At 41.8% G+C, this 72,089-nt stretch overlaps 1 protein-coding gene across 1 annotated transcript; it reads left to right on the forward strand.

Annotated features, from left to right (window-relative positions):
• Positions 1–18,111: 18,111 nt before the first annotated feature.
• Positions 18,112–54,756, forward strand: LOC306980980 (protein crumbs homolog 1-like). Its single transcript, XM_079580526.1, has 13 exons — positions 18,112–18,484; positions 30,922–31,617; positions 31,804–31,999; positions 33,231–33,370; positions 36,991–37,176; positions 37,282–37,395; positions 43,238–44,185; positions 45,949–46,493; positions 48,242–48,407; positions 50,085–50,946; positions 51,654–51,770; positions 52,638–52,764; positions 54,397–54,756. The coding sequence occupies exons 1-13, from the start codon at positions 18,415–18,417 to the stop codon at positions 54,616–54,618; spliced, it is 4,389 nt and encodes a 1,462-aa protein (XP_079436652.1). The 5' UTR covers positions 18,112–18,414; the 3' UTR covers positions 54,619–54,756.
• The last annotated feature ends 17,333 nt before the right edge of the window (positions 54,757–72,089 follow it).

Below are 72,089 nucleotides of genomic sequence, written 5' to 3' on the forward strand. Positions count from 1 at the left end.
TACATAATTTTGTGGGTTTTCTGGATAAAGGGTCCGACAGCAGTGAAAACTTAAAGTAATTGATCATGGAGCCACCGCGATAAAAAGCGAAGGACCACTCGTACAGACGCTGGGTCGCAAAAAGGTCAAATACGCAATAATAAAAAGTTCCATAATGCATCTTTAATGCCAGCTCTGACTAAAATGACGCATGTTGTGTTTTGTTTTTACTAATTAATTGTCCCTGAGAGTACATACTACACTGAGAAAACACAAACGGAGAAAGGGATATTGGGCCACAAGGAAATGTGTGTTAGCTTCTTGTTAGCTGTTAGCTTCTTCTGATCGTGATGAACCAAATGACAACGTTCATCAACAAACTTAAAAGCTGTGGACAGAACACAGTCAGGACTTACCTGTCCACCATGTCATAAACCTCAGAAATGACAAAAGTGATTTTGTGGACAACTGAGAGCAGCAAGGGAGATGTTTTCCATGAGTGTACAAGAGTGACCAGTCGCCCATTGACTTTTATGGGCTCTGTACAATTACAATGTTGATTATTGCATTATAGTATAGTGCATTAGTGAGTGTTTGAGAGGAGGGCACGTGCATATGTATCAGAAAACAAACTTTGTAATTGAACAGCTTCAAAAATTCAACAAATGACCATTTTCAGTTAATTACAAGCTTTAAAATGTATTGAAACGATGAGTTGCGCAATAATTTGGAACAGTAGATTTTGAGTTTTTTTACTATATTTATTTTTGAAAAAAATACTGTTATAACTGGGAGATTTTTTCAACCACATTTAAATGATCCTCGACCAGTTAAAGACTTGAAAATGATTGATTGACTCTCATTTGAGTTGACAGTTTAGGAAATCAGAGAAAAATGTCATTTGCATAATAATTTGGAAGTACCTGCATTCTTTTATAGGCCTTTGGGTGCGGAAGGAAGCGTAGTGCTAGTCATACAAGGAAGCCACTGGTTTGCCTCTGGTTTGTCTGCATGTCCAATAAATGAAGTCAAATTCTGTGAAAGTTTGTTTCCTGCAGGACTCTGCCCGTACATGCACTTTGGAAAGACCTACAGTGACTGTGCAGTAATGCACTCTCTCCACTATACTGACGGTATACAGTGGGTTGCATAAGTGTCGCCTTTAACCCTTTAACTTTTGACATTTTGCCCTGCTATGGACCATAAACATAAGTATATTTAACTCTTATGGTAGAGTGGCTATAACAAGCCATTTTTGAAAGAAAACCATTAGAAGTTTGCTGTTTGCCAGAAGCCTCCATGTTGTCCTGTGCACAGTTTCTCCCACCTGAGCTGTATCTTTCTGCAGTTCATCCAGGGTCATCATAGGCTTCGTGGTATCAGCTGTGGTCAGTGCTGTCCTTGTTCCGTCAGTAAGTTTAGGAGGACGACTGGGGTCTTGGTAGATTTGCAGTGATGTCATACTCTTTCCATTCCTGGATGGTGCATTTAACTGTACTTTGAGAGATGTTTAAAGCTTTGGAAATCTTTTTATAACCTCACCCAGCTTCATACTTCTCAATAACTTGCACCGTGGTGGAAAAGGGATCAGATCAGGTGATTGTAGTTGCTCTCGGATGTTGTACGACGCCCGGACAGACCAACTCTGCGAAGGTTGTAAGGTGCATGTTTCATTGTAGAAGAAAAATAGCAAAAAGAAGAACAATTTAAAGGTACTTCTTAGGAACCAACAATCGTGAGTAAAAATAGATTGAATGCCAAAGACAGTGTTTTCTTTTGTTTTCTTTTATGATTCCAGTTCAGTAATGACATAATTAGGCCCGAGCACCATCAGGGCTGGCGAAGGGCCTCTTGTAATCGTATAGAGTGCACGAAATGGAGCGCACTCCCCCAAAGTGTGCGGAGCCTCGCCTCCTATCAAACATGCACTAACGCACTCCTCTTGTCGTCCACGTTCCGTGCATGTGCACATGTATCAGAAAACAAACTTTGTAATTGGACAGTGCGCGGAGCGCACTCACCCAAAGTGCGCGGAGCGCACAGAAAAACGAGCGCAAAGCGCTCTCCTCCTCTCAAACACTCACTAATGCACTATACTATAATGCAATAATCAACATTGTAATTGTACAGAGCCCATAAAAGTCAATGGGCGACTGGTCACTCTTGCACACTCATGGAAAACATCTCCCTTGCTGCTCTCAGTTGTCCACAAAATCACTTTTGTCATTTCTGAGGTTTATGACATGGTGGACAGGTAAGTCCTGACTGTGTTCTGTCCACAGCTTTTAAGTTTGTTGATGAACGTTGTCATTTGGTTCATCACGATCAGAAGAAGCTAACAGCTAACAAGAAGCTAACACACATTTCCTTGTGGCCCAATATCCCTTTCTCCGTTTGTGTTTTCTCAGTGTAGTATGTACTCTCAGGGACAATTAATTAGTAAAAACAAAACACAACATGCGTCATTTTAGTCAGAGCTGGCATTAAAGATTCATTATGGAACTTTTTATTATTGCGTATTTGACCTTTTTGCGACCCAGCGTCTGTACGAGTGGTCCTTCGCTTTTTATCGCGGTGGCTCCAGGATCAATTACTTTAAGTTTTCACTGCTGTCGGACCCTTTATCCAGAAAACCCACTAAATTATGTATTGTACTTTTATGACGCCACTATTATTTGTTCTCTTAAACCCCTTTCGTGACAGCTCCAAATCAGCCCCCGCACCCATCCCACACATATTTCATATATATGAGCCATAACTGATTTGCATATTGCACTTTTTTACAACAAGCAACCCTTGTTCGTGGTGGGGCTTGTCACTGGTGTTAAAAATCACCTCGCTCTCAGTGAAGTACTTATATAATAGTAACTTTCAAAAGCATTCTCAGACTCTTGTAAAGACAGCATGCATTTTATAGCTCTCTGAGCCCTGTATAATTTACCCATGTTTGTCATGTTTGAGTGTTGTGCCACAGGAATGTGTAGCATAGAGCAGTGGGTTTCAAACTGAGGTGTGCGTCCCAGTGGTGGTGCGCAGTAGGGCCACACTACTAAAGTCAATTTTTATGACATTTAATTTTTATGGTCACAATAATTTACAAATTGCAACAAGTGTCACTTTTTAGGCAGAGCAATATCCTTTGCAGATAAAACATCTTGTCTCCTGGAGGACTCATCACACAAACACACTAACCTTGTAGCTTAAAGATAAACCTTGAGAAGACTAGACCTATGATAACAGGGAAGAAAAAGGAAGAATCAGAAGTAGGAAAATGGTCCTGCAGATGTTGTGGATAAATGTCAGCAAAGCCTCACAGTAAAGAAACATGACGGGAGCAAGTGGACAAGAGCATCACTCTGAAGGATGGAAAACGATAGAGGAGGTCCAGCAGTTCTGTTTCCTGAGCAGTGTCTTTCATGGAGGCGGTGGAGTGGATGAATCAGATTTCTTGTTTTTGTATTGTTTTTATTGCCATTGTTAGTGAACAAACTAGGATTTTTTTCCCCCCCGGTTCAATCGTGCAACATGAAACTTAACACATATAACACGTAACTTCGATAAATAATAAACTGTAACAACTTTAAAACTATATGACTATAAGAGCATGCATAGAGAAGATTCAACTGAAATACTGGAAAGAATGGAAGGAATTGGCAAGTTTATTACTTCACCCAATGGTATGATGCATGTGTGAGGTCGACCAATATGATGGCCAGCCAATATATCAGCCGATATAATGTGTATTTTACAATACTGGCTATTGGCCGATCAGAGGTGGGTAGTAGCATTTCCTCAAGTACATAAATAACAAATAACTGTTTTACTTTTTCAGTTTTTTCAAACAGTACTTTTTACTTCCACGTAGTAGTAGCCTGGTAAACCACACCCACTTCTTTTCTGCGCGAAATAAAGTGGGTCTGGACATACACGGTAAACAAGTGACTGATTGGCGGCTGAGGCCGAACCAATCACAGCCGCCACAGAGAGTTTCAGTTTATATTCAGTTCATATTTTGAGAGTTGCGCGTTAGGCCCGCTCGTTCAAACTGCTCCAATTGCTCTGTTACCAGACTAACTTCCCTGTGTGGATCGGACTGGGAATAATAATAGGCAAACCTAACAGTAGTATAGCAAGTTTTCTTTCTCATAATTTGAGTAACATAAAGTAACATCACTCTGACATGAGTAAATATTTTGGCTCCTCTACCCACCTCTGTGGCCGTTATAACGCCGATAAAAGTCCGACATTTCCTGAACTGAACGTTTCGTTTTTTTGCTCCAGAATCAGTCATTTTTGCCCACACAGCTCTAAAATCCACATGACTTTACAAATTGTTGAACTTCCTTGCGACCTCGTTTACCTAGGCTACCTATAGTAAGCAAATAACATAAGGAGTTCAAACATGCTTATAGCGTGTGGAAATATACATGTGCAGGTGTGGATGGTGGTGACACATGCTGAAAAGTCAACACTTAAGTGAACGTGTGTTACGTCATTTAGACTTTCCTTCTGTTCATCGGGCTCTGCCAGGCGTCAGAGTGGGATCTATGGACACAATGCATTGACATGTGCGACGTATGTGCCTGGTTATACTTTACTATAGGGGATTTAACGTCTTTACCCCCACCTGAACCTCAGCACATTTGATCCAGTTTTGTCTTTAAAATAGTGTCAAAATAGCAGAAACAAGGAGGAAAAATGCAACAAGAAAGTGACGAAAATGTGTGACGAAAATGTAACAAAAAAGTGACAAAAGCAATGAAAATGTGGCAACAACGCGAGGAAATGTATTTGATGTTTCACAACATCATGGACACTCGCAGGCATTTCTTTTTTTTATATAGCAAGCATTTACAAACATAAATATCAAATACTAAATGGTTTATCTTTTGGATATTTAGGTGGATATATTTGTAAAGTAAGATTATTGCTTAGAATCTGAAGCAACAATTTAGCAACAATTCTTCTTTTCTTCACATGCTAAACGGCTGTAAGTGCATTTTGATAATATTTTTATAACACAAATGTTGTTGAGCAACACTGGCCTATGTAAACACTGTAAATATGAACAAAAATGGTAACACATGAAGTCATGGCAAACATTATTCCAGTCATTGTTACAGTATGATAGGCCTACTAGCATTAGCTCCATCTAGTGGGCTAAGATGAAAATACAGCATTGAATTTAATCAGGCAGTAAATTCAATTCATACCTCTTAACCCCGCCGTCACCAAGTGCATTTTCTTCAGTACGGCTTTACCCAAATTGAAAAGCTTCTTGACAGGAGTTCACAGCCAATAGGCCAGTGCAACGTCTCATTTGAAAGCTAAGACCTTCAAAACAAAACAGATCTAAACATTTTTGTTGCACATTTTTGATCATTTAAAAAAAAAAAAGGGTCGTAGCTTTTCCGGCACGTTTTTGTTGCGCATTAATCTTTTTGTTGCCATTTTTATTTTATTTTTATTTATTTTTTTACACTTTTTTGTCGGGTTATTATCACTTTTTCGTGCTTTTTCCGCTTGTTTTTGTCTACAGTGCAATGTCTAATTTGAAAGGTAAGACCTTGTTGTTTCTGAAAATATGTATAATCTGTGTGAGTAAAACGCAATTTACAGGCTGTGGACGGCAGGAACTGGCTATAGGTGAATTGCAGAGAGATCAATAATCCTTCGGTGATCAATAAAGTAAATTATGCCTAAACCAAATTCCCTGGAAGGTTCACACATTGATTTGGTGAACTTTGAATCCTCAACCAGCTGTGCCACTGCTCCCCCCAAATCAGGACAATAAACATTTGGTTTCGTTAATGTCGTGTTTCAGCCGTATTTAAGCTTGTTATTTTATGCTTCCTCCCTGTAAAGTAAATACACCTGGCAAAGTGCCAGTAAACAGCGCCCTCTGCTGTCCATCTGCAGCACTCACAGCAGGCGTCGCATTTTATCCATGTACTGATTTTGTGATCCAATAGACTGATAGCTTTTTGTCAGATTTTCATATTGCCCTTGTTTTTTGTTTTTGTTTTTTCTAAATCACTTGTTATGGCACTCATGTGTTTGTACACAAACTCAAGCTCTTTTCTATGTAAAGGCCTAAAAACGATCCAAAAGTGCAAAGGCTTAAATGTTTCTCTGCTGCCACTAGGGGGCAGCAGCTCTCATGGAACTATAGGCTATTTGTTTTCTGTTAATACAATGGATTACCGCTTTATAAATCGATTCACTGAACTTTAAGTTCAGGTGTATGGTAAAACACACACTGGGAGCAGTTCATTATTTTCATTATTTATTTTCATTATTTTCATGACTAAAGGCAGGTGGAAAAAATTACTTTTTATTAAAGTAAAGATGGAACTTGTCCTTAATGCTCAAGGGGGACTGATGATCACTGTCTTTTTTTTTTTTACATGTTCACCCAACAAATGTGTGATAAAGTAAAATACTTGTATGTGTGCATCATTGAAGATCAAGACATTCTCAGCGTGAGATGATTTCTGGCTCTGCTCTGTTTTATTATTTCAGAGGAATCCTCGACCCTCCATGGTCGTATGCATGGGAACTGTTTCTCAAAATGCCCTTTTCTCTCACCCTCTTCCCAAACTCTTTTGGCTGGGACCCCAAAAATTGACACGCAAACAACTCTGGACCCTCATTACATCAAGTAAAACATATTAAAATCAAGTTAATATGTATTTAAATTGTCTATTTTGGATATTTGAAAGGATTTCACAAATGCTATGTTGTTTTACACTCAAAAATAGACTAAAAACAGTAGCATTTTTCTTTCAGCTTGAAATCATGCGGGGAACTTTGGGAACCACTGCATTTCCAATCTGGTACTTAGCGATAATTTCCTTCTTCTTCTTTTTTAAAGATGACATTATTAGTTCCGAGCCTGTATTTAACCTGAAAATAACTGTTTTGGATTTATGTTACAGAATTTGGTATCGCTTTTGATTAAGGTGTGCTCATTAAGTAAGCATTAGCAATCATTTTAGGGTTAGGATAAGGATTGTGGTCAGGGTTAGGTTAAGGGTTGGCTATGAATAAGCGTATTATTAATGGCCTATTGGTATGTTAACAGATAAAAGTATTATAAGTAGTGTCTTAAAACTAAAATATATTATAAATGCTTATTAATACCTTATTAATACTTGATGAGCACACCTTAATATAAAGCGGAAACCAGAATTTTTATGTGAGTGGAATTAGTTTCTTCAAAAACCTAGAGATCCAAAACATTAAACCTAGAAGTGAAATCCTTCAAAATATATGGAGAGGTGGGTAGAACTCAGTTACAAGTACATGTATTCAAGGAACTTTTCAAAGTAATTTTAAAGTCTGCTTCATATGGTACTTATGGTATTTTACGGTATATGGTATGTTTTGTTTCTCATAATTTATCTCTCTTCTTAAACATAAATAATACATAACATACATACATAAATATACATAAATCCATCTTTTTGAAACAGTTACTCTGTACTCACAGTACTCTTCTGACTTTTTTACTTGAGTAAATATTTTGGCCCCTCTGAATATGCAATGTATATGTTTCAAAATGATATCTCCCAATCGTCCTGTTCCGACTAAAGAGCCAGAACCCGAGTGTCTCGCCTTAAAAAAGCCTGTCACCAGATCCAAATAAAAAGCATGCGAGTCCGCCTTGTCCCCCCCGCCTCCCGCTGTGAAGTCTTATCAGGGCTAAGCTGACAGACAGACACCACCCCGAGGCTCCAAAGAACCACAATGTTTCACTGTTATTTCAACTCGTCCAAAACATCAACGAAGGAAGCGCGCTTTGATCCCACGGCCTTCGCTAAAATCCCTTTCATAACGTGGGCATTACTCCGCTCGGGATACCTCGGGCGATGAAGGGGTTAACCAGGATGTTTTGGGAGAGTTTTTTTGGGGGGGCCCACTGGAGGTCCGCCCGTCGTCTCTATACGGCTTCTTAGCCCCAGATTAGCCGGAACAGGACCGGGGGGGCACGGGGACGGAACAACAGACTGAGGCCCGTACATTGTAAAGGGAAAACATCATTAGAGGAGAGGTCAGGTATTTACCGCTGAACTCACAAGCAGTCACTAATAAGCCCATGTGAGTGTGTGTTTTTTTTTTTTTTTGGGGGGGGGGGGAAAGTGAGCAGTTTTATACAAAGACAAACATGCGGAGAAGGTGCAGAGGATCATTGGAGCTGGCGTGTCATTTACTTTAGCGAAGTGACAGCTCGACCAATTAGTCCAGGAAACTACTGAAGAAGTGTTTTGTTGCAAATTGGCTGCTGTTGCTTCCGAATTGAATCCTCTTATTCTTTGTAAACACTAAATCCTGGATATACTGTCAGACAACTTGTCCACATCCGAAAATATATGTGAAAATGGTTGGATTTTTACCATGTGTTGCGACTTTCAATCTTTCAACCAAATCACTTTCTGTAGATTTTTTTGACAACAGCACCTACATTTTTACCTGTAAACAATGACATCTCTCAACTTTCTTGTTGCCTCGGCTCCCGTATGTGTACGCTGTGTCCTTGAGCAAAACGCTTCACCTTCATCAGGCCCAAAGCGCCTTACAGCAAGGAACCAGTCACCCATTCACACTCTCATTCATTCACCAATGTACACTGATACTGGAGGCAGGGTGGGTGAAGTGTCTTGCCCTTAGGACACAACAGCAGTGTGCAGAGTTGGGATTCGGACCTACAGATCATCATCATCTGCGCCACTGTCACAGAGACTCAGGACTACGGATGCAAACTAGCTATTCAGCTACAGTATAATCTGGTGCATCTCTGTCTCTATGAGCTTAATGTCTCTGTAAATTGGCCCATCAATAAGGATTAAAGTAAGTGAAGTAAGTTGTATAAGTAGCATATTGTATATAAACCTTTGAATATCCAAATTTACTTTCATTCCTCTGATTTTTTTTCCCCTTTTGCTTTTTTGACCTTAATTAAAAGCAGAACAAAGTAACTCATGCCCCTAGAGGCCATAAGCGGCACAGCAGGTGTCGTAGCACGTTACGTTTTTTTACTCATTAGTTGTCTGTGAGAGCAAATACTACGCTGACAGAAAAGACAAAGGGAGAGAGGGATATTGTTCATCCAATTACACAATGGAGATCATTTTTTTCACTCAAACTTGTCTGTAAATACTGTTTAAGTGGCACTAGCCCGCAGTTAGCTTTGCCCGTTAGCCTGTTAGCTTCTTCTTCGTGGTTCCATTAGTGTGTATTGCACCTCAGGCTCGGTGCAGCGAAAGTTGCAAGCGTGGTTTTCCGGCCAGAGACACCAGGTGGAGATGAAAGACCCCCCCAATCATCCCATCAACACTTGTATTACCCCCAGAGGAACTACGAGGATTTAATCTAAAGGATTTATTAAGATAAACAAGTTACTTAGTTCTTCTTTAAGTCCCGCTAAGATCAGGAATCTCTTTTGGCCCAAGGGGGGAAGTTAATGTACATGTTTTTAGTGGTAGGGAAAACCTACGCAGACACGGGGAGAACATGTGAACTCCACACCGAAAGACCCCGTCCAGATTGGAATTGAACCCGGGACCTTCTTGCATTTGTCCCGGATTCGGTTTAGCAATGATAATTTTGAGTTAAGATTTAGTCAATGAATTCTCTTCAATTTTAATATAGTTTTAGTCGCTTAAATTGCATATAAATTACTTGGCTCAATGTAAGATTAATTTAGTCAACTTTGCTTTTATAATATTAATTATAATCATATTTAATCAAGGTCCTCTGCTTCACGGAGCTTCTCCCACATGAACAAAGCACCAAGCTGTTCCCTTGGCAGTGAATTTAAATGATATGAGGCTCTTTCAAACTGTCATTGGACGTGATGATTTTAGTCGCTGCTGCTCATACTTATTTAGACATTTTAGTCATGTTTTACTTTTATTTAGTCTCATAAACAACTTTTAAGCTAGTGTTAGTCTTCTTTTAGTCAGTAAAAAAAAAATACTTTGACTAAAATCATGACGAAATATTTTAATTGACGAAATGCTTTGAAACACTGCTTTGAAAACAGCATTTGGGAATTGAAAAGCATTCAATTTAACCTGCTGCTCCACCGCATGAACCCTGAAAATGTCTCGCACCTATAGGCGTCATATTTCAATACGAGAAAGTCCCTGCCTGCCCTGAAAGGCAAAACGTTCCATAGTTCAGAGATTATAATGAGCGATAATCAAACTCCCCTGAAGCAAAACTCCACTGTACATGAGCCTATTGTTGTCAAAAGTCAGTTGAATGGGCCGCTGCCGCATTCTTTGTTGAAGGGGGTGAAGTTAGGGGTCACAAGGCATTTGGGAGCCCCCTTCAGATGCCATTGTTGCGCGGGGTCAGAGCGGCTGGACGTCAAAGAACTGAACTGTGCGAGCATGAAACCCACCGCAAATCTCCTGTCTCCTGCCTACGCCTTTGGAACTACTGACGTTAATTACACTCAAGGCTTCCACCCACTCAAAAAGCCTCGAAGATTAGCCAAAGACGGCGTCCAAAAGGTTCCAAATAAAGCTGTGAGAGAAAAAGAGTTAAATCAGATCGTGTTTTATATCTTTCTATCTAAATGTGTTCTAGGGCGAGATGAACAGGCGTGAAGTAAATGGTCCAAACCTTTATTTAGTGAAGCACAGCAGCCACTTAAACCTGACGAAGAAAATCAACAAAGATTATCATATGGCATGGCTGCAAAATTGTCTTTTTCTTCTTGATCACAGAGATGAAAACTGCCACCGTACTCACAAGACTATTACATAGTAATATGTGGAATCAATGGCAATTCTGGCGGCCATCTTGTGACTGGCCCTTCTAACCCAGCGCAATGTAATCAGATGGGAAACACTGCTTATTTCCTTGATAGTGTTTGGAGCTATTTTTAGTTATTGCATTATCCTTTGATAATTGTGACTGACCTTATGGCATATACAGGCATAGACTTTAGCTACATTTGTTCATGGATTTTCCTCGGTCAAACACCTCAAATAATTCAAATGTTATATTTATATCAAATATAACATTTGTTTCCTACTTTAAAACACGACATGACCAATATTTCTTGAACATGAGACAGTGATTGAATGGAGAAAACAATGCTAATACGGTATAACTTTCAGGGTTCGTTTAGTCAGACTCTAGGATTACAGATGTTGAAATCTTTACCTGTACATGTTTCAGCCGCCATCTGCAGGCCGCCGTCAGAAGTATCACCGGCGTGCGATAAAGTGCCACTTTCTTCCTTTCCGAGGCCAGTCTGATGGACCTGTCAGGACCGTCAGACAGGCCATGCCAGTTTGTGTTATTTGCACAGACACAGGCTTTGTGTGATTTGTCACAATGAAGAGGACCGACGTCTCTTGTTCGAAAAAGATACCGTCAATAAAGTCAAGTTTGCATAATAATGTGCTTTAACCCTTTATATGGTAAGTGACTATTTTGGTAATTTCCGCAGACTTTATATATGGCCTCCCTGCTGCACATCAGTAAGGTAAAGAAGCATGTAGTCCTCACTCAGCCAATCAGAGGAGACCACCCTAGATCACAGATCCCACCTCTGTGGCATTTGACCAATCAGCAGAGACTGGTCCCGGTCTCAATTTCCTGTTTTCTCTGAAGGCTGAAAAAGACCCAAGTCTGGCTAAACTCATGGTACATTTCTTTACATAATTTGAAAACCCTGGTAAGTTGATGAAACTCACACATTTTATTGGTGAATAATTGTGCTAAGTGATGATGATATACGTGTTGGTTTTGGAGGACGTAGTAAAATAAGTGAAATTACAGCATGAAAGAGGCAGGCACCATATTTGATCAAGTTCACTTAAACCTAAAGTTAATACACGCCCGTTCCACCTATTATTCATACTTACAGTATTTTCTTGACAAAAGAACCAATAAACCCTAGGACAATATTTTTATGTTCCCAAAGGTTTTTTTTTGGTAACATTTTCAGACAAACAATAGTGGAGGTGATTGACCCCGCCCACTACACCTAAAGCAGAATCACATTACAAAAGCTCTTGCCTATGACAGGTGTGATCATGCAAATATCAATATCACAAAACACAATGTCTCCTGAATAGCAGATCTGAAAGTACTTTTTGTATATTTTATATATAAACCTTTTGTATTTTTACTACTTAAAGGGCAATAAACTAAATGGTAACTTTGTCTACAGTATTTACTTCTGTACCACTTTAGGGTAACTTAACTTAACTTTGCTCACATTGATTTTCTGCATGATAATGAAAAATTTCGGAAAATGTTAAAACAGAACTAAGCTTGTGTTATGTCCCCATAACACTCTTAAGTTGAAATAATTTATTTTAAGGTTTTTCAATAAGTGCTCTATAAAGGGTTCATGATGGGCATCTCTATTTGCACCATTTTTGAAACTCTGAGGGAGCCGGCGTTGTTCTGTCACAATGAAATAAATAACGAATGGTCTGCATCTTTACTAGAATATCAAACCAAGCCTTATCTCGACTTCTTTCATCTGCATCCACTTTTATCAGGGGCATTACAGCTTGTACCGCTCCAAACATGTCCTCCTTGGAGAAACTCCCCTCTCTGTTGAAGCCGCTCAGGTGCAGAGACTGGCCTTTCCGTTTGGGTTCACTTCAACTCGTTACATGCATGAGCGGCGCTGAAGCACTTTCACAGCATAGTAGCACATCCTCCGGTCCTTCCACCCTGTTTGATTCACTGAGGCGGCTACGGAGCTAGACGACTTCTGAACTGCAAACTACAGTTAAGCACAAAAGCAGTATGCCACAGACATGATTATTCTATTGTCTAGAAGGTGTCGACTTCCTTTAAACCACCCTGGCGTTATATTGTATCCATTTATTCCACACAGCGCAGGTGAGATGTAGAATGACTTCCTGTTTGCCGTAGCCAACACTTCTAAACAATGACTATTCAATTCGCAAATGTGTCAGTGACTTAACTTTGTATCATGGGGGATGAAGTACTGTAATTCAGTCTTTATACAGGGTTAGCGTTTGGATTGTGTGGCGTTTCCATGTACAGTTTTGCTGTTCACTGTTGTATTGAACACTGCGGGTACTTTAGCCTCATCCTTAGCCGCTTTTGTCTTGTCGCTGAAAGCCCTGTTTGGGCCTGTCCCTCATAAATCACCCAGGACCACCCACTTTCCCCCCAAAACTGTACAGACTGAACCACTAAATCTATGGGGGGGTGCTGTAAAAAACTAATTACGATGTCTTCAAGTGAAAATAAAAGCGACTTGTATTCAGGGGTGTGTAGAGTGGGCAACATACTTACACCAGAGGTAACAATGTACTTTAAAGGCCGGATACATGATTTTTTTTCAAATTGTAAAAGAGGAAGTGACTGAATTAAAATGTTAGTTGTGTCCAAACTCATCCCTGACTATCTTAACATATTTGTAGCATCCAGTTCACAGGGACAAGTTTATAGGCACATTTAACAGCTTGCAGGGTCACGATTCAAGGGCCACTTTTACAGAAATGAAAAAAAAAACTAGCCTGCCAGTTGATGAAATTGATGCAAATGAGATGTTGCATTAGTTACACGAATGTCTGAGTTTATAATATACTTAATGTGGCAATGTGAGGGTTAACTCAGCTGTTTAAATATAAAATATGCCACATGCCGCTGGAGATGGCCAGCACCAGAAAATAAGTAAAGGTTTGTTGTTGAGTAAATAGATCACAGGGACTATAGTTACTACCAACTTTTGTTATTTAAGTTAGCGACAATATGGATACTACCTGAAATGGGGTGACGAGGAGCACTAACCACAGCACGGGAGACTGGGCCTACAGGAAGTCGGAGGTCAAATAATAAAATGGAAGTAATATTTATCAGGTGACAGCCGGCGCACACAGCCGATCCACTACCAGAAAAAAATAAAAATAAAATCAGGTATAGCGACTTTAAGTTGAAGGGGCTAGATGCTAGTTAGTCATTTTATACTCACTACTGCCACTTCAGGTCTTATGCGTTACTGCAGCTTGTGCATGACGGCACTTCGGACCCGAATGAACACCTTTTTGAGTGACAGTGCAGGATTTTAGAGGCAGTTGTGGTGAACAGGTGAACATTAGGACAAGGCTGGAACATGTAGGGGGATGAAAATACTTAGTTTTAACATTTTTAAACTCCGTACAGTCCCTTTAAGGTTAACCTCTTAAACCCCGCCGTAAATTTTCTCCAGTTTACCTTTACCCAAATCCATAAGGTCACAGCCTATAGGCCAGTGTAAAGCCTCATTTGAAAGCTAAGGCCGACAAAAGAAACATTCAAATGTTTCCTCGCGTTTTCTTTTTGCCCATCGCTTTTTTGTTGCGTTTTCATCACATTTTCGTCACACATTTTTTTTCAAGAAGCTTTTAGATTTGGAGAAAATGTGCTCGGTTCAGGCGTGGGGTTAAAAGGTTAAAACGTACCTGGTCATCAAGACTTTTATTTGAATGAATCAAACTTTGATCCATCTTCAAACGACAACATTAAAATGATTTTTGTCAAAGACTGAGCACTGTAGAAAGAGAAACCATGTGTTCAAATCAAACAGTAATGTAACTTCCAAACGTTTATCAAGCGCATGCACATGAGTAAATGCCGCCTCTGCTTTGTATTTGGGGAACAATATTTACCGGATAATGTGTGACTTATCCCACTGTCATTGCATTACATTGTTGCTTATTATTGAAACATTTGCAACAAAAAAAGACTGTCCAGAACAATTTAAAGATAAAAACGGTGCACAGTTCACAAGAATCATCATAACAATGTGAAGTGTTGTCTTACGTTGTCATGACTAACACGCAGCTTATCTGTTAAGAGTAATCATCAGTCAGCGGCTGTTATTCATGACGGATCCATGACACACAAAGCAGTCCGTTCTTTCTGAGATTAAACTTATCTGGATATAAACGGTCTGCTGGTGAGATCATAAAATACTTCAACGGAAGCGTGAGAAATTAATTATTCTTTTCCTTCAAATTGTGAGCAAACAGTAGCATTGACTTGAATCCATGCTTCAATACACAAACAAAGGCTGTGTTCTATTTTATAAACTAATAAAGAGAAAAGAATTTAGGGGTAAATGAAAAATGTGCATAACAAGGTCGATGGATTTAACACATTTTAGTTTATACTTTTAAAATACATTACAAACATATCAACTTTTTATAATTTTATTATTTTTAGGTTTGGGCCAAGTCGGTCTCTTAACATATAGACTTTCACCTGGAAACCAAAAAAACAGCCTAATCTTCACAATAACATGTTTAATTATTGCACTGATTCAATGTTTCTTCATAGATTTATATATTTTTAAGTAAGTAAATAAAGCACTTACTTACTTAATTATTTATATCAGAAATTCAATGGTCATTTTCTCAAAATGCATTTTGACCACATAGATGCAACAACATCTCCACATAAGTAGCACCTACAAACTCAGAAATTTCCAGATTTGGACTGAACAATATTTTAAAGTTTTTATAGAGAGCGATATCAATTTCCTAGTCTGATTTGTTAAGCTTTGAATTTCAAAAAACAATGCGAAATTTAAATTTTTACAGGTTTTACACTAATGAACAGCCAAACAAGCTATCCAAAATCCCCTCTAAAAAGTATTTGTTAACTAATAGAAAGTCTGAAAAAAATAATGTGAATGTAAATTATTCAGATTTCGTCGATTTCGTTGGCGAAATTTTGCACTTGAAATGACAGAAAATCTGAAATACAATTTCTTCTCATATTTGTGCCAGTGATCTACGACAAAGGTTTCAAATTGATATCTCTAAATTGAACAAAATAACCTACAGTGTCTCACCTCAAATATTGTTTTGTTATTGCAATATTTCACCACGTACATGCAGTATGTTCTATTTAATCTAAGCCCATAATATTGTACACATATTGTATTTTTAGTGCTAAAACAAGACTCAAATGGAAGTAAATGGGGAAAAACGTGCCTTCTCTTCTCTATATGGATATTGCTCAATGTCACAATAGAGCGATAACAACAATTTGGCAATATTTTGTGCATAAGCCCTAATACCGAGAACTGAACTTGAGCTGATTAATTTTCCAAGTATTTATTTCCAGTTCTGTTGTCAAATATGCCAATTTTGTTGTCATGGTAACGTTCCCCCCCTTGTGTCCTCGCATTAATACAGGCCTCAGGAATGTGAAGCCGCTGTGACTCATGCACTTCCACTGACAGAGGCGACGACACTCAGAGTCTCCCCCCGTTTTTCCGTCGCGTGTTTAATTAAACTTTTTGTTGAGCCGCTGGTGGGATGGGCTCTGGAGTTGATGAAGGGAGGGAAGGAAGGAGGAGGGGGGGCAGCAGGTTGGAGTTAAGCCCGACGCGGGGCTTAGGAGGTGGGGTACAGGGGAGTGGACGGATGGATGGGTGTGTGTGGGGGGTGGTGGACTTTTCTGTGGGAGTGAGTTGACTAAGGCATTCTTGTGTAGCTGCCATAGAGGTCTCCACCAACCAGATAGGTGCATGCTGGGTAACCCCCCCCCCTCCCGGACTAAAAAAAGGGAAGGGTGGGGGTTGTTGTTGAAAAGGCTGAGGGGACGCAGCCCATTTATCCCCCAAGACGAGGACAATAATCCTGAACTAGACGAGCACAGTGCCATATTTTAATGATTGTCTACTCTCTGTAGTTGGTTTGGAGTGACTCACTGACTACTTTGAGTACTATTAATCATTAATCATCAAAGTAATTAGAGATCCATTGAATCGGATTGAGATAAGTAAGTAAGTGCTAACAAAATAGTGTTCAGGTGTTAGTCCTGAGCCGCTGCGACTGAGCTGCGCCGCCACAGTGGGTCAACCTGACCAGCAGGTTTTTGGAGGTCGAGGAGACTGAAGCACCCGTATGAACCCTGGCTGCCCTCAGTCTCCTCTGATCCTCTGAAATGGTGCACCGCCTCCTGGTTTTGTCCCTGTTTCAGAGCGTGGTGTCCTGCACTGGTCAGCTCCTCCTTCCTCTTCCTCCTGCGCAGCTCCCTCCGCTCCGCAACAGTCGTTCACCATCTTCTGGGAAGAGCTTAGCAGTTAATCTGTTTTATTGAACGAGTGAACGTCCATTAGCCAGAACAATAGAAGGCATGTGTGGCTTAGCTGTGAGTCTTGCCCAGATACCTCCTCGTTTGTCTCTTTTTTGTTTCCTGCAGCTCCTCGTTTGACGCCTCCACTGTGCTGCAGGTGTGGGGGGCTCTTGATGCCTCTTCAGTGTCTCAGAAGAAGAAATTTGCAGGCCTTAAACAAAAACACGGCCAAGACGCACAAACGCATCCAGTAAAACAACGTGGAACACAGAAACCACAAATACAGTTCAAAGAAAAAGGCAAAAAACTCAGCTGTACCAAGAGAGAGGGAGGTTGCTGCTTGTTTACACGTTGCCATGCCGCACTGGTCCTGGTCATTCAGGATGTTCATAGTGTTGCTGAACCTGCAGCACCTGCCACATCAAAGTTTTCCTGGTGGTTTTTCCAGGTGACGACCTTTTTTGGTCGACAGCAGTAAAAAACATATTAGTGCTGCAATCACGAACAAAAGTGTATTGGTAGATGATTGAATGCTGTCTATTCTCTGCCTCGGTCAGCTACAGCCTGATAAGTCGGACACTGTGGACACCCCACCCGCAACAACCCACGTCCATCTTTACACTAAAGCTCTAGAAAATACAAAATTCTTGATAGCTGTTATATAAAACCAAACAATCTTTGATGCATGACAGCCTGAATCGAATTGCTGTGCGTTCAATGACTGAGCAGAATTTATTATTTGATTGTGGTGTTTACAATAATCCGCAAATTATTCAAAGGTTTATAAAATGGTTTTGACACATCTAAAGAAATTCATTTTACTGTTCAATGATTAGGTTGGGAATTGATCCATACATTAATCTTGGTAGCTTTTCTCAGACATCACACTTTTGAACTATAGCCTTACACTTAGCTGTAGCCCGACCTCTCCCTCTTGCAGCAGACTCCCAGGTGCTTTGTTGAGGAAATGCCTGTCTCATCCGTACGCCAGCTCCGTGCTCCTCCCGTAATCCATTCCTTGTTTTCGCCCTCCCCCTTCCCCCTTAGCCTCTGCTTGGGGTGATTACTCCACTCTACTCCGGGCAGCCTTGGTCCCCAGGGAGATCCAACACCACAGTCCAAAACAGAGGAGCGCTCAGACAGGTCCCCCCTCTCCTCCTCTTTCGAAAAAGTCCTGCTTCACGATGCTTCCACCCAAACCCACTGAGCTCCCCGTCCCGTCTGCGCTCCTGTGACTTTGAACCATGTGGATGTGCGGATGGAGCGGGTCTCTTCTGCTTCGGATGGGGAAGACTTTTTGAAAAGACGGACGCCCCGGACCGTTTTGGATGACTGGACACAGCTCTGGCGTCAGGAGACATGGAGTTTGGAAGAGTTTGGTCCCGATATCAAAGGACGCTGCTGCTGACCGTGATGATGTTCAAACTGGGTGAGTTGTAGAAAGTTGTAGAAGAGGACGCATGTCGGCAGGTGCAGTGACTTCAGTTGGTTCCAGAAAAGCTACTGCACAGTGATAATAACATGGTAATAAGTTGGAAATTCCATGGATTTCGGGTTGATTACAGAGTACGCAATTTGCAACAGTTTCCCTGTTGTTATTAAGAGAACTCCCCATGTTTCCTAGTAAATTAAGGTCTTTATTCTTTGGTATCTGAATGAAATGAATCAGGTACATGTTGTTTGTAAGCTGTACTTGTATGAGGGTTCCTTGAATATCTAAAAGATTGACAGCATAGTTGTTTGTTTTGAAAAGGATACAACCTGAAGAAGGAAGAAATAATCAGTTTCAGACATGAAGGGATAATTCATTCATTATTTGTTGTGAAAATAGTAATAGTCGGGACAGAATAAGCTTCCATTGCTTCCTTATTTGGACTAATATGAAATAGACTTAAAACTAAGACTAATCATGGTCTCATTTTTGGACCCACTTTGATCATTCTTGATTTTGTTAAAAGGCAAAACTTTAAAATCTTGAGGACCATTATGGAATATCCATCATTAATTAAGTCCAAGAAAAGCTGTGACTAGTTAATGACTTCATGATTTTAAAAGTTGGTCATGTTTTCGATGAAAGACGCAGCTTCTCAGCTTTGCCCACTTCAGGAATTTGGCGGAGCATCCCCAAACACAAGTCGCTGCATATAAATCAGTGTGCGCGAGTTTAACAGGCGACTTAGAGAGACGGTGAGAGGTTTATGCTAACGTTTTTTACTAGCTCATAAAACAGTTCTCGAGCTTCTTCGATACTAACTCTCGTCGTTCTGGTGCTGTTTCATCATATGGGCAAAGCTGTATGACAAACCAACATTTACAGTTTTATGATGTATATATATTCACTTTTTTCCCCCCAGAATAATTGTTAAATATCAAATTCCAAGGCTGATTTATTGAACTTTTGAACCCTCCTCCAGCTAGCATGTTTTACAAAGTATCTCAGTAATATCTAGTTCATTCAAAAGATGAATACAGTATGAACAAATTAATCCATGAGTTTAAACCTGGTGCACTCTTTAAATGCCAATATCATCCCTGAAAATATATAAAAAATTTAGTTTAATATGAAAAGAACTGACAAGAACAGTTTCAAATTGATATTTTTACACATTTTTTGATTTTCCCTCATTCACCTGCCATACCTTTTCTTGAAAGTATGAAGTGTTTTCATCATAAACAGACAGACAAATGGTATATAATGATAATATGCAATGTCTTTTTCAATTGGTGTCATGAGAAAAACTGTAACACTGTCACAACACCTTATTAAACGTACACTAACACAACTAGCTCTCAATTACTTAAAGGTGCTTTATGGAACTTTAGAAGTGGGGGGAAAAAAAAGTTGTATTATTGCGTATTTGAGCTTTTAGTGACTCAGCAGCTGTATGAGTGGTTAGCATAACGCCTTTACTTTCCATCACAGCTGCTCCAGGGTCCATTGCTTTAAGAGTTTCTGGTAGGTTTTTAGTGTTGCTGGACCCTATCACCAGAAAACCTACAAAGCAATTGATCCTGGAGTGCTGTAGAGAGCACTGTGATCTAAAGTAAAGGCATCATATACAGCCCTTGGGACACAAAAAGTTAAACTACGCTCGAACATCAACTTTTATTTACGTGAAAAAGTTACATAATGCACCTTTAATAACGAATACGTGAAGTATGTGCAGAACTATCCATTATGAGTTTAGCATTAACTGTAGTGTAGTGTTAGTCACCCTTAACTAATATGTTGTTCATGATGAATTAAGTGTAGATTAATCCTTTATTAAGACTAAATAAGGTGTAGTTAAAGTGTTGCCGACAAACCTTTTGGAAGTATACATGTCTTTAAATATAACTTCCTGATTGTATGGCAAAATTGTCCTCATGTCAGGCAACTGTTGAGTATAAGTAGGTGCAACAAGTGTAGATCCTTCCCAGAAGCACCTTTCCTCAAAGAGTTTCTCCTTGTAGTAACAGAGTAAAGATGTCTCTGTACTTCTGGTCATACTGTGGACGAGTATTAGCCGGACGGGAGGTGGGGGTCCCGTGCCTTAAGAAACCCCCATTGACCCGTTTTGTTCCCGCGACCTTCGTTTGTGCGGTGGCGGCGAGGGCTCGTTTAAAAATGACAAATCCTGCGCTCCCATTGGTGGAGCCGCATTGTTAAGGTTCGCCATGGTAACGAGCTGCCTGAGCGTGCGGCTGTGCCTCGCTGTGCAGGGGGTTTTGTTTTGGGGGGCTTTGAATGAAGCGAGAGGAGGGAGGGATGGTTTTAAGAGGCATGGCAAGAGTGCTGGCAAGTTTTAGTTGTTGTTTTTTTCGGAGAGAAAAAGATTTGAAGCAGCACTGCTGGGACTGTTGAGGGAAAATAGGGCTTTAAGAAAGTTGTAGCATTGCCCAGAACTCATAAATCAAACTGGAATTGGCTGGACATTGCCAAAGTCTATTTTCTTTTAAGGAATTTACTACACTGAAGAAAAAAATACTCACTTGACAGAATCCACACGTATTCAAATGGAGGGCATGATCAAGCTAGCTTTGGCACACACGGAATGACATTAGGGAAGATGTAGATACAACTTTCTTTTTATGTTGCAATATTTTAAATAACAGATGCAGTTCATCAAATAAGTCGCAGATGGCGCAATTTTATGAAAAGGTTTTATCAAACTGTGGTACTTGTCCCACCCGTAGAACTGTAGGTGTCGTCGTACTCGGATCATAGTTTTTTGCAATTCAAGCCAAGCTTACATTTAAATTGTGCCGTGTCAGTTTGGAGTTACACAGGGTTTATACACAGGCAGAACCAAGTCAAATTTAATGCCCGAATACTGTATTCTAATGTTCGCATAACATTTCTCAAGATTTGCAAGCATGTCATCAAACAGAGGAAAGAGAACTGGAGAATACAGAAAAAGGTTTTATCAAAAATGTGGTGAAAAACTGCAACTAAATATGTTTTAGACCATCATTTTGGTATTTAAATAAATAAACAAATATTTGTATTGTTTTGATGCATTTGAGACATGTTTTCGACTGAATAGTTATGCATATAAATCTAAATCCAGTCATAGATGAAAAATCCACATGTAGCACTTGTTCCAAAGGGGATGTCCAGAAGCCTCTTCTGTAAGTTTGTTTTGCTGCCAGTTCCAGCTGATACACATGGAGACAAGTGCGTCTCACCCTTTCACAATAAAAGCGTGACTAATGTGCTCTTAAGAGGCTGTGCAGCACTGACCCAAACAAGGAGCTGAACACTGCTTTCTACATACAGTAAGCAGAGCTTTCAATGCAAACTTAACTCCAAACAAGATATTGTAAATGATTGGTTCATTTTTGCACTTTTGGCCATTCACAGCTCAGAAAATAAACTAATGTTGGGCCAATCAAAGTGACATCTGTTGGCATGATGTGATTCTCATTAAGCCTCAGTTAAGAAGGATTTGCTGAACAGGGAGGAGAAGAGAGGAACAGGACAGTTTGTAAATAATTGTCCCTGAAACTAATACTTTGATCTTAAAGCTGCATAATGCAACTTTTTACGTGGAAAAATGAAGTTGATACTTGTGCAATGTCTGACCTTATAGTGACCCAGCGGCTGTATGAGAGGTCAGCATGGCACAATTATTTCCCATCACAGTGTTTTTTTAGGACGCTCCAGGATCAATTGTTTGGGAGGTTTTCTCTGCTGACGGAGCCTCTCACCAGAAAACCCACAAAACAATTGATCCTGGACCATTGTAGGAACCACAGTGATGGAAAGTAAAGGCACCATGCTGACCACTCATACAGCCACTGGGTCACTACACGGTCAAATACACACAAATATCAACTTTTGTTTCCGCATAAAAAGTTGCATATTGCACCTTTAAATTTTCTTAGCGCTATCTTGGATTTATATATCTCTAAGTGCATTGAAATTGTTTTCTCTTTTTGATCAATAACAAACTGAAAATGTCTAACCCAGGATGACAACATCTTAGCAATATCTTCATTATAATTGTTTTACCTGGTCCTTACCATGTTTCTAGCTCTCACAATACTGCACATCCCACAAACATTTTTATTTTTTTTACATTATCCAATATCTTGGTGGCATTGAACAATCTGAGATATTTGTGAATTATTCATTTTGAAACGTTTTCTCTGCAGCAAATATCCCGAGCTTTAAGTTTTGTTAGGACCACTGTATATCTGGAGGTTTTAGCTCGTTGTGCATGTGTTGGATGGGAGACAAAGGAGCACCCAGAGGAAACCCACGCAGACACGGTGAAGAACATGCAAACATTCCTGTCTTTTAGAACATGTGAAAGGCGCGCACACAATGAATGAAAATACAACAAAAGAAAGTGAATCTAAAGTGGTGGGGATTCCTGTATGATGACTCACGGAGCCCGAGCTCCTCTTAGCTCCACTTTACAGCATTTATCCAAACAGCAACAGTGTAACAGGTGACGCAGCCTCTGTACCAGACAAAAGGCAAGTGCGTTTGAGCCTGATTCACTCGAGATCGCTGCATTTTTCTGCCCAGTTTCCTCCCAGCCTAATCCCCCACCTCCTGCTGTGAGGCTAGAGCTCCGCACTACCCACAGGGGATTTGGGGTTTGGTAACTTTGAGTTTTTTTTACTGTTTTTAATCGCTTTAGATTGTCTCGCTAATTGACTTTTTGGTCAAATCTTCATGATCTGAAATATTTCAACTGTGTAAAACAAACAAACCAAAAAAATTAAATAATCCAATTGATACTGATGAAAAGTGAGTTAGTACTACTGCTTCAGTAGGGCTGGGTTTCTGTTCAGTTTTTCCCGATACTGGTATTCTAACGATACTTAGTTTTCAATAACAATACCTAAAACAATACTTTTTTTTCGATACATATATAAAAATATTTCTCATCTGGAACCAGAAAACAGAACACTAATGTTAATTTAGTCCATAAAAAACTATTTATCAGAGCTGAAACAACCAAAAACAGTGGGAAGAAAGTACACCATTTGGAATTTCTAAATTGGAATTCACTAAATTAGTCACTAAATGTGGTCTGATCTTCATCAAAATCACAGGACTAATTAAACAGTGTGCTTAAATTAATACCACCCAAACATTTACATTTGCATAACATAAGCATTCACAGGATAGCGTGGAATAAGTAAGTACACCCCCTGAATCTCACTGAACTGCAGCAGTTTTGTAAAAGGAATGGTCCAAGATTCATCCTGATCGTTGTGAGCGTCTAATCTGCAACGACAAAAACTACAGTTTACTCATTATCATGATTTTGATGAAGATCAGACCACATTTTATGACAAATTTAGGCAGAAATGTGAGAAATTCCAAACGGTGTACTTACTTTTTCTGTTTTTTTTCTGTGCTGTCCCTGCACAAACAGGTATCAAAACTTGGTCTCTAAAAATAATAACATATTTTTTCGGTACCTTCTTCCGATATATATGTTTTTTTTGATTACATACTGGTAACATTTAACGGTACCCCACCCTACTGCAAAGTCCCAGCTGGTGATTAAAGTTTGCATGTTATCCCCTTGTCTGGAGCCCGGACTTTGAAGACTTGGAAATTCTGAAATCTCAGTGGTGAATAAAGTACAAATAAACAAGTCAAATAAAGTACGATAAGGCCAGAAAAGTGCTGGACTTCTGTGGCATAGACCCTGCTATATTGTACATCACATCTACACCCTGCTATATTTGTGTGGGCAAAGACACAGCTAGAAAGAGTTTATTATGTGAGCAAGAATCAGATTTAGCCAGCCTATCTGACTATAGGCACAAAGTCAGACATAGGCATATCAAATCTAAAACTCCTCATATGAAGATTGTTTTCCTTGCTAAAAGTCTTTCTAACTTAAAGACACCGCTCTGTCTTACAGCGCGCCCGCTCAGTCTCAGTGTCGGATCAGACGAAACTCCTTCAGAGACAGCATTGTGTTTGCCAGGGGCTTCCTCCTCTGTGATCCGTGATTCAGAGCTGTTCCCCGCAGCGGCCCCGTTTCTCTGAGCTTTGTGCTTTTCTGTTGCCGTGAGTCACAGTCAACAGTTTCCCCTCAGCCCCCTCTGCGCACCTGCTACAGGGCAATACTTCACTCGCAACCGCTGTCTGGGTTTAGGGAGCTGCTCTGCTCGGGTAAATGTTTATTTGCGAGAACGATTGTTTATGGAGCAAACAGTCTAGCCCCGTATTGATTAATTCACATAAACAGTTGCTCAATGTGCAGGGATTTACAACATTTATTTGTGACACCATTATGTTAGATGATCATCCTGAATCTGATCTAAATTGGCAAGGAGTTCGGAGTGACTGGATAATTCAATGTAGGGCTGCACAATATATCACAAGAAATATTGTATCGCGATATTAGGTGATGCAATATACGTATCACAAGAAGCCACAATATATCGCAACATCACTATAGTCTTTACACTGAATTTGTAAAAGTTCTAGTTAAAGTTTTAGTTAAACATTTCCTCATTTAGTTACAGTTTGTGTTTAATTAGAATGGACCATATTGTGTTGAAATGGTTTTGTGAAATATCGCAATAATATAGTTATCGCGATACTGCACAGCCGTATCCCATATTGCAAGTTACTTCAATACCGTGTAGCCCTAAAAGCAATCTAAAGTTTGAGGAGGTTTATTCTAGTCTCACATAAAATAAGACTTCTTGTTGCCAATGGAACAAGCTTTTTTTTCTCAATTTAGATCATATGGTGTCATATTTTTTTAAAGTAAAAGCATTTTCATCTTCTCTAATCGTTCAAACTGACTCAAATTCAACATATAGTGCCTTCATTCAAACGATTTAAAGTCATTTATCTCATGTTAGATGGTCATTTTCCCAGAGCTATGAGACATTTTGGTCACTGATCACTACCGAAAGTGATCTCAGTGTTGCTACCATCACATAAAATGTTGTAGAATTGATTGTCTATTGTCTATTGATTATAGTTGACCAATCCTTCACTCAGTGCCCAAAGCAGTTGGTGATCGGCCAGAGAAACATAGATTATGAGCTAGGTTTGGCCAGGACTCAGGAGCACCAAGGTGAAGAATTTTTGATGATTACGGATCTATAGTCCTATATAGCAATTTTCCATATTATGTGACCTCATCCTTCATCAATAAATAAAAAGCCTATCATTGACTAGATTCGAGCCTGGACACTATCCACCTGCCTATGACATCACTTCAGTAAACTTTATAGAAGAATCCCTTGTGCGTTGTCCATAAATCACATATAAAGGCGCCCTCCTTACCTACATAAACATCAGGGTAAAACTGTTTTAAGAGTGATCCGGTGGTGGTTGTTAACGGCTCTCCTCTTATCTGAGGGAGTCTGGGGAGTGTCGATCTACCTGCCAGCTTGCTCTGCTCAGTGTCAGCCTTGGCCTGAGCGCGCCGTACCAGTCTGCACCAGGGAGAAGGGAGTCCGCGGGGTGGGTCCCGACGTGATCTATGACACATTTTGGGGGATGGTCTTATCAGTGCCCCAGGAATGCGTCATGGCTTCATAGTTAGAGGTGAAAAGAGAGGGGAAAGGTGCTGGAACGTGTGATTGTGGGTCGAATGATGCGAAGTGCGACACGCGTTTTGGGAGGGAGAAGGCTCATTTGGGTGGAAGTGGGTTTAACTTTTATGCTTTATCAATAAATAAAACAGTGGTAAACAGTTTGGCTTGAGACCTAACAATAAAAGACTACAGGCATCACATCATCCTTGGGGAAATTTTACCTCATTGCTGTCGGAACATGGAAACACACCAATAGATTCAGAGCACGCCCCAATCCTGCCTCTCAAACAAATGTGCGATGAGGTGCAGCCGATGATTGTTTGATCTCCATGTTTTGTCAGTGTGCAGTGTAACTTTGCGTGTTTGACTTTGTTTTGGAAGGGGATCTGTGCTCTGTAGCGTAGTCCACTTAAATGGATCTGACTGGGCATCTGTCATTTGGCAGCCTCCATGGATAACAGCACTTTGGTTGTACTCTGCTTTCTTTATATACTCTCTAATGCAGTTGTTCTCAACCAGAGATTACATTTAACTCACTGACTGTCAGCCATTTTCAAATCAGAGAGCTCCCCACTGCCACAGGTTTTTCAGGATTTTGACTGTTTTTCAAGACCCACAGAAAATTTAGGTCTAGGTCTATGTCAACCCACCAAAAGAAAGATTAGACTCTCTTCTTTCATCTAAAAAAAAGGTTTGTTTGTACCTCTTTCCATTCTTTAGTAATTGTACGTAGAAAATAGGTGAAATCACCCAAAATGCTGTTTTCTGACCAAAAAGCTGAGAAAATGAAAGAGAAATGCTGCCACCTAGTGACTCAATAAAATAACAAGTTCTTTAATTGAGTCACTAGGTGGCAGCATTAGGCAGCACAACATAGATTTTAACACCAGACATGCTAAAGGCAGCTGTTCCCATTGAAAACCCCAATTGACGTCTATAGGCGTCATTGGCAGTCAATGAGTTAAGAATGGTCACATTGTGGCCTACCTGTTCCTGAAACCATAAGGAATTGGCAGTTAGAAGTTCCTTGTTCCTTTGGACTTTCTCATTTCTGTTGTAAATTTGTCATTATTGAACTCAGTCTTGTCATTCTCACCTCCTTTCTCATGTGTTTGTCTTAACATGCACAACTTCGTCCCAATTTTATCCTTTGACTATTTATTCTTGCACTATATTCCAAATAATGTAGCTGGCTCCAAAAACCCAGCCAAATTGGCATTCGGCTGCATTTGACCCATTCTCAATGCCGGGGCATTGAGATGCTGGGGCGACCTGTCGGAACAGCGAACTGCCGGCATGGTCAGTATTACCTGGCTGGAGGATTATCCTTTTGTGGTAGGGGAAACCAGAATACCCGGAGGAAACCTACGCAGACACAGGGAGAACATGTAAACTCCACACAGAAAGGCCCTGTACAAGTTGGAATCAAACCCAGGACCTTCTAGCTGTGAAGCATGAGCGCTAGCCACTGCGCTACCGTGCCGCCCGTTTTGGGGACTGCATTCTCCCACCTTTTAGTTTTTCAGAGTACAGGATCCGGAAACTATTTTGGAGGATCCAGCAAAGATTAGAGATTATATAATGGTGTTTAAAGGGGCTAGATGCAAGTGCATGACAAGTGCAGGACTTTAGAGGCAGATGTGGTGAATAGATCTGGGCTCATTCTATATCTTATGACTTTGCTGGAACATGTAGGGAGCGAGAAAAATACATAATTTTAACATTTTTAAACTCTATATAGTCCCTTTAATGAGACTGTTCTGGCCTGTTCCCCTACTTCATCACATCAGACCAAAAGTGTTCCTGAAACTATCCATCCATCCATCCATTTTCTTCCGCTTTATCCGGGGCCGGGTCGCGGGGGCAGCAGTCTCAGCAGAGATGCCCAAACTTCCCGATCCACACACACCTCCTCCAGCTGTTCTGGGGGGACCCCGAGGCGACACCAGGCCAGCTCGGAGACATAGTCCCACCACCGTGTCCTGGGTCTTCCACGAGGCCTTGTCCCACTAGGACATGCCTGGAACACCTCCCGCGGGAGGTATTCCTGAAACTACAAATTTACAAATTAAGCTCTGCTCAGTCCATTCTTAATTTTACGGTCTATGTTCTCAACAAGTATGACATATTATTTATCACAGATGGTCCATAAAAACTGTTGTTTTGCCGTTGAATCTGTTAAAACATATTGTTTTCTTGGGATACATTTTTTTATACATGCTTTGTAATAAAGAAACATCTGAACTCATGGACAAAAGAACTGAGCAGCTGTCATTTCAACAGTCTCGGCCAATTGTGTACTTTTTAGTGGATACAATCATAAAGATATTCTGTTGGAAAGGCTTATGATCTACTGACAATTGTTCCATCGTGGCTCAAATATCAATGCGCTCGAACATTATTCAAATGTGCACAGTGAATTGAATCTTGATATTAAAAGGCTAAATTGCAGTAATCATCAGTACAAAGCTTCAGACTGCTTGACTGGTGTAATCCATGTAAACACTAAAGTAAACATGTCTGAAGGGTCCAGATACAGAGGTGAGTGAGAGAAGACATAGGAAGAGCAGAAGGAGCAAACGTCTGTGGCTCGTCACAGCTGGAAGTGAAGGGTGTTTGAAGAAAGACGGAAGGGGGAGAAGGTAATAGTGGTATTACCCGATTTAGATCCCATCCCAATTTAAACCTGTGATAGTCTTTCAGTTCAGTTGTTTCAGTTGATTTGGAAATTGCTTTTGTGTTATCTATCCTCTCTAGCTTTATCTTATTCTTCTTTTTGATTTAATGACGTCAAGGTTGCACTATTTCCCCAAGTTTATTCTCAGAAAAACAGTGTGCGGGGGGTGGTTTTAGGGGGTGGCGGGTGTTTTGGGGGGTGTCGGGGCGCTGCTGGTTTCAGAGCAGATAAAGGATGTGATAACGTGGGGCTCAGAGGAACTGACAGTGTGACGGGAAATGAGGTGAGAGCGAGGAGAGAGATGGTGAGAGGAGAACATGTTCTGTTCAAACTTGTTAAAACAATGTTAAATGGTTAGATCAAACAATTAAGTTGAAAGCGCTAATTAATTATAAGACACTATTTTAACATGAAGCATCACTATCATAACATTACATTTTGCCCGGTATCCATGGAACTTCTTTTTTTTTTTCAATTGTATTTCATTAAATTAGATATAACATGCAAAATTGACATTTAACCATGTTATGATGTCCACTTATTACTTCTTCTACTTTAAGGTGTCTGATCCACAGCTGCCGGATTTTGTTGTGTAATAGAATCTGGAAGTGTTCTCCATTTTCCAAGTCCAAACCATCACTTATCCCATTCTGAGCAGTCACCATTTCTTAGCGTGCTGTTAGATACAACAGTGCTGTTGTTTCATATTGCCATGTTTATTTTCCCCACTCTGCCAGTGGAGGGCGCTCCAAGCAACAAAGGAGATAATAAAAGAGCTGTCTTTAGTCAACAAGTGCCTTTTCCATACATACATGCATATTAATTTAAATGGAAAAGTCAGGTGAACAACAACTACTCTATGTATAAGAGGTAAATGTGCATGATATGTTCGTTTTACGTAAGTCACAGTGTAGGAAAGAACTAAACTAATAATAATAGTCTTAAAAAGTCTTAAAAATAATCTTAAAAAACATAAGTAATCTATTTTACTTAGAAAAGCCAATCTTTTTTGTCTCCAGTACCATCAACCAATGCTGATAAATATTGCAGTAGCAATGAATGCACTTTCCAATTTGAATTATGTTTTGTTTTAAAATCATAATACAAATACTTTACTACAAATGGATATTGAAATTTAAATTCATACAGATTTTTATACAATTTATACTTTTACTGACATGTTGCCTGTTTTTTCGCCTTTAGCGCTTTTGCTACCGCAATAGAATTAAATAATCAAGCGTCAGGCTCTTAACAAGTTCAAAGAAAGGCCATGCAATTGTAAAGTTGCAGACAGTTGGCCATTAAATTGATTAAATCTTCCTTAATTAATTCCCCTTTTTTGTTCCAAAGCCTCTTGGCCGTGCAGCTTTGTGACAAAGACGTTGAGTGAGAGATAATGTTCATTGACACACGTGCAGAGTGGTGGTCTGAGGAGGCCAGCTGTCACCTTAACACCGGAGCATATAGAGCAGATGTAAGGGGCTTTCTTCTCCTGGTTTCTGTTTCTAAGCATCTTCAAAGGTCAGAGTGGCTCCAAGCCCACTGAATTAGCCACAGGTAAAGCAGATCAGGCGCACGCTGATGCCGATGGCACTACAACAAGAAGTTCATGTCCGAGTTAAAAGAGCGTTCTTCATGGGGCATGTGGACACTGCTGATCAATGTGTTAAACATTTTTATACCAAAGAAATGTTGTTGTTATAGATTCCTGCTTTAAAGACGTGAAAGAAAATCTGTCATACTGAAATAATAATACTCAAGAAGATAAAGTCACCATTTAAAAGTCAACTACTCAGATCTGGGGTTGTTGAAGTTGGTCATAGGTTCAACAGCACTATGCTCTCAAAGAATGAGATCAGCTGATGACCTGAACATCCTGAATGAGCAGGTTGTTCCATCAATGTGTTTCTTCTTCCCTGTTGGTATGGGCATATTCCAAGATGACAGTGCAACGCAAAATCTTGAAAAATGAATGCAACACTGGATCTTTTGACATTGCAGAAGCTTATTGAAACAAATCAAAGCTAAAGGCAGTCCAATAAAGAATTAGAGCTTGGGACCTTTGAGACTGCTTTCTTCTTTCCTGTGAGACAGTAAATGGTCAGATCTGTGAACTCACGACAGGACACCTAGACTGCCTTATACTCTTCTAACTGCTGCTCCTCTTCTTCTCACAGGCCTCTTGTGCACAGCAGCGGCGGACAAGTGCCTCTCCTCCCCCTGCCTCAACGGTGCCACCTGTCTGGAGAACATGGGCGACTATGTATGCCTCTGTCCCAGGACGCCCGTGTGGTTCACGGGTTCGCTCTGCCAGGAACTGTACGACCCCTGTTCAGACGCCCCATGCTCGAACTGCACCTCCACACTGGGCACGGGCAACCACACGTGCCACTGTCCCGAAGGCTTCACGGGACAAAACTGCACAGAGGACCTCGATGAGTGCCTGGACCACCCCTGCACGGGACTCAAGAGTTTATGTGTCAATAAAATCAATGGATATTCGTGCCACTGTCCGATCGGGCTCGGAGGGGACGACTGCAGAGAAAACCTGACCACTTGTTCGGATGCAGAATGCCAAAACGGAGGGACTTGTCTGGACGTACCGGATGCAGGGCGGAGGTGTGACTGCCCCCTTGGATTTGAAGGGACAAACTGCGAACAGGATATAAACGAGTGCCGATCTGAGCCGTGCAAGAACGGGGCGATTTGCAAAGATCTGGTGAACACGTACCAGTGCTTCTGCGTGCCGGGGTTCCAGGGCTCCCACTGCGATTTGGACATCAACGAATGTGCGTCGAAACCGTGTCAGAACAACGGGACGTGCCTGGACCTCGTGGACCATTACCAGTGTGACTGCGCGCCGGGGTTCAAAGGTACAGTACTTTTAAGTTTTTGCCTTGTATTAGTAATACTTTCCAATAGAAGTCAGTATCACACAAACACCAATAAATCGATACAGCTGGACATTTCTTGACATTGAGAGCAAACAGTGCTAATTGCTGCTCCGTGTATAAGTTTCTCGTCCCTGATGGATCCCCCCCCCTCTCTTCTCTCCTCAGGGGTGAACTGTGAGGTGGAGATCGACGAGTGTGAGACTGGCCCCTGTCAGAACGGCGCCACCTGCCTGGACCTGGTGGCCATGTACCGCTGCCAGTGCGTGCCGGGCTTCATGGGCACAGACTGCGAGGTCAACATCGACGAGTGCAGCAGCGCCCCCTGTCTGCACGAGAGCAGGTGCATAGACGGCATCAACGGGTAAGAGACTAAACTATGATCAGTATTATACGAGGGGAGGGTATCAGTGATTTGTGGAGCATGTTTTTACATCACAGCTGCCTTTTCCTCAGCGCTCGCTTGAGCATATGTCTCTGTTCACATTGGAGCCTCTAAGCCCCATGTGCTACAGGGCCATGTGCCGGGCCAGACATTAAAGTTTAGAAGAATTAATCTGATTATGTGAGTGAATCATGAGGCGTCTGGAGGTGCATAGAAGACCTGGTGAATACGGTGGAAGGGAATGGAAAGAATAGATTCAATTACATACTGTATCAGGGAGGGCTCGACCGATAAGGTATTTTGGGGTCTAATATCAATATAAAGGGGGTTGACATGGCCGATATTTTAACAAAAATGTCTCGTTTATAATCCTATATGATGCTTCTAAATGTGTCAGTGTTGTACTGTGACCGCAGGGGGCGCTGTATATTCATGTTTAGTAGGTACTTCAAAGAGAGCTTGTTCAAAAATCAGTAGATTCCAAAACAAAAAAAGGGTAAGTCTCCATCTCTTAAAATTATGCACAAAAGTCTACAACATAAAATATATCAAACAGGTGTACAAACATGCTGCAGATCATCGTGATCCCTCGTTCCCCTGAGGCCTTGGAAGTTGTGAAAGGGATCTTTTAAAGCCGCGACTTCCAGTGCAAAAAATGGGAAGTCTCTATCGGGTCTGGAGATACCAGCCGATAAAAAGGCTCAAATCGGTCGGGTCCTAGTATCAGGACCATAAGAACTGGGTACTTTTAAATCTTTTATTGGTTGGCCTTCCTGGTTTATGGAATAATAAGGATGAATATTGAATTCAATAAAATGCTATTTCTTCGAGCAAAACAATAGTGTCTATCCTGTATTTGTGCTGGATTGACTTTTTGAACTATAATGTTGTTCTGTAAATAATTGAATGAATATGTATCTACAGTATCTACAGTTCGGTTTGCATCAAATTGCAACAGCAGCCTTTAAAATGTATTCTATGCTATCCTCATTGTCCCAGCTGCAGGAGACTTAAGCTTTAGAAAAGATTGCTCCCCCAAAGTAAGTTGTTGAAGTTGTCATATGTAGTTGGTCTGACAGCTCATTTCACATACCACAAAGACCTACAGTCGTCTGGGTTCCATTTCCGCTTCAGACTTCTCTAAACCGGTCTTATGAATAGCTTTAGTTTTTAAATGCCTGTGGGGATGTTTGCTGTTTCATCTTCGCAGTTATGAGTGTGACTGTGACGGGACGGGCTTCGTGGGGGTGCACTGTGAGGAGGACATTCCTGAGTGCGCGTCCAACCCCTGCCAGAACGGGGCCACCTGCTTGGAAGAGGTCAACCAGTACCACTGCCAGTGCTGGACAGGTAAAGATTCACACACCTCCTCATGTAGCCTCATTCTCCTCTGTGTTTTACCCTTTTTCCGACGCTGATTAACATGTCTGCCGATTCATAAACTTTACACAAGTTTGCTCTATGCACTGCTGTTCCGCGGTGTGCCAAAGGAGGAAATGCACCCCCTGCTGGTGTTTAGTGTAACTGCATTTTATAACATCATCAAACCTATCAGTGTTCTCAAGACACATACAGTATTTTAAGTTATGATGCAAACAACACCAAGACCAAAGGTGTATGAAGTAGTTCCTCAAGCCTGAATAAAACATAATAGCAAATTAACAAATGAGGCATACAATGATCAGATTTTTGTGTGTGTGAATGTGTGACACTACTGACATGCATGAGAAATTTTAAATTCAATAAATTCAGAACAGACTTGTGTGATCTTCCAAATATCTCTCATCATCAGATGAGATTAATTCATATTTTTTCTTCCCTCGACTCAACATAGTACATTACTCAATTTCAAACGACTGCTCATAATTTGGAAGCTTGTAGGCACCGAAGAGCAGCTAAAAGCAGGAGAGGATGTAAATAAAACAGGTGAAATGCAACTTGCCTGACATGTTCATTAAGGAGCCATCTTGAATTAGGGGAGACCAGAGCTATTTGTCACGCGGGGTAATTTGTCACTTTGCTTTTTATAGCCACACTAGAGGGCGCTGTACACCGGTACTGATACATAATATGTGCATTAGCATTCCTCTTCTCTTCCAATAATAATTTTCTCATTTGGACTGAAGACATGTGGACAGCACATTTGAATTGTTTTTCCCAAACTTGAATGGTTATTTCTGTAATGAGAGTTTTCCTTTAGTTTGTGCCTTAAACAAAAGACTCTGATCTGAAAGACACAGACGTTTGCTTTGATTAGAGCTGCTTTAGAGATGATATGATATATATGATAAAGCCGTTTGTTAGATAGCATGCATTTTTGTAAGGTGGACACTCAGGGCTAGTTGTCACAAAAACTGAGGTTAGTTGTCACATGGTGTATAACAGGGTGGGACATTTTTTTTTTGTCCCACCCTGTTTTTATGATCACTTCATTTTAAGATTAGCTTTTATTGAGGCTGTATGTTTGGGTAATTGTAGTGAATTTGTACATTTTAAACCTCATAGAGCATTTTGCAAAAGAAATACCAGTTCAAATGAGTGTCATAAACACATCTGGCATTGTAACTGTTTTAAAACGTATTTTGTCCTTTAATCTCAAAAAGCAAAAAAGTTACAAAGGTTTATCAAATTTCAAGTTAACATTCATAACTCCTAGAAACCACAGTGACAACCAACCCCACGCCTTGTGACAACTTGCCCCGCATATGGAGCACATTGCCACAGTCGATTTTGTTGTGTTTGACGGTTAATAACTATTTATCACAATATGATAGGAAAACGAGAGCGAGGTCTACTTCAAGTCAAGGGTTCAAGCTTTCATTTAATGCAGGTCTGACTCTTGTGGGATTTTCTGTTGATGAGCAGGGAACTCTAGAAAAAAAAAGTGTGACAACTAGCCCAATATGTGGTATTCTTTTTTTGTGCCCGAGTTCATATTCTACTGTCTAACTTGAAAGAACGTATGCATCTAACATACTGTACATAGGATGCCTCCAGAGAAAACAAATCAAAGCCGTTTAGAAGGAAATTTAGAACAACGATAGCGATAGAAATGTATGATTTCCTGCACAGATGTTGAGTTTGTCGATGGGCGGGATCAGAACAAGTTTGGTGAAAGGCGAAGAGAGAGAGAGAGAGAGAGAGAGAGAGAGAGAGAGACGATCGAGAAATGAAGGTCTATAGTTGTAATTTGTTGCATTTTTCTGAAGTCTACCTTATGGGCCGTTGAGAGTACAAGCATGAAAATTGCAGAAGCAGCCAGCGCGTCTGTCAGTGGCCTTTGACTCAAGGCTGACCTCTGGAGGCCAGGGGTTTACCCACACATAAATTAACCTCAACCTCCTCAAAGGAGCACAGACTTTGACCTTTAAGCGACTACGGAGAATAGCCGTTTTCTCCACTCTCCTCTGTTTACGTTTCAGCTTTATAACCCCAGCAGCGCCGAGTCTCAGGCCCAGTTAAATTATGAATGTGATGCATAAGCACTCTGCCAAAGGGAAAAAGGCTGAGTTGCAGAATTCTTGTGCAATTTTTTCTTTCTTTCCCCCCAACGTGTTTTGTTTTGCAGCCAAAATAAGATGTTAGCGCTCGACAATATTTCCCAAAAGACGACACGCAGCCAAAAGGTTGATTTTGATTTAGTAGCCTGTCTTCATTCAATAAAAAGATGTACCATAGTGTAATGAGAAGGAATCATTTTTCGCTAAAGGCAAGTTTGCAAACTTGCCTTCAGCGATGTATTTCAACCAATAAATAGAACAAAATACAACCATTGCATAAATTATGGCTGTTTTTATTTGTGCAAAATACCTCAAAAAACAAATGCCTTTTCCGTGACGTGTGTGAGCTCGCGTCTCATGTTGACGTCCGCTTCAAGATGCTTTACTTTGATAAATGCTCGTTCAGGTTATGAGATGTTCCTAAAATGTAGTTTCTCTTTTGATATAGCAACATGCTGCATAACCAGGAATGTTCTCCAGTTTCACTTTAAATCTTTTAATCTTGAATCTCAAAACAGTGTAACTTTAAAAAGAGTATTACATAGGGGTGACAGTGGTACCAGGTCCATGAGAGGTCGCTGGTTAGAGTCCTGGCTCCCGCGAGTGCATGCTGTTGCTGTATCCTTGGGCAAAACACTTCACCCATCTTGTCTCCAGTTTCAGCGCACATTGGTGAAGGAATGAGAGTGAGACTGGGTGAGTGGTTCCTTAAAGGGACTCTACAGAGTTTAATGAAATTAAGTATTTTCCTCGCCCTTTGCTCCAGCAATGTCCTAGTGTGTAGAATGAGCCCAGACCTGTTCACCACAACTGCCTCTATAATCCTGCACTGTCACTCAAAAAGTTGTTTATTCGGGTCCGAAGTGTCATCATGCAAGAGCTTAATATAGAAACTGCAGTTACGCATAAGACCTGAGGTGACAGTAGTAAGTATAAAACGACCAACTTGCATCTAGCCCCTTTTATTATTAATAGTTTTTATATAAAAGAAATAAGAAGACAGATTTTGTACATACACATATACATGCATATATATATATACACTTGCATACATACACATTCATACACATTCGTCCGAGGGAGGGGGAGGATTTTGTAAACACATTTTCACTGTGGGCCAAGGTCCAGGCAGTCTGGTTGATTATCTAGGAGTTAAGCGGCCTGCTCCTTGTAAATATATATTGTATATTTGCATTTAGCCCCTTTAATATAAAGCACTTTGAGTACTTAATGTAGGTGGATAACCTGTGGGCTATACAACCTAAATAAAGACCATTTACCATATGGATACATTTATTCTATTAATCTGCAAAAAGTGATGCTGCGGACGTTAGCACTAGCTAGATTAGCCTTCGGAATCATGGCTGTACTACAGAGATAGCATGGCCTTACAGCACGACCCAATGTGACAAATTAAGATGCAGTCCAATCCAATCCAGTTCTTAATATGGTCAAGCTTTGCCTTCCCAGGTTACGAAGGGGACAACTGTGAGGTGGACATTGACGAGTGCCAGTGGGAGCCGTGTGAAAACGGAGCCGAGTGTTTCCAGCGCTCAGACGTCCTAAACTACGGGACGCTCCCTGAACTCAGCACGGCCACATTCACGTACGCAGAGGCGGTGGGCTTCATCTGCCGCTGCCGACCTGGATTCACTGGTAAAAGGCCAAGCAACCATCTAACTTTGATTTCACACAGTAGAAGCCTGTTCTACTAACATAAGAAATATGTCCCCATGTTTGATATGAATTAACCTTTTTTAGGAGAGAATTGCTCGGTTAATGTGGATGAGTGTGAGTCGAGCCCGTGTTCGAACGGAGGAAGCTGTGAGGACCTGATCAACTCTTACCAGTGCGTCTGTCCAGAGGGATTCACAGGTATGAAAAACTCCTCATAGCAACTACATGAATACGCTATGGGACTACCTTTGTGCACTCATGAATCAGTTTTTAATCTACCAAATAATAATGAAGCATGAACTGGAAATTGAATCACTCACTTTAATCTGTGACATTGTTTAGAGGCCTGGGATGAATGATGTTAAGACACACACTGTAAAAAAAATAAGTTTCACTATTACGCAGCCCACACAGTTAAACTTCCCAATGCCTCACAGTTACTGGGAAAGTACACGGGCAACAACACATTATAAAAGTAGAAATATCTCTCATACCACTGGTCACAGCCAAACTATACAACCAAACAATACATTTAGGCCAGCAGGCGGGCCTTGACAAGACTCCACTGCTACAATCTAAGAACAAGTGCAGCCCAGACATCTTTGCAATCTCGAGATAATCTGTTTCCCGCTGATTATTCCATATGTTCACCGAATGTATAAACCCCTTATTAGCTAAGATTACTCACGACACAGACTTCGAAATATGCTCAGCTCTCCTAACTCTTTACTCTGCAGCAGTAGTGAGTCTGGCTGGCCGATGACCTGAATGAAAGTAGAAGCAAATGTGCTAACAGCATTACAAGGCCATGTCAAAGAGGCCACTATAGAGCAAAGAGTGAAAGGTAATCTGTTAGTGTGTCTGTAAGCACCGCCGGACCAGTGCGCGTTTCCCAACCAGAGGTACGGGGACCTCAGAGGGCACCTCAGAAGTATTTCTGAGAATTTCAATATTCACATCTTTTCAATAGATATTTCAATAGATAGTAGATGAGTTTAGTTTTCTAAGTCATTGGCGGCACCTTAGACCACTAAAACAATCTACAAAAGAGCAACAGAAAAGTGACAAAAATGTGTGATGACAAAAAAGCAATGAAGCAACAATGCGAGGAAAAAGCTTTGTTTCGATGAGTTTTGTAGGTCTTAGCTTTCAAATGTGGCGCTGCGTTAGGCGTTTTGATTTGGGTAGGGCTGAACTGGAGGCTAAGGGGATATTCTCCATTCAAGTATTCAAATCCACTCTTGATATTTATTTTTTGTAATGTGATTGCTAAAGAACATATCTCCACCTCTTGTTACATTAATGAACCACATTACTTTCACGTCTCTCATAAAAGCAGTACTTGGTTAACTGTGGCTGCACTGGGAGCACGGGGCGGACTGGAGCGTGCGGAGGGGATAAAGGGGGGGGGGGGGCATATGGCATGGACCAACGTAGAGGAAGAAAACAACAAAGCCAATAACAGGTGCCATATGTCCACCTCCATCCTGGGCATTAGAGGGGTCTCCTAAGAAATTTGTCAAGGGGCCGCGGGGATTATGGGAAAGCTGCTTGGGAGCCTAATTAAGTGCAATGAAACAAAAAAGGAATGGAGGAAAATACGCAAAATGCACAATGCGCGAAATGTGGGTCAAGTGTCGGGACAAAGCTGTGGAGTCATTTGCTTAAACATCAATGTCATGGTGCAAAGATGAAAATAAAGTCTAAAATAATAATGATAATACGAAATTGAGTTAAAGATATTTTTAGTCCTTCCGTTTATTTCCGAAGTGTGACGAGAAATACCTGTACCACTGTTGTAAATTTAGCCACATACTTATAAGCTGTGCGTCAACCTGTGACAAACAAAAGGCTTACGCTGACAAAGATTATTATGGGGCTAAAATAAGCAGCGTTTATGTTTGAAAACATGGCCACGGTTCAGTGTGTTAAGAGTGTTAAGTAATAATGTCAACCGACTCACATGAACTCTGTTACCCGCTGCATCCACTGTCTGGCATGTATACGCTTCGGGGCGTACAGTTCAGGCTTCAGAGTGAAAGAACGGAGATGCTTTGTCTCTGTCTGGGCAGTTGTGCACCACAGATGAGTTTGATGAACATTCTTTTTACAGATGTTTCTACAACTTGTAATAAGACAATGAAGAACATAGACTGATGCTGCTTATGTTTATGCATTTTGTTTGATTGAGGATTGTAAGACAACTTCGTCTGTAGAAATATATTCGTCTGCAGAAATATATTCTATTTTTATTTATTTGTCCTTTATTTGTCCAGGATTTAACTCATTGAGATTAAAAATCTCTTTTTCAAGAGTGTCCTGAGTACTTAGCTTGTAATAAACCATAGCACATGTTTAAGGGTTTGAATGATGACACTAAAATCCTTAAATTTAGATTGTTATACCCTATACCTCATTTTCTGATTACAAACAATGACAGAGGAATTTCGAACTTCCTTAACATATTTGTAGCATCCCGATTCTTCACAGGGACACATTTATATATGTGTTTCCAATGACATCATGCATGGTTCCGGCGGCCATTTTGAATACCAAAGTAGCATTATTAAGTGGCATTTTTATACTTGTAGTCATTGCTCAAGAAGATAACAGTAAAAACACATTTATGTGAAGAGCTGCAAATGTGACACAGACATAGCAGAAAGAAAGATCTGCTCAACCATAGACAGTTCAATCAACTGTCTATGGCTTCAACACATAAACACACGTGTGACCCACATCTATGAATGAATTGGGCAGCACGGTGGCACAGCGGTTAGAGCTCACGCCTCACAGCTAGAAGGTCCCGAGTTCGATTCCCACCTGGACGGGGCCTTTCTGTGTGGAGTTTGCATGTCTGCGTAGGTTTCCTCCGGGTACTCCGGTTTCCCCTACCACTAAAAACATGTACAATAGATTCCCCTCTGGGGCCAGGACTCCCCTGAAAAAGAGATTCTTAATCTCAGTGGGACTATCCTGGTTAAATAAAGGTCAATAAATAAATAAATAATGAATGCTGAGGAAATATTACAGTAACAGCTCAGCTCTGACCTCTGTCACATGTTGTATCCAAGGCCAGATATTTGTGGTTCAGGGCTTTCAGGGCTGAGCTGTTGAAGCTAAATGCTAACTGGTAGCATGCTAACAGCTTAAACACTGACTCACTGGTCTCTTCACATAAACATTTGTCTCTGGAGTCATGTTTTTACTGTTTTCTTCTTGAGCAATGATTATGAGTAAATAAAAATGCCACTGTCGATCAGTTGTCTTTCATTTATATCCTGAGTAGAGATATTGTTACAAAAAAGGTCACATGACTGAAAAACATGTATAGGCACATTTCACAGCTTGCAGTGTCACTTTTCAGGGTCACTTTTACTGAAAAGCTAGAAAACCGGCCTGTAAATTCATGAAATTGATATAAATGCTTTATAATAAGATGCACAGTGTTTGTCCAGCTAATGTCTGAGTTTACTATACCAAAAAGAGGACAAAACTAATTTTGTTCCATTAATAGAAAAAAGAATAATAGAAATTATGTATAGCGCATTTAGGAGGAGTGTTGTCGGGGTTACTCACTTACTCGACTACTGATTTCTCTTTCGTTCTTGTATCTATGATTACTTTATTTCAAATGTAATCTGATCACCGATTACAGGTTACTTTAGTGTCAAAGATGAAAAAAAATGAAAAAAAGGTCTGTTTCCAGCCAGACTTTCGGTTGTTTTCCTAAACATCTGACATTCTATGAGCAATAAGATGTTTTCAGCTGTCAAAATATTACAAAAAGTAATAAATACTTGAGGAATTCTAACATATGTATGTAGTCCTGTTATGTTGCTCCATTACTTAAAAAGTAATCTAATGACTGGATTACTTTAGAAGTCAACTACTGGCAACAATGGTTTATATTGTATTGTATTTTCCAAGACATACTCGTCTAAGGCTCATAGACATGATTGTGTTGTTTAACGTAAGTAATGCTTTATATTAAGGGGGGGCTCCTTAATCATTAATAAGTTATTAATAAGCATTAGTAATTAATAGGCCATCAACAATATGCTTTAAAAGATATTGTAGAAAGATATGTTCATTATACTAGTATCAGCTACCATGCTACGCCATACCCTAACCCTTTACCCAAACTCATGACTAAACAGATTACAAAAGTTTATCAATACCTTTATCTGAACCCTATAACCTGTTGTCTACAGTTTAGTGTTAGACTTTAGGGTTAGCAATTCCAAATCTGAATGTGTATTGACAGGAGAGTTTACAGCCTATATGCCAGTGTGATGCCTCATTTGAAAGCCAAGACCTTCTAGTTTCTTTGTAAGATCTTTATGCGTGAAACACAACTTACTTCACATTTCCCGCTTCCTAACCCGAATCACCACCCTAACCCCTGACCCTAAACCGAACCCCAACTCCCTGATCAATCACAATGGCTGGTAACAAGTTAATCTAAAGCGATACTTTAACATGTTTTGTACTTTAGGCTCTATACCTGTTGTTAGTCGTGAACCCTAATCCTAACTTCTCTAACACATTCTTAAGGACAAAACACATTTCATTCCTCCATTAGAATACACAAATCAAATATAGTGCCTTTAAACTATTATTACGCCCAAGCCAAAGGGATTAATTAGTGCCCTGCCTGAAGCCCTGAGTCTCTAGCGCCTCCTATGGGCTCTCAGTGGCACCTCCTTCTCTGCTGGAGGGTGGGGTAAGGATGGGGGGGTGTTGGAGTCTGCTGCGGAGCATTCCTCATTCGGACAGTGACCGGGGCCAGCTGGCTGCGTACGGCTTTACTCACTAACTTACTTAACTGCGCCCGCTCTTCTCCTCTCCGCTCTGCTCCCTGGATGGGCTGGGCCTGGGGGAGATCTGAGCGAGGGAGGGAAAGCGAAAAGGTGCGGCGTGTGATCACTCCTGACCCTGGCACTGCGTGGAGGAGTCTATACGGGGCGACTGCTTCGTAAGCCCAAATGCGGAGGGAGTTCAGCTGAGGAGTTGTCATTTCTTTTTTTGTTTTGTTTTTTTTGTATTATAATCTTTGGACGATGTCGGGAGGCAGGTTGATGCTGGTACTTTGCTGGTGCTGTGGGGCTCTCTGGACGGCAGGTACGGTATTCCTCTCTGAGGATAAAGCCTCTATCTGCAGGAGGGTGGCGTCGTCTTGGCACTGTTCAAAGCTTTTCTGAGACTCTGTTAATGAAAGTTGACTGCAGCCGCCTGGACTTAATACTCAGCGTGGTTTTTGACATGCCTTATGTGAAACTTTGCATACTGTTACAGGGTTTGTGCGGGGCATGAATTGTGCCAAAATGAAGGTCTTAAAAGTCATAAAAGAAAAGAACATTGCAACATTATAATTGCGCAAGTTGTTGAAAATCAAAAGTCTCTTATTGTGTCCTTTTGAATATCAAAATGTCCCCTCGTTCCTCTGTTAAGAGCTATTCTGTGATTGTGGCATTAAAATAAACTATTTAAGCATTAAAAATCTTTACTTGCTGCTGCCTTTTGAAACCCTGTCTTAAGTTAGTATGTTTATTTGATTTGGCCTGTGTTGTTGTTGTTTGTCCGTGGTCCTGCAAGTCCTTCACTGTCTGATTGTTGAACTAGCATGGTTTTATTGCGTTACATTGGCCAACAAATTGAATTCACCTCTGCATAATGACAGGCCATTTCCCGGAATAATCTGCTGATGTCAAAAGCCGCACGGGCTGATTTGTGTCCACGCCATGTTTTATGAGATTATAAAATCCTCTTTGCATTTCCGGCATTGTCGAGTCCCCTCTGCTCTGAAATGATTAGGATTCATAATTTCATTTAGAGAGATGTGGCTGTGTTTTCCTTGATGAGATACTTGTCATATAGTGTAGTAGAAGCAGCAGTTATAGCTGTAATAGTAGATATACCTGTAGACCAACATACTGTACATGTTTTTATACTGTCTAAGAAATAGATAGAAAATGACTTGAAACCCTGCTTTCCTCACTGTGTGCACATCTCTAATCCCTCTGTCCTCACTCCACAGGCGTGCACTGCGAGGTGGACGTGAACGAGTGTGACAGCGGCCCGTGCCAGAACGGCGCCACGTGCGAGGACGGCGTCAACTCCTACAGGTGCCACTGCCCCCCTCCGGACGCCCCGGGGCAGGATCCCTGGGGCGGGGCGGACTGCGACGTGCGACTGGTCGGCTGCCATTCCCACCAGTGCCAGAACCGGGCCTCCTGCGCGCCCGCGTTGACCGACGACGGAGAGCACGCCTACTCCTGCCTGTGCCGACCCGGGTGGAGCGGGAAGCTGTGCAACACCTCCACCACTTTCTCCTTCAACGCCGAGGGCTACGTCCATCTGGAGATGCCCGAGTTCAACAACAAGACGAAACAAGTGGATTTCCGCAATGAGATGCACCTAAAGCTTCGGTTCAAGTCCACTTTGCCCGATATGGTGCTGTACTTTCGAGGCACATTGGAAAACTACATGTACTTGGAAGTAGTAGGAGGCTTACTGCGAGCTAAAGTCAAATCGGGCAAAGTGCTGCACGCGTCCCACCCAGTACCAGTCAACGATGGGGAGTGGAGAGAGGTCACGGTGACCATGGACGAGCGGCTGGTCCTCACTCTGAAAGGGCCCGGCTGCCCCGAGGGATGCAAAGTGAAAAACGAGGGCTACAACCACGTGTTCCTGCAGCTCGGCCTGTTCAAACAGATGTACATAGGGGGCGCCCCGTCGGAGCTCTTGGCCCGGACGTCCAGCGGGAAGGGCTCCCTTGGGTGCATGGAGGACCTGTTTGTCGACCACAAGCCGCTGCTGCCCCAGGACCTCATGCGAGAGGAGAACAGGGGTCTGGAGCTGGGCTGCACCAAGAGGGAGTGGTGCGAGGAGGAGCCGTGCGGGGGTAGAGGGGAGTGCGTGGACATGTGGGTGCGGGCCAGCTGCCTCTGCCAACGACCGTACTACGGAGAGAGATGTGAGAAAGGTAAGAACAAGTAAAGCAAGAGGACAATATCAGTCACTGCATAACGTAACAGGATTAAGTTACATTAAAGGAACAGGCCACCGTTTTTCCATGCTGAGATATGTTCTTACCTGAGCTTAGACGAGTTGATACGTACCTGTCTGGTCTGTGTGCGTGCCCGTGGAGGAGCTTGGTCGCTTCTAACTTCACCCCGTTTGGAGCTATGGGAATATACTGGAGAGGCTAAATGCTAACAACATCTTTGGTCGTTTTGTGTGACTGAGGGCACGCACAAAGACCAGACAGGTACGCATCAACTCGTCTAAGCTCAGGCAAGAACATGTCTCAGTATGTAAAAATGGTTGCCTGTTACTTTAAAGATGAACTAGTTTTGAATCACACTTTTTACTTGTACTACCTTTTATTTAAGGAGAGACTTGTTTTTAACCTTTTTCAATGACTAGACCAAGGAGTTTATTTGACATGTATGAAGATTTATTTTTAGTGGAGATTTTTGAAAAATTGTGGCCAGGTTGAAAATTAGACATCGACAAAATGCGGTGTTTAGAAGAGAAATAGAGAGAGCTGCACTGGATCAATGAGTCGAGAGTCCCGAGTCGAAACACATGATCAATAAATCCTCGGCTTTTCAATGCAGCCTCTTATAAAATGTGGTGTTTGTTGGTGCTACTTTCAGAGGAGACGTCCCTTGAGTGTGAGGAAGAGAAAAGTAATTGCAACTTTTTCATGTTTCCAGAAGAGAGTGTATGTGATAAGAAAGCAAACTGGACCCGAAAAGGGGTTTTCCTGTAGCGTCTCCCCTTAAATTTTGAAGAGACGTTAGTCAAGAAATGTGTGTTTGGTGCAAAACAATGAAGTGGTTTGTCGTCACCATTGCTATTGGTTCGTTTGATCCAAAAGTAGTGATAGTTTTGTTTTCCCACTGCTTATGTGTGCTTTGAATAGTACCATGTTATTGTCTAATTCTCACATCTACTGATATAATTATTCTAATTAAGAAAAGTTTTGACAGAACATTTTCGTGAACGTATCGTGTTTGCAGCTTATAGACGGACACTCCCACACTGTGACCTCCGTAAACCCTGACGACGTGGGAGCAGGTTTATCTATGATTTAGTCAAAGTTTCTTTAGCAAGTCGACTGGTCTGGTTTGTGTTTGGTTTTTGTAATTGCTTTCCTCCCTACTTTGGTCCAGCTATATCTCTGTGTGAAAGTAACTTTGACAAATATTTAACAAATGTTATAAGCCAACAATAGCCTCCTTGCTTCACGTCGATTCTAAATTATTGTATTTTTTTTTTACTTTTCATGTTTTCGTCAGTCCATTTATAAATGAGATACCAGTATCACAAAGTTTCTGTCTTTCATCTGCTTTGAATTGTGTAACATTAATAGCTACTGGAACTAAAAAAAATCAGAAGTTGGCTAAAACCGCTGTCAGGAATGTTTGATAGAACGTCCAACAAGAAACATGCACCGTTACTATGTAAATATAGTGCTCTCTATTCTTTCTGGACAAACGATTATTTCATTTCACATTTTTGTTTGATTTAACTAAAAATTGTAGCCCTAAGTCGTTCATGTGTGTTCCATTGTAGCAAAGGTTTTCCAGAAGAAGTCATTTGGGTTATTTTTGGAGTAGCCTTTCATCAGTTCTGAAGTTGCGCTCATCTGAAAACTGACAGGACGAACTCATCGTGCCGTCAACCCTTCACTAACCCAGCACAGATGACCAGATAAATCTCTTTTTCTCCCTTTCCTAGAACATCCATCTTGGACATTTGGTCGGGAGAACTCCAGTAGCTTTGCTGCCTTCGCCATCGCCGAGGGCCACGGAGAAAACTTCACCATCTCCTTCCTCTTGCGCTCGCTCAAGCACAACGGCCTTTTGCTGCAACTCCGACGCGAGGAGAAGCCGTACTTGACGGTTTATCTGAAGGAGGGGACCGTAGCCATCTATAGCCCCCACACGACGTTACTCTCCGAGGCCAAGTTCGTCACCGACGGCAGCAGCAACTTGGTGACGCTGAAGGTGCAGTACGGCCATGTGGTTTTCCCCAAAGCGGGGAACCACCGCGCCTTGGGAAATGTGACCGTGGAACTGGGGGACGTGGCGTATCTGGGAGGACTGCCCCCCGAGAAGAACGTCAACGCGTGGGGCGGACATTTTAAAGGGTGTCTTCAGGACGTGAGGATCGACGACAAACACCTGTCCATGGGAGAAGGTTCAGAGGCGGAGGAGGAGGTCTACCAGGTGGTGCTCAGGGAGAACGTGCTCATGGGATGCCACAGCGATGACACGTGCAAGGTGATAAAATATGGTCTAGCTAAAGTTCTACTGTAGAAAGTTGTAAGCAGCACGGTGAGGCGCAGGTTAAACAGGTCAAATCAGAAGCAAAGGCATGTACACAGTTAATCAAGGTTTAAATATTATCAACAATACGACCTAAACGAAGGAAGCATTGTCTCGTCTTGTTTTCAAGTCCTCATGGATAATTTGCATGAACTCCAACAATATCGAGAATGGGAGCGATTTTAATTACATTTATTTATACTAGGTACCACATTCACTCGATTCTTGACATTCCCAACAGAATCCTGACAGGACGCGACTATTCCCAATGGCCCACGACCAGGGCGCAACTACCCACTTTCTGGGGGGTATGCAGACACAAAGCAGGGGCCCCCAACCACCCTCGGAATGTTTTTTTTTTCACATGTAAATATAACTTACTGATTCATGGCCTTTCAAATTCAAGACTTTTATTGGAGAACTCCATTTAATTTCAGCCAGTGATCAGCTATCAGCTAAACAATGTAAACAAATATATATAAATAATATATTCAAAATGTTGGCCCACTATAAATAATGACATAAATGTGTTACAGTTTGTTACAGTGTTATAGTTAAGTCTATGGGCCTATTTTATTCCCATTGCTTCAGAGTAAAAAAAACAAAGTAGGTATTGTCTACTACGCAGTTGCAGCAGCAAGACAACAAACCTGTGGTTTTACTAGTAGTATAAGCTAACCTGTATATTTACAAGCTGGCTCCTTGTGATGGCCAACACTTAACACTAAACACAGACATTACTTACCCACTGTTTTTCAGCCACTTCGAAACGCTTTTTTTCATCCCTACGCAATTTTTCTCCTTCTCAATCTTCCGTTTTCTGTTTTGCACCCCCGAGGGCTTTTTTTTCTGCCTCTCCATCTCTAGGTCCTTGTCAGCAGATGGCATCACGCTGTTGACGCTATGGGGCGCCGCTGTCAAGTGCCATGAGGAAATGGCCTAGATGGTGTGGGGCGCTGTCCCATGCGCGCCGACTATATTTAAATATTTTTTTCTCTCTATCGTATGAGCGCCTGTCCTTTTGGCGCCCCTATGCAAGGCATGTATGGCACATGCCTTTTTTGCGCCACTGCCCATGACTATTCCCAATGACCGTTCATGACTTGTCGTCCTTATGCGTACACCTTCCATTAAAGGGAGAAAGGATTTATAGCAGACCACATTCATTTATTGGGTTCATTCAAATCCAAGGCAGATATTTAAAACAATTAAAAGCAAGAAGTGAATGAATAGAATGAATGATGAAATTAACCTGGTCTCCCATTTTACAAAACATATTCATTGGGGCTGTACAGATAGTAACGGTTTGGTTCAGTGACAGTCGTGAAGTTTAAATTGACTTGTTTAGATTCTCTCAAATGGGATTACGGCTCACAGAATGGACACCGTACACCTGCCATCTGCCTGGCGTACATCCTGCGATCATTCAAAGATCTGCTCAAGAAACCGTCTCACTCAGCAGCACACGAGAAAATTAAGTCTTTCTATCAAAACGAAAGCTAAAATCAATGTCGAGCGCTTCTTGCCGCTGTCTACATTGCCAAAAAACACATTACCATTGATCTGCCCGCGAATCCTTTGATCTGTGTGTTAGCGCTCAATCCTCTTCACTGCAGCTAACCGCGGCACTGGCTTTAGGCGAGAGATTTTACAACCGTACATTAGTCTAATCCACCCATCTGTTTATTTTCCCCCGTGCCCAGGACGCGCCCTGTCTCAATGGCGGCCTCTGTGAGGTCACCTGGAACGACTTCAAGTGCAAGTGTCCCAGCAACTTCTCGGGACGCCTCTGCCAGACGCGGCTCTGGTGCATGGACAACCCTTGTTTCGAAGGAGGGCGCTGCGTAGACCTACAGGACGGATATGAGTGTGAGTATGAGATGGTGAAACCTTGATCTGACACACTTTGGGGTAATGTAAAGTTGCAACAGCGAAGGACACAATGCGGAACTGAAAGTGAAATTAGGTGCTCTCAAACCGTGGTGCTCTGTAGACTTTCTGATTGGTCCACAATGATGCAGTGTAATCAAATCGTATCGAACGTCCTTCAATTCAATACGTCAATATGAATCGATTAAAGATAGTAGATATATGATAGTATTTTCAGTTGTTTCCCTTGTGCGTTCAACTTCTCACTGAGAAGCATGACACACTCTGAGCTCGCTGCCTGCGAGACACTGCTCCTGGAAAACACTGACCTCCCCGCTTGATCTGTCTGGAAGGCAGAGTAGCAACAACCACTTTTTTGTCTCGCGTACCTCTTGAGTGGTTCATTTATCCTCCGAGTTCCCCCTACCTCGAGGATCTTGCCAGGTAAGAGTTGGGCTGAGACTTAGAACCACAAAGCCTTTTGGATGAGAAGTGAAATGTACTGCACTTCAACTACAGAGTACAGAAGATGAGTCAAGAACCTTCATTATAGATGTACAACTCCTGTACGACTGAGAGCCCACACAGACATCCTGCCAACATTATAACAAAGTGCCCAACTTAACTAAGGTTATTCAGTATTTAAGAGTGTGTTGTGTTCAAAATGTGGCTAAATTACTCTCAAAATTAAACCTTTTACTGAAAAACAATATTAAACCTAACTTTCCTTTCAAAATGATGTTGAAATTCTACTCGGTCTCACTTTCTTTTTTCATCTGAAATAATTCCTACCCCTGATTGGGAAACACTGCTCTCAGACAGGGCCAAAAATGTTAACTTGTATTTCTTGTTCAGCACATTAGATCTATTGAATCAAATCAAAATGTCAAAATCGAAATCCATATGGAACCTTGACTAAAGTGAATAACTGCATCCCTAATTTGTATGGCTTCTGACCATTCACAGCATATAGAATCCTAGCATCAACTAGGATTCAGTAATGCAACATCAAATCCATTGGAATAACCTCGTCATTCAGGATGCTCAGGTCGTCAGCAGATCTCATTCTTTGGGCCCATAGTGTTCCTGAACCTAGACCTGACCAACTGCAGCAGCCCCAGGCCTTGACAATTACTGTAAATTCAGTTTTTTTGGTCAGGCAGTGTATTTTTGACTTAAATTGTCAATTGAGATGGGAACAGACCCGGTTTTTCATCTCTTGCGCTGCAGAGAGATGACTACAGTTTAATCCGAGCACACTCACTTAAAGGGGTCAAGTCGCGTTAGGTAAAGGCAAAGGCGAGTTTGTTTGCTCGGATTTTAATTAGCGCTGCAGACTAGACGCACGGTTCCTTGAAATGATAAGTACACAAGCCAATAGACCTCGGAGTAATATTTAGCAAAGGAGTAGATTGAACCTTTGGCCTGTCTGAATATAGAGGAGAGAGCTGTTTACAAAGCAGTGAAGACCTGGTTTTATTAGAATGATTTCTGATTACAGGCTTTCATTCAAGGTAAAACTTTACCAATGTCATGCAATAATCGTGTATGTAGAGTTTTGACGCTCAAAAGCCAGGCAGGCAAATGCATATATTGCATAACGGTATGAGGCCAGTAATAATCCAATTGAAAAGACTCATAACAGAAGACTAAAATATGCACGTCTTATGTTGACAGGTTTAACTGAAGCCATCTTCCAAGACAACTCCCTGCAGTTCGCGGCCAACGGCTCTTTGCTCGGCCCGGTCACCAGCATCACCCTGAACCTAAGGACGCGGGACGACAACGGCATTTTGGTCCGCGCCGACGGCAAAAACCAAGTCTTCTGTTTGGGTCTGCTGAACTCCACGCTGTTGGTCAAAATGGACAGTGGTGCGGGGTCCGAGCTTTTGGCGTTCAACAGCGAGCAGATCGTTTCGGACGGGGCGTGGCATCGCATCGAACTCACCATGGCCGATCCGGAGATGCCCGCGTCCCGCTGGCGCCTCACTGTGGACGGGCACAGGGGCGGGAGTAGCTTCGGCAACGGCGGCAACCTCAACTTTCTGAATGACACTCAAATCTGGCTGGCGGAGGAGTACACCGGGTGCCTGGGAGAAGTCAGAGTTGGCGAGGTCTATCTCCCGCTCATAAAAGTGGCAAACGTCCCTCAAGCCAGCCGGTTTGTGAGACTGGGCGGACACGAACCGGACGTTGGATGCAAAGGTTCCCCCATTTGCGATTCCCAGCCTTGTTTGAACGGCGGCGTGTGCCAGGATCAGTTCAATGAGTTTAACTGCAGCTGTAGCCCGGGATGGGAGGGCATCCTGTGCGAAATGGAGATAGACGAGTGCGCGTACAGCCCCTGCCTCTACGGGACGTGCAAGGACCTCATGGCAGACTACAGGTGCGAGTGTGATCCCGGGTACATCGGGAAGAACTGCCAGGACGAGGTCGATAATTGCCTGGAGTTCAGCTGCGTGAACGGAGGCACGTGTGTGGAGGCAGAGAGGACGCACACCTGCACGTGTCCACCGGGATACATCGGGAAACGCTGCCAGTGAGTACCAATAACTGTTTCCACTAGGGTAGCCTAAAATAATTGCATCCTACGGCTTATTTGACCTTCTAGTGACCCAGCGGCTGTATGAGTGGTCAGCATGGCACCTTTACTTTCCATCACGGTGGTCTCTAGGACGCTCCAGGATCAATAGTATGGAGGATTTTCTACTGAGAGGGTCTGTCAGCAGAGAAAACCTTCCAAACAATTGATCCTGGAGTGTCCTAGAGACCACTGTGATGGAAAGTAAAGGCGCCATGCTGATCACTCAAAGGTTAGTAAGGTCAAATACGCACAAATATCAAAGTTTTTTTTCCACATAAAAAGTTACATAGTGCAGCTTCAAAGCAACATGCTAAACTGATTTTTGATTGTTAACCAAAGCATTCACGCGACCACAGAAGGTGTCTGAGTCTCTTTTCATCATGCACATTGAACCATATACAGAATGGAAGGCCACAAACAGAGTGGCAAAAAAATAATTTCAATGTGTGCATTAAAAATGTAGCCTTAAATCAGGAACCTTTATACCACCTCTTTTTCATATCGAGCTCCTTATGTGAAAACCCATGTTTACCTAAAACACACATTGCCTATCACATAGCAGACCTATAATAAAACTCTCCATAACGTATACTGCCTATAACCTGACCGATAATTAACACACCCCTATAACAGTGAATTGACAGCCTGTCTGTATCCATTAGGTGGCGCTACCCTCCTGTCTCCTGTGACCTGAACACCCCTTGTGAAAACGGCGGCGTGTGCGTCGGAGGTGACACTGGAGGGAACTGCACCTGTAAGCCTGGATATGCCGGTTCCAGGTGAGTTCAGGACACTCCATAGCTTAAAACACTAGAGTGAACATTCGGACGACCTGAGACTACCTGCAGGCAGCCATGTTTGGACTGCAGGTTAACTCAGGCAAACGTGTCAGTCAATAGGAACCTGCATTTACCTTAGCATTATTCTTCAGTTCATGTATTTGATTGTTTTTGGATTTTAGTACTACCTTATTCTTATTTTTAAGAAAGAAAAGTACTAATACATGGACATAACTTTATGGAACAATAATCTTATCTCTAGTCTTATTTTATTTCAAAAACAATCACTGCTTTTCAATTTTGACTTTTGTTCTGTTGAACCTTTGTCCCTCTTTTACATGACCTACCATGGAATTAGCCTCTTAACCCCTTGCATTATGCAGCTTTTTAATCTTGCCTCCCGTCAGACTTGTGGATAATGTCAGTCTTCTTCATTAGAGCTCTGAAATCATAGACAAAATATGATATTTGCTTAAAGAATAAGATAAGATACATATTTCTGGGTGCCCTGTCTTGCTGGGAAAGAAAATGTGTGGGTGGTTGTTGAAAGAGTTTAGAAAGTTAAAGTACAAAACCCCTTCATGTGTTTTCTATGTGATTGTAAATCGTTTAAATATAATTGATTATCAAAGTCTATTAAGATATCTCTTGTTTGGCCCCTGTGTCCCACCACATCACATAACTTGCGTCACTTCTTTACAAGGTGGTCACCCTAGTCTCCTTTCCCACAGCGGTAGTTACTTTCTTGAGGTGTGTTCTGCTTCCACAGTAAACTGTCTGTGAGGCCAGAGCAGAGATCAGAGGTCGCGGCGGGCACTTCCTGTGAGCCTGACTGTTTTATAAACCCTGTGCTGTGATGTGTTTCAGGTGTGAGACAGAAATAGATGAGTGCGCGTCGGGGCCCTGTCTGAACGGAGCCACGTGTTTGGACCGACTCAACCGCTTCCAGTGCCTCTGCGCCCCGGGCTTCAGCGGCAAACTCTGTGACAACACCGTGAGTCACACTTGTTACTCCTATAACTACTGTATGTGGCATTGTTCTTTTCCATTACAGCGTCCATTACACATTCGCATTTAGTTTAGTTTAGTTTAGTTTATTGAAAGGACAGTGTGCAGTTACATTAGAAAGATGGCTGCACCTGATTTAGTCCTACACAATTAAAATTACTTAACAAAATTTAAATTACATAACAAAAGGTAATTTACAACTACAAGTGCAATATTGGCAAGTTTACAAGTCATAAGAGCCACCAGCCTTGGCGTCGTAAGGTGACTTTAAAGCGACTAGATGCAAGTTGGTCATTTTATACTCACTACTGCCACCTCAGGTCGTACGCGTAACAGCAGTCTCTATATGACGGCACTTCTTTGACAACTTTTTGAGTGACTGTGCAGGATTTTAGAGGCAGTTGTGGTGAACAGGTCTGAGCTCATTCTACACATTAGGACTTGGCTGGAACATGTAGGGGGAGGAAAATACTTTGTTTTAACATTTTTAAACTCTGTATAGTCCCTATAAGCTTGCTAAGTAGAAAAAAACCCGGATGTATGTGTGATTTTGGCCGTCTGCGACGAACGATCATGCGTCGTGAGGAAAATCTTGAAATTCACAGGTCTTAGTTAATGACAGTGCGGCAGGGACAAAGATTACAAAGAGAACCATTGTAAGACCAAAGACGAGCTGCGACCGACATCAGGCAGTGTGTGCTATTTTGGAACACTAATCACAGTTATAATTATTTACATTCTAGAAGCATGATCGTGAACAGAACTGGAGATTTGTTGTGTGTATAAGAGTCCTCCCAACTGCTCTCATGATAACGTTTTCAGCAAATAACAACTTTGTGCAGTGTAACACAGGTGTTATCTTCTAGTGATTTAGATTTTCATATTTTACTGGCACCTGTGTACATCTCAAACCATATACTCCTGTGTGCTTGTTTAGGCCTGCTCATTGGCTCCAGAGAACAATACATGACACTAATGTTTTGTCAGGACCTAAGTTTGCTGTGAATTTGCTGCGTTTGTGTGAGTGGCCGTGCGTGAAGTCTCTTCGAGCGGCACAGGGATTTCTACGTCTGTTGTATCATCGGCACACATTTCTATAACTCTTCTGTCTCATTGTTCTAATTGAATACGGACCATTTTTGGTTAATAAAACAGATGCGCAAATACTGTAGAATACATTCTATACATTTACATTTATATACATATTGACTTTTTTTTTAACATATGTGCTCATATTTCTAATCACTGCTAGTTTGTTCTCTGTGCAGCACTTTAGAGACTTTGTGTTAATGTAAAATGTGCTATACAAATAAAAGTGGATTGGATTAGAAAGTCAAAGCTCAATATTAAAGAAAAAAGCAAAGGCTTTACCATTTACAAAAACTTCTTGCCATGTGTTTTTTGTCAAACCGACTATTTTTCCTCAGACGCTGCCAGCACTTCAAAGGCTACAGTAAAAGGAAGTGCCAACTGAAACAGATGGAGTGAAACTATCACTTGACCTTAACCCTACAGTCGCCATGCAGATTTAAATGTTCTGTTGTCTTGGATATTCGGCCTGTTGTTATTTACACCAAACTAACTACTAACTGAGTCCGTAATTTTTCCTGTGTTGCAGAAAGAGGAGCAGACGGAGCGTGTCCCGTGGCTGGCGGTGACCATCCCGCTCACCACTCTGTGCGCGCTTCTGGCCATTTTAGCCGCGTTCTTCCTGGTGATGACGGCCCGGAAGAAGCGCCAGTCTGAGGGCACCTACAGCCCCAGCTCCCAGGAGGTGGCAGGGGCCCGACTGGAGATGGGCAGTGTGCTCAAGGTGCCCCCCGAGGAGAGGCTAATATGACCCCCACTGGTTCACCTAAAGAGGGACAAAACGAAGACTTAAACGAATGACTGAATCAACACAAAACTAGTCAAAATAGAGTTTGAACCCATCCATCCATTTTCTTCTGCTTTGTCTGGGGCCGGGACGCGGTCTGAGCAGAGATGCCCAGACTTCCCAATCCACGGACACTTCCTCCAGCTGTTCTGGGACACCAGGACAGCTCAGGACAGCTTCCCCTCTTAGGGGAAACCACCGTTTTTTTGGCGAACCCTGGCCTTGATTTGGAGGTGCTGAACACTAAAGGTCCTGATTTAGTGAAGCCAACAGCCAAGAAATGAGATGCCGAGGTTCCCAAACTGGACACTTCCCTGGCAGTGCAAAGAAATTATGTCCATGAAAATAGCGAATAGAACCGGTGACAAAGGGCAGCCCTGGTGGACACCAACATGCACTGGGAACAGGTCTGACTTCCCGTTGGAGTTTGGACCCCGATATGTCAAAAGCATGTGCTACTTTCTGGGCCATTCTTTTACAAATTAGTGCAAATATGAAAAAGAAACCCAATACATGAAGAAGACAGAAGAGGCTTCAAACACATCTTTCAAGACTCACTTCTGCGCGATGTAAAGCATGTTGGAATGGAGTTTACACTGAATGATGACACGCGCATTGTAAAGTACTTTTCAATGAATGTCCGAACTTTTAAAGAGACATAAAATGAGACTTCAGACTGAAATGGAAAAATGCTTGATCAATTTTTGGACTTTAATAAAATGTAAATATTGAAAAACCTGCAAGGACGTCACTGGAGAGCACAAAGGAGTCCTAATTTTTCGATCACTGCATTGTATATACTTGTATTGTTTTAAGTTGAAGTCACTGTGTTTCTGTTTGCCACGACTGCGCTCAGAAAAGTGTTTTCTTTGCTATCTATTTATTTGAAGGTTTTACATATTTTTTACATCGTCTCCCATTGTGTCATACAGCAAGTATTGCAGAGCTCTATCTCTGATGCCACTGAACTAAAAGGTGCTACTGACAGTTGCTGCGGGACGTCTAACTGTCCGCCTGCCTTTCGCTCCATCTGTGCTAATCTATCGTTACCAATAACTCAAGCTACTGTATTTCAACATATTCAATGGTGCTGTGGCTTTACTTGTTCTTCTTTAAGCCTGTGGTTCCTAAAGGTCTGTAAGACTGTCGTTGAGTTTTTTCTATGTTGCATTTGGACATATCTTTTATTTTGTAAATTAGTAGTTTCAGGAACACTTTTGGATTGATGTGATGGATTCAGGGAAGAGGCCAAAACAGTTACCGGAACACTCTTGCTAAATATCATCCCAAATCTTTGCTGGATCCTCCAAAATAGTTCCTGGATCCTTTACCCTGAAAAGCTGAAAGATGGGGGAATGCGTTCTCCCATGCAGTGGACATGCAACATTTAGATCTAAAAGTTCCCTGACAGGAACTTATTCTTCTCCAATGGGAAAAAAAACGGTTTAATTAATCACAGTACAAATTGATACAAATGCTTTGTAGTTAGATGTACAGAGTCTTTCCCACAAATGTCTGAGTTTACAGTATACTAAAGAAGGGCAAAACTAATTTCCCCTCTGTTTTCAAATACAAAAAGGCGAGCTAGTTAAAGGCACACTGTGTAACATTGTGGATTCTACTGTTGCCAACACAAAACATGCTCCCAATGACCAGCTCGACACAGAAAAGGCTATTTATGTACTGGGTAATCAAAGAACAAGTTTGGATGGAGACCTAATCTATTTTATCTCATATTTAGACGAGCTGGAGACGTCCCTCTCCCAGTAAAGTTAGGTCAGGTCTGAGGAGAGCTGAATCTACACTCGTCATTTTTTTAAATGGATTTTTCAATGACAAAAGTATCAGTAATGAAATAAATGGTTGCATTTTATTGTATTTGTTGGCTGGAATGTTACATGGTGTGGCTTTAAATTTATTTTGTTTGCTTTTGCGCCACACAATACAGATAACCATTGGTTTAAAGATGGGGAAAGGGTTGTAGAGCCCCTTTAAGATCATTTTTACAGGTTGCCATTATTACTGTTACATCTCTGCTTGGTACAAAGCGAAAAGAAATCTCTCAGTATTGCATAGTTGTATATAATTTTTCAAAGTCGAAAAGGAGAGGCTTCTTTGTATGATACCACTGAAATGTTACAGTGCCTTTCTAATGTGCTTTTGAGGATGCCCTGTTTTGGTGATAATATATAATAATTATTTTGTGCACAGTTGAGCTAATGGCAGACAGTATTATTGTGTGCAGACGGGTAGTGACGTGACACTGGAGTGGTTTATTCAGCTGTGCCATGTACAGCACATACGGCTCTGTTTGGGGTTGTTTTGATTTACTTTCTTTTTTGTCGTGTTTTGTTTTGATCTTTTTTTTTTTTGTTTTAGGTGTGTTTTTTTTACTTGAGTTTTGGCTCCTGTAAAAAAAAAATCTTTTGTTTCTAGGGTGTAAATTCTCTGTACTTTTTGTAAATAGATGGTTTTAGGCTGTGGATTTGTTTTGTTTTTATGAAGGAATAAAACCTTAAAACATACTTGTAGTTAAAGCTGTTGATTTATATTGATGCATAGTTAGAGATTCTTTAATTTATAAATCTGTAGGTTCTGGAGTAAAAGTGATTTCAACATAATTTCGTCTTGTATTCATGAACAGTTTCATCTCCTGAAGTTCGGCGGTTTCAGTAGCAGACAACTCTCTGGTTCTCCGCATGTGGCTTGGTCTTTGAAGCTGTGATGCTGCATTCCTGTGTCCTGTGTCCTGGTCAGAGCTGCTCCTCCATGATGAATCTCATCCTCGCCCCGTCCCACACAGAGAGGGGGAGGCATGGGGGAGGAATGCTGGCATCGGGTAACTCCGACTCTGGCACTGTGATAAGAGAAACAGACGAGATGTTTCCAAGACCTAAAGCTTACAATTACACAGACTGTCTCGGGTTGTTGCATAAGAGGCCCATATTGCCTACTCTTCAACAGTTTTGGGGTCCCATGCTAAGCCTCCCCAGCTCACTGTCCCACAAAGCCTGAAGTGCAAAAACGAATTACTGAAGCAAATAAATGCTGAAACGCAAAAACCTAAAAGGATTTCATAAAGAGTAAGGGTGATAAAAGCTATTGATCACTTGTGTGTACACGGTAGATAACAAGGTTGTGTTTGTGGCTCTTCTATCATATAGTTATATGTACCAGAGTCATTTTTGTATCTGCTGACGCAATATTTGCAATACACTAAAAGAAAATAATTTACCCCATATTTGATCAATTATCACCAGATATATAGGCTACCAGTCAAATGCTTGGAAATGTTTATTTCAAGAATATTTACATTGTAGACTCACTGAAGGCTTTCATTCATGAATGAAAACATATGGAATTATGTTTTGAACAAACAAGGTAAAACAAGGTTCTTGCTGTGATTACTGCTTTGCACTTTTCTCACTGCGTTTCATCATGTAGTAACCAGAAATGGTCTTGACTTCACAGACTGCTGAAAACCATTTCAGGGATGACCTCATAAAGATTATTGAGAAAATGCCAAGAATAAAGGGCATTTATTGTAAACAGGGTGTTATTTCACCCTGTTTTGTTTCCTACATAAACACAACACTAATGATGAACATTTAGGCTATTATTGCAAAACTGACTTACTAGCTATTTATATCGCATTTGCCCTCTGGTGGCCGCTCGGTGTACTGCGCACTGGGAGAGAGGACGTCATTTGGGCAGGTGCGGGTCACCTGACCACTCCCTTAATGCCGTTCTCTGCATTAGTTTCCCTCAGAACAGAAGGCTGAGGTTCTTTAGGTCATGAAGAGTACAGTAAACTGGTTTCTCTATTAGAAAAATAATGATATTGATGATATTGTCCATTTCTCATTATAACCATTTTTTAAAGACATTTACATAGCCTATATAGAAGCTGCATATTACTATTTATGTTAGGAAAATGTGAGATTGCAGGATAAATGGATCTAAACTAAACATGATCTGAACACAGTCATGGAACACGACTTTTGCAACAGAAATGTGCTAAAACTCGTGCGCAAAGTCTGAGAGGAAAACGACTTAAGAGCGTCAACTCCTCAATACCAAGGCTCTTATCACACTAATACGAATGTAAATCGGAGGTTATTATTTGCATTTGCTCAATTTTAACGTAATGTTTAACAAACAGTGGGTGAACGGGACAATATGTACACGTTTGCGTCGTAGCTTACGTTTTTGAAGCAGCTCCATGCGCCGCCCGGTCCGTGAGCTCGTAACTTCGTACCTCTTGCACCGCGCCTCTTTCTCTCCTCTCTCTCCTCTCTCTCCTCTCTCTCCTCTCTCTCCTCTCTCTCCTCTCTCTCCTCTCTCGGCCCTTCGTGAGAATAGTCTAGACCCATGCGTGTTCAGCTAGCTCCGATGTGAGAGCCATCTCGTCATTTTAAAACGGTGTAAGTTTCCGTATACAGCAAAGCAAAGCAAAACCATGCGCTATTAAACTTTGAGCTGTAGAGAGAAAGAGAGAGAGCTCCGCGCGTCAGAAATAGAGCAGTGCTGCGTCTTTACTTTAATAATTACGGCTAACACATCATGGCTTCTGGCAGGCTACTGAAACTAGCGCGCATATTAGTTATATTCGTGATTGAATTTACAGTGCAATCCCTGCACAGTTTGAAGGTTTATAAGGCCCACAGAAGATCAGTGACTGTTTCTGACAGGAGGGGGCGTGGCATCACGATGGTGGCTCTCCATCGTGATGTTGCCCATCCATCACGATCAGCACAACCCTAATTGGAAAGCAAACGTATGGACGCAAAAAGAGGAGTGAACACTTTTCAGCAAGACACCAACAGTTGACGTGGAGTGCGTTTACATCACGGAACCACCAGTGTCAGACACTGGAGGTGAAGTGTCTTTTGCCCAAAGACACGACAGTGTGCACCAGCGGGATCGAACCACCGAACCTCCGGTCATAAGACGACCCGCTCTACTTTCCGCGCCACTGTCATTGCGTTAGGTCTTGCTGTTTTGAAGTGGAAGCCGCCAGCGGTAGACAGGCGATGGCCGAGAGTCTGTGGGCAGCAGCTCGGTGCACCAACAGGTCTCCAGGGCTAACTTCCTGGTGCCAAGCACACAGTGTCTGCGTGGGCACGGGTTCAACTCCACAGGTTCTTTGCCGGCTCAGTGGTCTTGGCCAGGCCGGTTGCGCTGTTGCTTTAGGGTATGAAGCTACGCTGTCCAAACTCATGAAAGGAACATTAAAAATAAAGGTATATGTTGTAAATTCTCTATTGCAGTTGACTAGGTGGGAGGAGTTTACGGTTGCTTGGTAACGGGGCACCATATAAAGAGTTGAGCTGTCAGTTGGCTTCAGTTGGGCAGCTACAAATGTCTGCGTCTGTGTGTGAGGTGGGTAAAATGATATAGTATTTGACTCCAGTACAGCTGCTTGCAGGTCTCCAATCGACTGCGCCCAGTGTTCCCCAGCAATACCAGCAGCAGTACACCTCCCTTTCACCTGTACAGCCCATTTATCAGCCTATTTACCAACCTGTTTATCAGCCGCCTGCTGCTCCCACTGCTCAGACTGTTTACCAGCTATCTCCAGCTCCTGCTGCACAACCTACTTACCTGCCATCTCCATCTACCGCTGCACAGCCTGCTTACCTTCCAGCTCCTGTTGCACTTCCTACTTCTCTGCCATCATCCACTGCCACTCAGCCCATGTATCAGTTAGTGACTTTGGCACCAAGCCCAGCAGCACCCCCGGTATATAATGGCCACCAGCCCATGTACGTTCAGCAACCATCTCCATTTGGCTTCCAACAGCCTAAACAACCTGTTCCAGTACCTGAACTACCAAAGTTACTCAATGACAGTGAGAGAGAATTCACTGACCTCAAGATGGCGCTAGACCACCTTCTTAATCCTCACACTGAACTCTTTGAACACTATAAGTACTGTGTACCAATGGAGCGTCTAGTTTTGGATGAAGCCAAGTTGGTTGCCCAGTCTTGTAGACACTATGGAGGCACAACAGCTTTCCAGAGTTTTGCCCTCAGTGTTGACCTCCTAGTGGGAATGCTCACTTCATTAGAGGGGCCAGTGTCTGTCTATCACGGTTCCAATACACCCAACACACAACCTCCTGGCTCCGAAGCTAATTCACTGAAAGCCAGAAGGTTATGTCTCTTCTGTAAGAGCACAGAGCACTACTTGTCACAATGCCGAGACATTGCACAGCACCCATCAGAAGACTCACATGTATATCTCATTACCCTAGGTGACCAGGCCACACTTTCCAGCTGCAAGCAAGTGTACCTCAAAGTGGTTCCTGTAATTGTGAGCCATGGCAACAAGTCACTGGCAACCTATGCTATTCTTGACGACGGGACTGAACGCACGATTATACTCCCTGATGCTGTTCAAAGCTTAGGCCTTAAAGGTAAACCCGAGACTCTCACCCTAAGAACCATTCGTCAAGACGTCGCTCATCTTTCCGGTTAGGCTGTGAACTTTTATATAGCCCCACAAAAATGCCCAAAGGAACGTTATTTGATCAGCCACGCCTACACAGCAAGCCAGCTAGCCTTAGCAGAGCAATCTTACCCATTAGCTACACTGCAGAAACGCTACCGTCACCTGAGGGACCTCCCATTGCCAGATTTCAACAAAGTGCAACCACTACTCCTCATAGGTGCCGACTGTACTCACCTCATCACAGCCAAAGAGCCAGTGAGAAGTAGTCAAAGCGGACCTACAGCTATCAATACTTCACTTGGATGGACACTCCAGGGTCCCGACAGTATGGCCTCTACTTCCACTACTTGCTACTTTACCTCCTTCAGACCAGCTCCGGATGACCTCTACCAGCAGGTTGAACGTCTTTGGCTACTACATTCAGAAATGAAAGGTTGGCAACTAGATCCCGATTAGACCAAGAAGCCATAAACATCCTCGAAACACGTACCAAGAGAGTAAAGGTTGATGACACATTCAGGTATGCCACGCCCCTGCTACGTACCAAAGGTGCACCACAGCTCAAGGCCACTCATGATGCAGTCATCCCCCTACTGCACAGAACGGCGTCTATCAAAGAATGCAGCCCTTGCTGAGCAGTATGAGACTGAGATCCAGAAGCTAATAAGTGGAGGCTGTGTCACCAAGCTCAGTCCAGGAGAAGTAGAGGCATCTGCAGAGTCATGGTTCATACCTCATCACCTTGTCCACCACAACGGCAAGCCCCGTCTAGTATTTGACTGCTCCTTCAGATTCCATGGCTTGTCACTCAATGAACAGCTCCTTCCAGGCCCAACCCTTGGTCCATCCCTTATCGGTGTTCTCCTGCGTTTTCGGCAGTATGCAGTTGCCATCAGTGGGGATATCTGAGCAATGTTCCACCAGGTCCGTCTCTTGACTGGGGATCAGCCATTACTACGTTTTGTATGTAGGAATATGCAAAGAGCAGGCAGAGCCTGACATATACCAGTGGTGTGTCCTCCCATTTGGTACTGCAAGCAGCCCCTGTTGTGCTACATTTGCGCTGCAAAAGCATGCCAAGGACCATGTTGAGGGTAATGAGGACATCCTTCAGTCGATTGAGCAGAAATTCTACGTTGATAAGTGCATGCAAAGCCTCCCAACATCTGAGTCTGCCAAGTCACTGATTGACAAGCTAATCCACCATCTGAAGTCAGGAGGCTTTGACATCCGGCAATGGGCAAGCCAGCTGTTGTCGCACATTTACCTCCAAGGGCCCGTTCAGAAAGCGCAGAGCAATGGCTAGCTGAGAAGAGCGCCGACCCTCAAGAGCCAGCACTGGGTCTAAGGTGGCATTGTCCGACTAACAAACTTGGCTTTAAAGCTAAGCCTTCAGTAAATCAAACGCCCACCATGCGGCACATTTACAAAGTGCTAGATCAACAGTACGATCCACTAGGGATCATCATTCCTTATACCACCAGGGCGAAGATCCTTGTGCAAAGGTTATGGGCTAAAAGGAGAGGCTGGGACGACCCTAACTTACCTCCAGAGATCATTGAGAGCTACCTGAACTGGAGAGAGTGATCATACCTCATACATATGCCCTACAAGAGGCTGCATCGGAAGGGGCAAGGTACACTCCACATCTTCTGTGACGCGTCAGAGCAAGCATATGGCTCAGTTGCCTACCTCACTACAATGGCTGACAACACAGTTCATGTTTCATTCATAATGGCCAGGTCCAGAGTAGCCCCTAAGCGTCAACAGTCCATACCAAGATTAGAGCTCTGTGCAGCATTAACTGGTGCTCAGCTCTGTTCCCTCATTCATCGAGAGCTCACTCTAAACATCACGGATACATACCTGTGGACAGACTCAACTACAGTTCTCACCTGGCTGACATCGGAGTCCTGCCGATTTAAGGTTTTCGTTGGAGCTCGTGTCTCTGAGATCCAAGATCTGACAGCCTCATACATCTGGCGGTATGTAGACACAGCAAGTAACCCTGCCGATGACTTGATAAGAGGCAAGACAGTGTTTAAGCTGGCCAACCCAAACAGATGGTTACAAGGCCCACTATTCCTCCGCAGTCCCCAAAATGAGCAGGTCAGGAGTAGTCCTGACCTCCTCAGGAGCAGACATCATTGTCAGTGGCTCCAGAACAGTGGAGTCAGTGGAGTCAGTGGATCCAGAACAGCCGTTGTGCGCCTCGTCCTGCGCCGGCCGTCGTCCCGCAGCGTCTTTACATCTGCATTAAGTTGTTTCTTCAGCTCAACGTTGGTCAAGGCCCAGGTGTCCTGAATCCTGTAGGTCTCCTCAGGACTGCCGCTCTTTGCATCAATGCTCTGGCTTGCAGAGGACATTAATGTGCTGGTGTGAGCAGAACCCATCTTCCTGTCTTCCAGGGATCTGTCACGCCGCACCTGTGCTCCCCTGTATACGTTGCTTCTGTGTGATAAGTAGTAGTTTGTTTGAACAACCCCCTTCTACAAGAACCTCTTTCTGAAACCCGGGAGAGCGTGTTCACACGTGTTTCATGTTGCGACTGTCACAAGTTTGTAAATAAAGAGGTTTTTTGCCCCCTGTAGACCAGGAGTGTATGTGTCTCTTGTGAGAAGCAAGGACACAATGAGCCCAGAAGGTGACCACTGGTATATGCTAATTAACTATGGAATTCTGTGATGTCATATAGGAAACACATTTTGGAATCTGCCCGTTACTGTTGCTGGGTTACGAGATACATTCCACAATGCCAGGCCAAAGGTACATAGATACAGAAAGCATTCAAATTTACTCTCCAGCGCGCGCTCCGAGGTGTGAGGGCCAGTTCTGGCTCGTGGTTCCTAAGACGGACCGTAGAACCAGAGGGGACAGAGCGTTCTACGTTGTCGGCCCTAAGCTGTGGAACGCTCTGCCTCTTCACGTCCGAACGGCCCCCACCGTGGAGTGTTTTAAATCTCGTTTTAAAACCTACTTTTATTCTCTGGCTTTTAACACCGCGTGTTGTGTGGTTCTCTGTGTCTTTTTTTTGTTTGTTTTAAATTTCTTTTATTGTTTTTACAATTTTATTAAACTTTTTCTATTGCATCTTATTTATGTTTTAAATTATTTTATCGTTTTAGCTGAATGTATAGTTTGGTTTTACTTGATTTTAATATATTTCTTTATTCCTATATTGCCAATTTTATGTGCAGCACTTTGGAAACACTTATTTATAAAATGTGCTGTATGAATAAAGTGGATTGGAATCTCTGGAATTGCCCATATATGCTCATGTTTGAAAACAAGGAAAGCAATTTTGAGAAAAATCTAAACCTTTAATAATTCAAAAACTACTTTAACAAATGCTGAATTATGAATATTATTTTTTTTTTTATTATTGACCTTTATTTAAAGGAATAGGCCACCGTTTTTAAATACTAAGATATCTTCTTACCTCACTTTAGACGTGTTAATATATCCCCGTCTGGTCTTTGTCCGTGCGCTCTGTCACGCAAACGGAGCACATACGCAGCCTCTCCAACATGTCACATAGCTCCGAAAAAGCTCACGATAGAAGCTACCAAGCTCTTCCACGAGTTCCCTATTTAAATAAAGTTACGTGAAGTGTTTTCATGCGAAGTATATTTACACAGAAATGAAACATGTCGATTTTATAAGCAAATAAAAAGGGGGACTATATTGTGAGGCGTAATGATACGAGGAGCACAGCGTCCGCGTAGTAACTCCTAAAGACTTCCCCCGCTCACTTCCGTCAATAACCTTTAGGAGTTACTGCGCGGACGTTTTACTCCTCGTATCATTACGCCTCACAATATAGTCCTCCTTTTTATTTGCTTATAAAATCGACATGTTACATTTCTGTGTAAATATACTTCGCATGAAAACACTTCACGTAACTTTATTTAAATAGGGAACACGTGGAAGAGCTTGGTAGCTTCTATCGTGAGCTTTTTTGGAGCTATGTGACATGTGGGAGAGGCTGCGTATGTGCTCCGTTTGCCTGGCAGAGCGCACGGACAAAGACCAGACGGGGATATATTAACTCGACTAAAGTGAGGTAAGAACATATTTTAGTATGTAAAAACGGTGGCCTATTCCTTTAACCAGGATAGTCCCACTGAGATTAAGAATCTCTTTTTCCAGGGGAATCTATTGTACATGTTTTTAGTGGTAGGGGAAACTGGAGTACCTGGAGGAAACCTACGCAGGCACGGGGAGAACATGCAAACTCCACACAGAAAGGCACTATGTAGTTTTCTACCACATAAAGATACAAAGACATGGAGAGGAGCAAAGTGGTTCAACAGCCCACAAATACATAAATAACGGAGAATGCTAACAAGATGCTTCATGTTACATGACATTTTTGACTAAACCTAGACTAAAGATGTACAGCCTATTTGACTAAATCTTGATAAAATCTATAATACATTTTTGTCAAAACTAAATTGAAATGAACCCTGTGTGTCGTAAGCCTAATTGTAGTTTTAGTAGTATTGAATATTGATCATAACAGTTGATCCGTTTGGTATGTGCTGGGAACGACTACATTGACTAATTCAACAATATAATGGTCAAATGGTAAATGGTCAAATTTATATAGCGCCTTCAAGGCACCACTCACTCATTCATACACCAATGTACGCTAGAGGCAAGGTGGGTGAAGTGTCTTGCCCAAGGACAAAGCAACAGTGTTCATCTGCGGGATTCTAACTGCCAACCGTCCGGTCACAAGACGACTCGCTCGACTCTCTGCGCCACTGCCGCCCTGATCAAACAAAACACTATAAAAATAAACATAAAAAAGAAAAAGAAAAGAAATTTAAATAAATGTCAAACCAAGTGTGTTTCTTAAAATGTGTTCAAATGGTGGCACTGCTTTACCATTGGTTAGCTTCAAATAAACTTAGCCTTTAGCTTTAGGGCTAAAACATCTACATTTACAAACGCAGAAGTCTGAAGTTTTTCCATCATAACGTTTTGTAAGTTACATCTGCATGTTTACAGCTACGTGCTGTATAGATATTTATTTACTTCAACAAAACATACTGTAGCTAAGCTAAGCTATGTAAGCTATGATAGCTCACGCTCCAAATGGACAGAAATTTCTTTGTGATCAAATGTTTAAAAGAGCCTTGTTGTCGGCTCTACAACAGGTTAAAGTCAGCAAAATGTCATTATAGTCAATACGACTAAACTCCGTTGGACCCGGAAGTGGATCGATGACATCATCACTTAACACATGTATTAGCGGTAATAGTTAATCCAGTCCAACAAGACGTCAACTCCTAATTTTCGCTTTTCACCGCTGATCACACAACAGGCCTCCAGAGTGCACCTCATTTTCACAAAATATTTTTTATCTTAGTTGCACTGGCCATTATATACTTAAATTAAGTCATTTGTACTTCCGTGAATGAAGTTTGCCTACTGTCTGTTTCTCGCTGTTAAAGGTCCTATATCATGCAAAATCAACTTTTTGGAGCGTTTAGCTATGTTGTTATGCTATTTCCTTATCAAAAACACCACCAGAGTGGTTTGTGGCGTTATTCACACAGTTCTCAGCAATCCTCCTGAATCCTGCTCTCTGAGCAGCTACTCCGCCCTCTGCGGGAAAAAGACTGAGTTGTGACATTCTGACGTTTTTCACGTCATAGTGTCAAACAGGAAGATCACAACTTCTGTAATGTAATGCCTTATGGCCTGATTTTAATTTATAAAACAACTTAAAAAATGAATAAATAAAAATAAAAACAAGGAAGCGCTTCCAGGTCAGGGCTGAAAACAAACGCACCCCCTGAGCATCTGAACAGATGTCATGTTTGGACTGAAGGCTTTCTAAACTACTCTGCACACACCTGTTCTTTATTCTTACCTAGCGATAATGTCACGAGGACAGACTTCACTCAACCTTCCTAAAGAAGAGGACCTCGCCACAATTTGAAATTTCTTTCCAGGAAATTTTCCAGGCGACTATCAGCCAAAATAGTGTTTTTCTGTGACTGTCTCTGATGGATGTTTGGTGAATCTTCGCCAGAATCAAAGTGGATTAACTTTTATAACCAACGCGAGTCCCCAATGTGATGGAGAGGCCAGGACAGAGCGGTAGTGGTGGTGAGTCAAAACGCGTGTTAGCTTGTGTGTTAGCCATTTATGAAGCTGTGTTGCAGATGTCAACTCCTTATAACTGTATTGTGAAGCAACTTCACTTATTGCAGTGATATTTATATTTATTTTACTGCTAATAATGCATGGGCAGATCCGCTCGGAGAGAGGGGGCGGAGTTAACTGAATCGAAGCGTCTTGTCTTCCGCGTTTGGAAAATACCCCCAGAAAATAATATATTTCTCACAAAAAATAGTACTCCATAGTGGAAGAAATACAACATATCATATAAATGCCTATACTTTACTTTGGGATGGCTAAAATAGCATGATACAGATCCTTTAATGTTTGCTCATGCATTCATCTCTGAACTACTGTATAATGTAAACACCGCCTTTTACTTCCTGACATCTGCCATGTCTGTAGATGCACCAGTGTCTGCCCCGGCTATAAAAATTACAATCATAAAACATTATATAATCAAATTAAATTGAAGGCAAACCCTGAACCACACTTTGGTGACCATTGGATTATGAACTTTTCTTTTGAAGAAGCACAACAAATAGGCAATATAATAATAGTAATGAATGAATAATAATTCCCTCAATTGAAAAAACTGAACAGTGGAAAAGAAACACAACTTGCAGGCTTATGCATATCTGGTCTTTATTGAAATCCAGACAGATGGAAAACATTAAAAAATAAATAAACACAATTTGTCTTTGTGTATGCTGATCAGAAAGAAGAAAAACTTGGATTAAGGGACGTAATTTACATTGAAGCATTAGAAAACAGGACATAATGGTTACTTTGAATGCAATAGGAAATATAAAATTGCTAAACTGGCCATCACAGACACCAGTATTTAAAAAAAATAAAAAAAGCCAAAAAGTTCAAATGTATCTTTCTCGTAGTACTGAATGTTAGCGCTATTTCAAAGTGCTGTGTTATGTACATTATTCATATATCTGCCAAAATATTATGAAGAGCCTTATGCAGATTTGGAGGAAAATAACTTTTTTCTAACCAAAATATGTGAACCTTGTTCGGTCAGTAAGTTGAGGGGGACGTTACACTGTGGCACGGTTCATTACAAGAAACATACAATGTAAATGTTGAAAATAGAGAAAACCCAATACATATAAAGTGTTTCCAAACCTATGTATTGTGATATAATATGGGCCACATTGCTCTGCCCCAGTTATATTGATTTGTTTTCATTTCATTTCATTTTTTTTATTTATTTCAACCGTTCTCAATATTCTTTCATTTTTACTTAAAATGATGCTGATAAGAAAAAAAGTCCTCAGACAATTGAAAAGGGGCACAGAAGACAAACTTATATCGTTTAAACTGAAAAAAACATTTGTGGGATTTTTTTTTACGTGTATTTCATGGAGTCCCACAACTTGACTCCAGTCACTGAGATGGCCATCGGCTTCTGGGTGGTTCTGGCAAAAGGAAGAATAAAGTTACTAAATACTAAATAATAACTAAAAGTTAATAAATACATTATTGTGAGTGTTTGGGCTTTTATAAGGTCGTATACTTTTAGCAGTTTGAATGTTATGAATAATTGGTTAGTGTGCTCTCTCCTATGGACTTTATGAATGTATGTAATGTTATCAAAGGCTTCAATGTGGTTGCATACGTATTTCCCCAAAATTCCAAACAATAAGAAAGACAAGGCAATATTAATGCAAAGTATAATAGCCTCAAAGCTGTATAAGTTAAAAAAAGGTTTTTACATAATTTCTTATATATTTTCAACTTGTGATTTCCAGTTTAAATTCTCGTCAAGGGTCACACCCAAGAATCAATTTTCTTCTGCCCTTTCAATGTTTTTTCCATCTAAACACAACTTAATATTTTGATAGCACTTAGTAAATGACATACATTTAGTTTTAGAAATCCATTGCTTGAGACCATTTGCTTATTTTTATCATTTCTTTTCCTACATTATTATTCACATCCTTTACGTTGTCACCTGACAAAAGAAAGTGGGTGTCATCGGCAAACAGCGCAGATTGTAATGTGTCTGACGCTTCACACAAATCATTGATGTATAAAATAAAAAGTTTTGGTCCAATGATGGAGCCTTGGGGAATTCCACATTTAATCTTTATTTTTTTTGACGTGTTGCCAGCAATCTGTACAAATTGTTCTCTGTTCTGTCAATAATTTATAATCCGATCTAACCCCCCCCCCCCCTCCCCCCCTAATTCCATAGTGCTGTAGTTTCTGAAATAAAATACTGTGTGTGTGTGTGTGTGTGTGTGTGTGTGTGTGTGTGTGTGTGTGTGTGTGTGTGTGTGTGTGTGTGTGTGTGGATTTGGTTGATAACCGTCTATTTAAAACAGTGGATCCTGAAATCTATAGCCAGCTGAGTTGAGTCTAGACTTTTGTGCTCAATGGAGGACCAGTAAAAAGTGGCCTGTGGTAACCCCCTAGGCTGGTTACCCCGGGTATGTTCGGCGGGGACTATCCCACTGCTCCTAAATCCTTATTAGAGCAATTTCCAGTTCTCCATCACTACATTAAAACATCAGCCACAGGCCAGGGATCCCCGCGACACGCTGACACGTATTGACACGGCGTCATACAAATAAACTTTATGAGAGTCGTCCCTGAGAGTTACCCCCCGCCCTCTTCCACATGCCCCCCCCTCGATCACCCCCCCCCACACACACACACACTCACCCCCTCCCTCCCCGGCCCTGGATGGCTGGGTGCGGTGACAGCGCTGACAGACGAGCCCTGTTCCCGGGTTAGTGTGGTGTCTGCCGCGTGTCAGCCTTCACCGCGCCAGCTCCAGGTCTAATGAGGGAGACTGGAGCTGCCGCGGCTTTCCCTCCTCCGTGTCAGGCGCCCGGCCGACAAATCAGCGGTGCATCACGGAGAGCGGCGCGCAAATGATATGTTGACAAATGCAGATATTTCACTTTTAATTGACACTAAGAGACGGAGATGATCCGGCTGCCAGAGCTTCTGAGGAGACAAGGACAAGACACGATGGCGAAGGAAGAGCGAGCGAGGAGGCCCGAAAAAAGAGGGGGGTTGGGGGGGGGGGGGGGGGGGCGAGGGGGGGTAGGCTACGGGAGAGGTAAGGGGGAAGAGGCAATATTATCTGCAGACTGGAGCACACTGCACATTTACAACAGAAGATTTGGACCCACAGATTTACTGTAGATCCCTTGTTTGTTTGAGACATTGGCATCATGGCAAATTTCAGACATTCGTGTTGGGAAATATTTTTGATTAAGTGCTTTCTAGACATTGTGATTGATAGAATCTGATGAACATTAACACTCTGCTGCACTTAAAAAGACTGGGGGCTTGGGGGTCTTCCCCCTGGAAATTTCGGACAAAGGAGAAATAGGTTCCGTTCAGGTGACATCACAAAATTCCAAAATGGTAAATGGTCTCAACTTATATAGCGCTTTTCTACCTTCATGAGGCCCAAACCACTCACACATACACACTCATTCATACACCAATGTACTCAGACACTGGATGCAAGGTGGGTGAAGTGTCTTGCCCAAGGACACAGCGACAGTGGGCACCTTCAGGAGCTGGGATTCGAAACCCTGACCTTCTGATCATGAGACGACTCGCTCTACCAACTGCGCCACCGTCGCCCAAAGCCTATACATTTGTGTGACGTCACGACTTCCGTTTCCGGGTACTAGAAGACCGGCAAATATGCGGGAAAAAAACTCTTTAAAAAAAACATCAATGTTTCTGAAACTCAGAGTTACTGAACCTACTTATTTCTCAGATTCATTAGCCAAAAATGCCGCACCTACTGATAAAAAGGTAATATTGACTAAAGTCACTGCTTCCGGTGTTAGCGTAGCTGCTGCACCGTTAGCATTTATCTCCGCTAACCCGGATGTACCGATTTTGGTAAATATTACTTTTATAGCAGTAGGTGCAGCATTTTGGCTAATTATCCTGATAAATAGCCTAAGTATGTTCAGTAACTCTGTTGAGTTTCAGAACTATTGATTGTGGTATTGAAGAGTTTTTTTGTAGTTTCTCGAACGTCTGCGGACCCGGAAGTAGAGCTGTGACGTCACCACTTAACAAACATATAGTTTAAAGTTTAGGTGGATGGTAACTGAAAATTCCATGCTGGTAACTATATGGTAATTGTGAAAATGCAGATTTCTAGTCTCAGTTTATTGCTAATTCCTCTCTAATTCCTTGGCGAATTCACATGAAACAAAAACTGTCACAAAGTTCAAAGTCATCTCTTCCAGCACATTTGAATTATGGTCTTGTTATTTCCTCATGAAGGCGTCCAAAAGGGGTAATATTCAAAAACATGTGGGTGATATTGGCCAGTAGAAAGGACTTTCAGCCATAAGAATATCAGGGAAAAACATTTGGACATTTTCTTTGTTGAAATTCTCCCGTAGATGTGTATTGGCCCCTGCCGTCCAATTGAAATAGAATTCTACAACATGAAACATAGTCTTTTCTGTAATCATTAGCATTCTAGATGTACTACTCACATCTTCAATATATATACACAAAACAAGTATATATACATATTTTACAATGCTAATCAGACTGCAGTGGCATAATAGGCCTTACAGTGACAGTTTACCCAACATTTTCAGCAGCACATAGTCACAATTATATCTAAGATAATGCAAAAACTAGATATTCTTGCATTGACATTGATCCCAATTGGGCACAGAAAGAGACATCCTAAAAATATATAATTTCCATAGCTGATGCTTTACAACTATTGTGCCAGTGGATCATAAGTGAGTCAAAGTACCCTTTTCTTACATCCAACACACCAAATGTTTATGAGACAATGATGCTCTTTCAAAAAAAAAAAAAAAAAGGATCTCGAATGT

The sequence above is a fragment of the Gobius niger genome (assembly GCF_951799975.1).
Source record: "Gobius niger genome assembly, chromosome: 1".
Taxonomy (NCBI): Eukaryota; Metazoa; Chordata; class Actinopteri; order Gobiiformes; family Gobiidae; genus Gobius; species Gobius niger.

Bases quoted from the DNA above. Each gene is read 5' to 3' on its own strand.
- LOC306980980 (XM_079580526.1), top strand. From the start codon at position 18,415: ATGGAGTTTGGAAGAGTTTGGTCCCGATATCAAAGGACGCTGCTGCTG. The intron at 18,485-30,921 runs GTGAGTTGTAGA...TTCTTCTCACAG, and splicing joins CGTGATGATGTTCAAACTGG to GCCTCTTGTGCACAGCAGCG. The intron at 32,000-33,230 runs GTAAGAGACTAA...TCATCTTCGCAG, and splicing joins TGCATAGACGGCATCAACGG to TTATGAGTGTGACTGTGACG.